The following is a 72,089-nucleotide window of genomic DNA, read 5'->3' on the forward strand; positions in this document are numbered from 1 at the left end:
AGGCGGGTAGAGGAGGAGACGAAGTGTTTGTGTGACTCTTAGAGAAGCTCGACGCGGTAAGTGCACAGACAAGAATTAACAATGTCCTTCTCGGTCATAGTGACTACGACCATTTTCATAACGTCAGAACACGAGACAACGCTCCGACTGCCCTAAAATCCACTAAAAGGGATATGATAATATGTGAATGTATTATTGCCCCAAGCGTCCTCGTTCGTTGCTGCACACTTATCATCTTCTCATAGAAAACAGGATGCATTGTTTCTGCTTCTTTCACCTTATTTGACCCTGTTTTAAAAGCTACTTACTCTTTTGTAGTCCAACTTCTAGGGTTGGCCTACTTTATTTGTGAATTCAAGCCACGTTATCTGCATCTCAGTCACCTTTTTTGCGAGTCAGCTTTTTGCGAGCACTTCGAAAATGGTAATAGTCTTCCTTTTTTCTTCTCCCTGTTTTTTCCCCAGCAGGACGCATCTTATCTCAAGCAGATATCTTTACAAATAAAACATAATGGTGGCTGACGTAGACTTGATATTCTGGGCTTTAGGAGAGAGTGAAACTCGTGAGTGGGGCCATTGCGCGGCTTACTTAGTTACCTACCAATCAGCGGACGTCTATCTGGAGAACACCGGAGTAAACTGCAGTCGGTTCGTGCTCCGTGCGTTTTTGGACGGCATCAAGAAAGGTACACACGGCAAACGTGCGTTTACATTTCCTTGTTTTAACCGACGTTCTAATCGATTGTTGTTATGAGTGTCCTTTTCTTTTTCTTCCGATTACTTATATTTATATGCTGGAAACCTTTTTTTATTCACCAACTTCTCAACCGAAGCTCGACCTGTCACAGAACCAAAGGAAGAAGAATATCCATAATGCCTTACTGTTACAACTATGTTCTGCTATTGTCTGGCAATATATGCCGGTATACTAAGATGGACATAAATTAATTCTTATTTTAGTTTTGGCCAGATGTATGGCGACTTCTACTGCTTCGCGATTTCGACAATGGAGAATTTCAGTAGATTGGTCCGATGACTCCGATAACGGGGAGGCACTCACTTGATCGAATGACGTTTTAGCGAACGCCCACGTTTCACCGAATGACACTTTAGCGAACATTTTTGTAATGAGCCGCTGCAGACTGTCGCCGCGAAGAGGCGAAAGCGCAGCGCGGCGGATGGGTTAACGCGCGCCCCCGTTATTCGCTAAAACGTCGATTCGCTCAAATGTCGCCGTTCGCTAAAACGTCATTCGCTCAGGTAATATGGACCCCCGATAACGATACCCGATACTCTGCCGCCGTACTTGCGCATTCATCATAACGTTATAGGGGGTATGGAGGTATCGGAACGATCTACTAAAACTCGAATATCAGGCAACGGCTGCTACGACGAAGCTTTGCTCTATCTTCGATGTAAATAGTACTTCCATTGCTTCGCTGAAGAAGCTCAACGCAGAGCATAAAGCATTCGTGAGGAATAATATGCCACTCCCATACAGTGCCTCAGTTCAAAGGGTGTTCAGCGTAACAGTCGACATCTTCAGTAAGAAATAGTGCAAAATGTCTGACGAGACTTTCGAGAGCTGGCTTTTGCTCAAAATACTCAAGGTCATTAGGTTGCAGGATAAAAGGAACAGGTTGCAACAATAAAAACTTGAAGAACCCTCTTTCTTCCCTTTCTTTCTTAATTGTAGACAATATTGTTTAAAGTAACGCCACGAAAGTAACGGATTACTTTTTGGGGTAACGGTAACTTACTTTTATGGAAGGTTAATTGTAATTGTAATAAATTACAATTTAGCCTTGAGTAATTTTCACTGTAAATCCTTACTATTTTTTACTAAAGTGTACGAGTCTGGTAGAAACCACCTCCTTCCTGCACTTAACAAACTGCTGTCCGTGCTTTTTGTTGCATTGGGTAGCGGAGGGTGGGGTATTCACCGTTCTGCACATTTGTTGATGGTTTTGCTTGCAGCTAAACACTACCCCTATCTCGAAGTGAAAGGCGAGTCCCTTAAGGCGATGTGCGGTGTTGTGCGAATATGGGATAACTGCAAAACGCTTTTTTCGAGTAACAGGAGCGTCTAGCGGTGCCCGGGAGGCGGTGATCAACCTCTTTAGTGTCTTTGCCACTAAATCTTCAGGATACCCTGCCCTCATTAGCCTCTCTGTTTGTAGAAGTATGCTGTGCGCGCTGTGCATAGGAGCCGAATGGAGGAGACCGCACCGGAGAGCCGGGTGTTCCGGTATGTACATGATTATCTGATCGTGCACCCAAAGCAGACCCCTCCCGAGTCTGTCATTCGCTTCGAGCCCCACCGGACTGTCCTTCAAGAGAGAAGACCCGTCGGAAGACGGTCTTTAATACTTGGACCTGCACCTGAAGATGCGCCCCGATGGGATATGCTGGGAATTCAGACAGCGCACACAAAAGCCAGTCCGCCCTTCACGAGTGCCCACTCCAAAGCAGTAAAAGGGGGCTCGTGAAATCACTCCTAAAATCCTCTAGAACCAGGTCGTGCCCCCATCTCACCGCTCACAGCGTGCTTCTACAGACAGAGAGGCTAAAGAGGGCAAGGTACCCTCAAGACTTAGTGGCAAATACACTAAAGAGGCTGATCAGTGCCTCCCGGGCACTGCGGCCGCTGCTATTCCTCGTAAAAAACGTTTTGCAGTTATCCCCTACTCGCACAACACCGCACAGCGCCTTAAGAGACTTGCCTATCACTTCGAGATAGCGGTAGTGTTTAGCTGCAAGCAAGAGCTTCAACAAATGTGCAGAATGGTGAATACCCCACCCTCCGTGAGCCAATGCAACAAAAAGCACGGACAGCAGTTTGTTAAGCGCAGGAAGGAGGTGGTTTATACAATCACTTTTTCGTGTAGGAGGGGAGTATATAGGGCAGACCGGCAGGTGCCTAAATGAGCGCCTGAGGGAACACTCGCGGGAGGTGAGCGAACCCCCCGACGACTCCATGCATCCAATAGTCGTACACCGTATGAAGTGCGACGGTTGTTCGCCCATGCGAAGGTGCGCGCGTACTGGGAGGACACCGGCAGGGATTTTGCAGGGAAGTCGCCGAATCGTACGCCATTAAGTGCTCGGTCACTAAAGTTGCTTCGGCTTCTCTAGCCCTTTCCGACAGGGAGATGAAATTCCTCCATCCCAAACTGGGCGGAAGGGACCAGAGGCCTTGCGGGAAGGCCGCGAATAACCCGTTTTTCCCCCTTCCTCTTCTTTCAACCCCCTTCTTTTTCCTTCTCTGCTCCCTCCCCTGAGCTTGCTCGATGGCCGTCGTTTGAATGAAGACAAAATAAATGTCGTTGAGAGTTGAAAGAGTTGTAGGCGTCTGTTTTCGTCCTGAATTTGTGTTTATTCTACCGGATTTACTTTTCGCCGGAGCGACCGGCCACTCTGAGACCGATTTTCAATGTTTTTGTTTTTGAACGCAGGCAACATTGCAATTAGACTCTGATAGTATTTTTATTGAGCATAGCATTGCACGATAACTTGCCTGTCAAAATCGGCGCTTCTGCGCTTGAAATTTCCAAAATGACGCGATTTTAAACAGTGTTTGAACGCCAGCCGGATGTTAGGTACAGCCCACTCGGCAGAGCAGACGACAGGACGGGCGAGAGGGAAAGGGCATTTTTTGTCTCTCCGCTCTTTCTAGTGGAACGGTCTATACAGGAACTCCAAGCGTTCGAAGCATTCCGTGCCACCTGTGCTTGCTATGGAGACTTTAAAAACGCCCACCAGCATGCAAGTCGTGAATTGCAGGGACTACACGGGGGCCGCCCCTACCGAGCAGCTCAGCTATATTCAGCTCACTTATGGCATTAAAAGCTTGTGTTGATTCTCAAAAGATAAATGCGGGCAACACCCATGACCACGTCCAATATTGATCCCCGCCGATGAGAATGACCGCCACCTAATTCGCAGCAGTTCACCCGTTCCCACAATGAGCGCCTCCCCACAATTCTCTGTATGAATGCACAATCACCGTCTTGATCCACTACTGTCTAGAGCAGAGGTCTCAAATTTATTCGAATATGGGGACCAGTTAGCGAACCCCCGAAAGGAAGAAGGCCAACAAAGGCGGGCGGGGGGGGGGGGGGGGGGGAGGCAACATTTTGCTATTTTGGGGCAAAAACATAAACAAGCAGCACTGGTGTTTTACAGTGCAAAGCAGCTGACTGTCCCAGCGACACCTTAGAGATTTTTTAGACAGGGAACCTTATGCTTTCTGCTTTTTGTAAGCTCATCGTATTGCCTCTTTGGTTCTTGTTTGCATATACGACAACTTTGGGGCCACACCTCGACATAAATGATTTAAAACACCACCATACCACAGTACTGTCAGTTTTCAATAGAACGAGAGCAAGCACACCATCCTTGCCCTACCCAAAATACACTGGGCTCAACAGGCATAGAAAAAATATTTCGTGCGGTCGTTTTTGCTTTTTGGACAATTTCTATAGCATCATTATAAGAAAAATTTGTAAATTTTAAAGGTACTGTCTGACTGCTAGAAGCCCGGGCTCATGACTTTCTCTTTAACCGTGGCTCCTGCTGTGCAAGAGTTCACGTAGCCGAGGTTCCTCCATGAGCAAAGAGCTCACACTCGTGAACCCAGTAATGGTATTGCCATTCCGCTCGATTTACATAAGCCTGAAAAGCAAGTATTTAAACAAAACAATACTTCATCCAAAAAAGGAAAGACGCAATAGTGCAAAATGCGTACACAGAGCAGAGCTCCTTTTCGAGTGGAAATGAATTGTCAAAAGAAAAATCTTTATAGCGCATGCGGCGCTCGAGGACTGCATCCCAGAAAGTCGTATTTGAGACCCCTGGGGCCCTATGGTGCACCGCGGGACCATGTAGAACCAAGGGACCGGGATAATGTTCCCTGCTGCGTAGGTCAGTGCCACGCCACTAACAAATCGAAGCAAATGGCGTTGTCCTGGTTCCTCGGTCACACTTGGTCATGTTGCGTAGCATAGGACCCCTGGTCTAGAGTCTTGAATGCGATGCAGTGCCTTAACGGCGTGTGGTGTTTACATGAACGCATTGATTGCGATAATTGGAGTCGATGCATTCAGTGCCATAATGGGAGTACCCATTATGATAATGGGAGTGCCCACTGTGTCCTTGTACATATAGTTAGTTGTACAGTCTGGAACAAACGTTTCTGGACCACAAAAGCGTTGGCCGATTTGCAATGCTGTGCCCTCTGCTGCTGAGACCGGCGCTTGGCGGATGCGCATCCTTCCATGCTCACAGGGAGGCCGATTCTTTAGTTTCCGGCAGCCGCGCTGCGATTCTCAATAACTTGCTGTGTGGTGCCGCTTCGGAAGCACCCGTGCCTAGCTGCGCCAAAGATTCGCGCAAAGTAGCGCTGGCCTGGCAGGCAGCGCCTCTCAATCAGCGGGACAGGAGGATTAGCCGATCTTGCAAGCTTACACGGCGGCACGCGCCTCTTTTGCGGTAACACACTTCACCGAACTCCGACCTTAAGACTGATTTCTTCATTCACATTAAAAAACACATAAGCGTTTGTTCCTGCCAGCTGACGTTTCCAAGCGAACGGTAAAATTACCGTTCACTGCAATTATTTGTTCTGGGCGTTGCGGCATGCTCGTAGAGGGATGCCACCAACTCAGGTCAAGCACGAAGTCTCCTACTTTTCTCTTATACTGCTTTTTACACTGGCGTCCAAACCGCAAAAGCAAAGCGAATTCGCTCGTTTCGTCATCAAATCTAAGTGAACCGCCTCGCAAACGCGGTTTAACCACCAATGTGAAAGAGGCATTACTGCCACCCATACAGCTTCGGCCGTGATACCGGCCTTTCGTGCTCAAGAAAGTTTTTCAACAACCGGGAAACCACCTTTGTGTTTATTCAGCATAATACCCAACTCTTGCTCTTTTTCAAAGGTCAAAGTAAACGATTATTCCACATCTGAAAGCTTAAATAACTTGGTTCCTGGTATTTTACGAGATTCAGCAATATTCTCAGCGCGACAAGCCTTTAATATGTATGAGTCTTCTTTTTGAGTGCACCTCGCGGTAACATTTTCGCAAGGGTCAGAGGTGTTGTGTGATAATCGGTCATCATATCGTTCGTTATTGGGTAAAGAAAGTTGCCACAAAAAGCGGCGTGCGCCACCGCTTTCGACATCGGCGAATACTTCTTTCTCGCTGCAGATGCAGCCGGCCAGGCCAGCCGGCGTGGCTCCTTAGCTTGGATCTCGTGCGCAGTTTGGCACGGATGCTTCCGAAGCGGCAATACGGGGCACATTATAGAGAATCAAACCTCGGCTGCCAAAAACGGAGGAATCGGCATCCCTGCAAGTATGGAAGGACATACATGCACCATGCGCTGGTTTCAACGCCCCATTAGATGGCCTCAACGCCCCATCAGAGGGCGTAGCAATGCATATCAGCCACCGCTCCTGTGGTTCGGAAAAGTTTGTCTCCGACTGTGCATAAATGAAGTTTTGACTCTTCAACAGACCATGCTTGCATTTGTGAAAATGTGCTGAAGGAATTGGAATATAACGGGATAGAAATGCGAGTTCACCTCGATGTCAAATTATTATACTGGATTTTTGCCTAGAGAGGATGCAGAGGAAAAAACGGACCACAGCACAGCTTAATTACTGAACATCTTACATCTTAAACCAACACCCACGCTGTGACGGAAAACATTGCCAAGGGTTCTAAATTCTGACCATTGAATCTTTCCAAGATGGTTCGAAAGCAGTATACGAATTGAAATCATCCGCATACCTAAGTACTGAGTAAATGCACGCTCATTTACCATCTTCGGACAGTCTCGGGCACTAAAGGCAGATGGGGAAGACCTTGACAGGACCCCTACACTGCTGGCCACGCCAAGAGTATCAAGTTGCAGTAAGAGAAGCAAAATGTGTGCACACTAAACACATGTCAAGCAAAACAATAGGGTGTTTTAGAATAATGTACGCAATTTTAGCCCATGCTAGCGCTAAATTTAGCGCATGCGTTAGCGCGCGATGTGCCAGAGAGTTTTAGAATAACGTTTCTACGCCGCAACGGAAGGCCTAAGCACCTCGTGCTTGCAACGCCACAAAGATACAGTAACACTTTATTTTGCTCACAAAATACTGTAACTTGAGAAGAAGAAAAAAAGTTTCTTGGTTCAGAGTAACATTTTAGATTTGTTTAAATATGAGAATGCAACGGAAGCGGTCGACTGGTACTGTACACTTGCGTCGCCTAGGCAAGAGGGGTCTCGTGTACTGACCTTCGCACTCCATACCTTCGCCGAGAAACGTTTGCGCTTCGCAAGCTGCTGGCAATTGTTGCCCACCTTGCTGGGTCCTATTCAATGTTTCTGACGTGCACCTCCCACAGGAATGAAATGTCGTCCTGCGTTGTAAATCGCAGCTGAGATGATGTGGTGAAGGTCTAGGACAACTCGTCGACGGTCAACTCGTCGGTGGTTCATTCGTCGAATAGGCTGTTTCATCATACGGCAATTCGCCGCAGAAAAATCGTCGCAGAGGTTAACTGGATGCAGATTTTTAAAATCCAAAATATGCTTTTTTCCCTGACATTTTAAAGCAAATACTGCGCCATAGTAATCCCTAAAATTGCCGCAAGGTAATTTACCCCCATGTGCCCTTCCTTCTCAAAGAAAATAACTTGCAACTTTCACCGCTTTCATGCTGCCATGCGTACACTTTTTTTAGGGGGGGGGGGGGGGGGGGGGGGCTGGATGGAGGAGGCTGCGATCATTATGACCAGGGGAGGGAGGGCTGAAGCCCCATAAGCCTCCTCCCTGTCTACGCCACTCCAGTGGGGGACAACCACTATGTCGCGCACGTAACACTAAGGCGCGTGTTAACCTACCCGGTCCACCCGTTCAATCCGGTTCGCGGTGACAGTCTGCGACGACTTGTTACAAAAAGTAAGAAATAAAATAAACGAAAGGACGATCCCGAGATGACAGATTTTTCAACATGTCTCAAGGTTCTTTCCTGTCTTTGGCCTCTTGCGATATTTTTAGTTTTGTGGTTTAACGTGGGCGCTGCGCTTAGTCCAGATATAGAGTAACTGTATAGACTTTTGCAGAGCCAGAGTATAGCATTCCTTTTCCTTTTGCCGCCAACTCCGTATTGGCGGAGTTGCTGGCAAAAAGCGGGCAGAATCCCCCCCCCCCCTCCCCTCCCCATCCCCTACCCCCCTCCCCCTTATCCCCCGAATCAAAATCCTGGCTACGTGCCTAGCTGAGAACATGGCGGCGATCAGTCTTGTCTTGTTGGCAGCGGAAAAAAGCGGGCACAATCCTCGGTGTCCCTCCGTAAGTTTCTCTCGAGAAGAAACGCAAACCTTTCTTGCCATTGTAAATGAGCTGAATATTGGCGACTCCAGCGAAATCAACGCCGCGTAGCGGCAACACCGAGAAGCTCAGGAGAGGAGGTCGTTTCCACTCTGTCGTCTGCTATCACTGCTTGGTTGACGTAGGCAGCATAGAAACAAACATTGTTTCCAGTATATATTTTTATGCTTCCGCCGCGTCATTCCTACGCACTGACTAGAAGAAGGTTTCTACCGTCGAAACTCGCTTTGCTTTCACATTTAACACCGATCTTACGCTGCAGTGAAAGAATTTATGGTGGTCAGCGTGCTGAACGACGAAAACGACCTCCTTTCGTCTGCCATACTGCCTGACCGGCGCGCCCCTATAGTTCGCTGGAGTCGCGAATAGCTGAGCTTCTCAGTTAGGGCGGCACCCGCTGTGGCCTTGCGCATCGGAGGGAGTCCCTAGAGTAAGTTGTAAGCAGGAACGGCGTCGCGAGCTCAAAGTGCTGGTACTGCAGAAAAAGTAGTTCCTACCTCAGTGCTGCTCCTGCTTGCACTGGAACGTCTCGTCCTTGTGGTCCAACCATGATAGAAGTAGCTGTAGGGTCTTGAAAGTCGTTGGAAACGATCTTGCTCGCCATGTCGTGTGCAGTATTGTTCCCTCGGTTCTAGAGTGGCAAGGCCCAGAACTCTCAGCGCTTTCTTACATCCTGTAACTTTTTGCAGAGCATTAAAGACAGTGGTTAAGATCTTTGTGCTATCAGAAAGGCCACCGCATGCGAAACACCAGACAAAAAATGTGATTACAATGTTCGGCTTGAGTCGGAAATGCTGGTTTAACTTTGAGATGTGACACAACATGGTGCCATCTTAGCGTAGGACTTGATAAGCATTAAAGGGGCCCTGCAATGACTTTTTTACTGGTTTTTAATTTGCACCGAACCTGAGCGCAGTAAACATAGTAACTTAATGATTTTTTTTTGTTTCTCGAATTTCGCTTTATCTTAAAAGTTATAGGCAAATTAGAATTACAAAAACGAGCAAAAAAAAAACTTCCTTCATGACGTCTTTGGCCACTTCAGTGGTCGCGAACTAGAGGAGGTGTAGTGAGCTCAGCGAGCGCTCACGGCTGCCGCACTCTGTGTCGACGGCTCGAGAGGGCGCCTCTAAAGCATGTTCTGGATAGGCTGTATGAAGCAGGCAGCCAGGGCGGCTCGCATTGCATTTGCTGCGCGATTAAACACTAATTCGGCATGACACTTCATTGGCCATAAAAGACAGCAAACACGGGGTAAAGATCAGTTCAGAAAGGGAGCCACTTTGCGCTGCCATACCGCAAAACGGCCAAACAGCTAGCCAAACCTGCGCCGAAGGCTTCGTAACGCTCGGAACCGGTCGGGTTCTCGAGTCCGTAAACGACCGCTGCACCGCCGCGTACATCCGGGACCTTTCTACGCTCGCCACTCGTCGGAGCCTGACCCCACGATTCCTTTCTAGTATGCGTCGCCTTTTTTACCGCTTGGTGGCGGGTATGTCGACGGGTCATTTCTGGTTTCCGGACTTTATAAACTGCATTTCTTTCTTTTCTGATCTAAACTACTGAACAAAAACTACTTTCATAAATAATCTAGACGATTCTCGCCACTTATATTTTGTATTTCGACTGAAAGAAGCTTTTAGCGGCTCTGACCAGTAGTAAGCCGAGGAGCAAATACCTCACATTTCGTGCGCTTTCGGTACCGCGGGGCGCCCCCGTAGGTGGAGGAGGTTTCCGCGTCGTCCGGTTAAAATATGACGCATTGATACCGCTGGCTTGCCCGAACCCCAAGAGACGTGGAAACCGCAAAAAAGTTAGACGCTTAAATATGATTGCAGGGCCCCTTTAATGTGAATGCTGGCGTATCGGCTTAATTCTGAGAATAATTAAAGTCTACGCACTCAAGTCGGATTTATGTAAACGTGGCAAGCTTGGACGATATAAACGGGAATTAAAGGTAACAATACTAGGCAGGAGGCTGAGGGAGAGGAGGAAGTGAGAGAGCGTGGGGACATCAGAATGCCGAGCTTTCGTTTGAATGATTAGTAGGTAGATTTAAACCTACCTGCCTTTGTCTTCATTGCACTTGTCGAACGAGCTAGAAGGCGTCTGGCGTTATGCTCTTGCATCAGAATGTGTTCCGACACATGCAGTGCAGACTAGGGTGCCTTCATGTGCGCTTGGCTTAGGGTGGAGACATCTGGCCATTTTGTCTCACACTTTTATTTTTATTTTTTGTTCAGAAGCGCGTGAAGGAACGTGTCCCTGCGCGCGCTCGTGGTGCTGACTGTGCTACGGCGACATTTTGTTTTCGTCGATTTCTTTGTATTTTACCCGTGAGCGCGTGCTGTCGGCATCGGGTACTACAAAGGGTGGCATCACCCTTAACAGAAGGACATTGAGGCACCCTAGTGCAGACCAAGGTACCTGGCTTTAGGTCTACCCACTAATCATTCGGACCAGAGCTCAGCGTTCTGACGTCCTCGCGCACTCGTCTCTTTCTCTCTCTCAGTCGCTTGGCGCATTCGACATACTAAAAGCCGAGACAGGTAAAGTACGAGCATCGAAGGTAGGCGATCCGATACAACGCGGGTCCGTCGCACAACCAGGAAGACAAGTCGGAGTGCGAAACAAGCGCTCGCGATTTGCCAGGGAAAGGAGCTATAGGTTAGAGCATAGCTTAGCAAGCTTACGGCAACAGTGGAACACTTCGTTCTGAACAAAGAAAAGAGTTGTGCGCACCGGCCCTTTGAAGTTTTCGTAGCCCTCTCGCTGCCAGCCAACGGTCAATGACTAGACGCGGCGTCTCCGAGATACCGTTTGACACTCTTGAACAAGGTACTAGTAAGAAACACCCATTATTGAGGTTCTTAAAAGTAAAAAAATAAGCGGCGAACGCCGGAACGACAAGACGACGACACCCGACGACCCGACTCCCAGTGCAAAGTTACGGACGCCCATTCAAAACAAGATATGAGCGGGGAGATTTTGGGCGATAGCTAGCGCCACCTGTCCTAGGCACCTTGTGTCGGTTTCGGTTTCAAAACCAAAAAAGATAAAATCGCTTTATCCGATACAAATAATACTTAAAACCACTAAAATCATCGGAACCTTAATTTGAAAGGTATATTGGAGATAATGCTGCCTATCGTTTTGATACAAAATCTTTTTTTTTGTTGCAAATGAATTTTTGAACATAATTATTTTTGCACGTGATTAAATATAAAGATGGGTGACTTTAATTCACAGTATGATTGAATTTGTTTATGTGCCTAAATCTTGTCACTTTACCTGTTGATATTTCACGCACATTTTACGCCATATAGAAATAAAAGGGCACGTCGAGATTGGTGCGTTTTTCACCCATCGGAAATAACTCGCCAGCTCGTTGTCCTTTTTGAGCATTGCACGGCGATCCGGTACGCGAACAGTTAGAAAGCAGTCCGCCAGTGCCGTAGCCAGGAAATGTTTTCAGGGGATGCTTTCCTTTGCCCAGACCATTCAAAAGTAGAAAAAAAAAATCAAGAAAGAGGAAAAGAAATCTCGCAAACACAATTTTAGTTGCTATTTTTCTGTTTCTCAGAAGACAAGAATTCAAACTTTTTTATCTCGTCCCTCCGATCTTTAGAGAGGGGAACTTTACTGTGGAACAACGAAAACACGCAATCATAAAATATAATAATGCGCTTTGACCAAAAAAGTCCAGACAGGCTCACAAAATATTCCGGTGCGTTAAATTCTCTACGGAAGACTGGGGTATCCAATGAGTGAAAACTACGTAAGAGTGCCAAAGAATAGCGATGTTTAGAATACGATTACACATAAAAACTCCAATGCGCACCGACTGGGACAACGAGCCAGTGAATCGTCGCGCTGATTGTTCCTACGCACATTTTTCAGAAATGATCGTGTTGTGGTCATGTTTCGGATTTTTTCCGTTCTTCGTTGTCGTTTTACGAGAAAGTGGCAGAGAAAAGTTTCGGTTTCTATTGTTTTGTGGGGTCTAAACATTTAGTGGAAGCCGCCGTCGGTCAATAGAAAGAAGCGAGAGGACCCTTTCGGGGCTGTCTTGGATGTTCCCGTGAATGTTCAGAAGCGCAACCCCTTTCCTCCGTTCACCATTAGCTGAGACTAGAAGCTTCGCCTTCAGCGCGAGCTTTCTGCCCTTCCTGACACAAGTCTGAACGCGCAGGCGCGCGCAAACAAAGCACAGCGGAAGCCAGCGAGCTCGCGCTGAAGGCGGAGTTTCTGGTCTGAGCTAACAACGGAGTAGCAAGCGCTCCGGGGACGTTGAAGCTCTCAGGTATGGCTTCCGTCTTCGGAGTCTCGAAACCGAACGTTCCGCCTCAGCGGCGCTAACGGGCATGGTGGCCAGGATTTGCAGCAGGCGGTTGACATTAGAATACAAGACCTGGGGACCAAGGCAAGTTGTCTGTATACCGCTGAGACGAGCTGAGCCATCTGTGTCCAAACCAGAACTTCCTCAGACAGTTTGTTTAATGAAACGAATGCTTCGCACAGGCTGGTGATTTGCCCAACCCGAGGATTGCGACATTGAAACCGACGTCGTTGGCTTGGCGTGAATGTGCCGACTCTGTTGGAGACGTTGATGGCACGCTTGAAGTTGTAGGTCAATAATCATTCTTGAAAAAAGCGTCAAGCAACAGCTTTGGCTATTGCATTAATTTTTGAGAGCCTATATAAGCAAAGGAACTTTCACGACTTACGTGTTGAACGCAAGATTATAAACATTACCCACTGCAGCGATTAAAGAAATAAACTAGGTATGCTTTGAAACCAAAAGAATTATGAGCATTCCAAAGTTGCTTCTACGGTGCATATGCTCCCGCTTTTCTCTCCCGCTTCTTTTTTTCTTTTTTACATTTTGGAATGCCCCCAAAACAAATAAAAGACAGGAAGGAAAAAGGAGAAAAGAAAGCTAAGCTGTTTGTCATTTTGTAGTCCTGTTTGTAGGGTTGTAGGGCTTGAAATGTCAAAGTATTGCTATTTTGAAATTTTGTTCCGCTGCCCTGATAGTGGCGTGGAGTTTTTGAGGCTCAAAGAGTAGGGGAACTTTAGTCAAGCCGCCTGCATTTTTCGAGGCGAGGCCAGCGTCCTTCGAGGTCAGGATTTCGCGGCTTATGTGACGTCAGGAGCGGAGTCATCCGCACCTGCGAGCCTGAAGAAAGGCCTAGGTTGCTAATAACACCGTCGCGTTTGGCGAGAGCTCTTCGGAAAGCCGGAGCCGGACTTGTATATCTCACGCTCACGCAGTCTACGGAGTGTTGTCATCTTCGTTTTGCTTTGGAATGTTCCGGCCTCTCGCCGTAGTGGGTTGTCGAACAGAAAGAGAAGCACTTAGGACTTTTAATGCCTTCACAAAACAAGAAAAAAAAAAAAAAACTGACAATGGAAAAGGGAAAGGGGGGAAAGAGGAAAACCGTGCAATTTCGAAGGTGTTTCGACCCTTGAACACGACCTGGCTACGCCACTGTCTGCTTTAACAGCGCGGCCAGCCAGCGCACCCCGACGAGCTGCCACCTTGTGCATGCGTGTCATCGTGGCGACCGCGTCGTATTTACACGTACCGTATGTCGGATTCCCAGTCGGTACCTTTTCGTTCTCGTGGTTTGGACACGCTTCAAAACAACGATTCGGGGCAGTGGTTAGCAAATCGAAAACAAACAAATGTTGGGGGATAACGAATGCAGATTAGCATTTATTTTCTCCAAAATCTCACACAAATGTGACAAAACACAAATCATACTATCGGGTTTGTCGAAACTAGCTGCTTAACAGATTTGCCGGAGTCGTGCTAAGCGACTCTGGTGATTCCGCCGGAATGCTTCGATGAAATCGATATTCCACAGCGACCTCTTTCTGACAGATGGCCAGTCTGCAATTATTATAGTGGACTTTCACCACGCCGACTCAAGAAACTGACACCGAAGAAAGCGGACGAAGCCTAATTACGCAACGTACGCGTTTGAAATTGTAGCGCACTTCACAGAACCTTTACAAACAATGCAAAAATTCAGTCCCACTTTCATCGCGTACCGCTACCATCGTTTACCTAGCCGAGACACTCCAGATGAAAATTTCTGGCCGGCTTGGTTAAAACGTTTCATTGGGTCAACCGTTCCCGTACATTCGATGGCGTTGTTTCGACCGGGAACGGCTGCCATTACGTACGACTAGCACATGATAAAATATAGCACACACATGACGTCATCCTTAATTCTAATTAATTCTACCTTTGGCGCGTCATGGAGCTTCCCGCTTGTGCCGGCACCCCACCACCACCACCACCGGCTGTTAGGCCTATGGGCTCGAGCTCGCTAGACAGATAGGCCTAACGGCGGTAGCGCATCCTCGGAGCAGTCCACGTCCACAATCGTCCAGTCGAGCGCACGAACGTTAAATATGCACACCAGCACGGGAAAACGTGTACAGCAGACGACACGCGGCAAGAACGGTAGGTTCAGATCGCAGAAGTGAGCGCCTCGAGCACCACACTGGCCCCAGCTGCCCCGAATTCCCGAATGGGGCGCTCGCGCGTGGGGTTCTGGGTAGTCACCGCCGTCGGGCAGCGCTCTCCGGGCTCGTTGACGACACGAATAGAGCATTCTTGGCGGCGAAGTGCAATGTCCGCGCTCGTCTCTACGAGTGCACAAAAATTGAGAAAGCTCCACCCGCCACCGAAGCTGCCACGCGCCACCGACCTGTGGGCACCCGAACTCGTATGGACCAAGAACACACAACCTACGTATCCATCCGTGGATCGCGCCGTGCTTATTTACTTTTTTTCCAGTGTGGCTTGGAATCGGGCAAAAATCTGGCCCCGCCAGGTACCGACGCAGGTATTTCCAGAGAGGGGAGGTTAGCGTATCAGATGTTTTTTGGAACCCCCAACTCCCCCCCCCCCCCCCCCCACCCCTTTGTGTTCCCGCCCTAAAGTTTTACACATGCACAAACCAAGATGGGGTCAGAACGTCTGGACAGACCGCACTCCCCCCCCCCCCCCCCCCCCCCCCCCCCCCCCTTAATCCGCCACTGGGCCCCGCCAACGACTCGCTTATCCTTTCTCGAGAGGCCGTTGGCTCTGTTTTTCGTGAAAACCCAGGGAGATGCAGACGCGCATATTTCGGTCCTGTTCAAACGGCGCATCCATTTCACGAAACTCGTTTCGCGAGTCAAGATGCGCCAGAAAAATGCATCGTGTGAAAGGGCCTTTAAACAACACACAATGTTTGTACTACACTTGAGTCTGCCCGAAAAGAGCTGGATTGTCTTCTGCTTCCCCATAGTACCCTCAACTTTTGTGTATTCCCAGATTGAGCGAAAAGTTTGTATTTTGTGATTGGTTTCTCACTGATGTAATATTTTTTGTTCGCCAGCGTCGGTATTTTGGACAAAAACCAGCCCCAAAACGCCTTGGACCCATTTAAACGACCCCTCCCAACACGGGAAACTTGTTGGTGCCAGAGCCGGCACTGAGCGGGACGGGGGAAACGCCGGCTGCGTCAATGGCGGCCGATCTCCCGCAGACGGGTGGACGGATGGGAGTATTTTCAACTCCCTTTTCGTCTTGCGGAGTGTTGTCATACAAGAACTCCAGTTTAAATGGGAGTAAAATCAGGTGTTGTCGCTTTTATACCTCGTCCCTTAGCGACCAGAGTAAAGTGGTGGTTTCTAGTTTTTATACTCCCATGTGCGGGAGTGAATGCTTTAGGCTTGGGAGTTTTATCGGTATCTTATTCTTTAAAACTCCCATTCAGGCTACTTTTCGTTTTACAGTGTGGCATATTCGCACCAGACTAAAAGGTTGTCATGTGCTTAATAGCGGCCAATTGCGGGCTCCGAATTTTCCCATAGTTCTACTCCACGGGCATTTCTCCTTACGCATCCCGATATTGTGTATGCCCGCCTGGAAGGATTTCAGGCGCCTGTAGTTTCGGTGTAGACAGGGTGTGTGTGTTTTCGTTGTTGACACCAGCCGGCGATAAGGCACTGCAGGCACTAGCTCAGGACAGCAAAGGCTGAACCGAGAGACCATCAACGTAACCCCACCGCCAAACCCTCGCCAACCGGTCGCCGACATGGCTCAGGCTGCGTCATGAACAAAGGGGTAGAAGCTAGGGTGCTTTCATATCAGCGCGTCGATAGGGAGGATTGTGCAATTCCGGAATGTTTTTTCGAAATCCGCTGACAAGAATTTTCTGTCAGGAGATTTTCCGTCTTTCTTCCTTTGACGTGGATCAAGCTTTGCTGACTGCCTCAGTTGTGACCTCTCTTTTCAAATGTACGTTTGCAGTGAGTGAGCTCCTCAGCCTTGGACTTGTCACTTGTGCACCCTCTTCAGTAGTTCTTTCACTTGGCAATTGTATGCCATCAGTTTGGGTTTAATTTCTATTATTTATGTGCACGTTATGAAGACGTCCTGGAGCTCTGAACGAGTGTTTTGTGCAGATTACTTTTGCAAGCACAAAAAAACTATACCAAAGTATCGGAATTTTCAAAGTGTTGGCGAGTTGGGCCGAAATTCGTTGAAGCAAATTCTTCCACCTGACTGTTCCACCAAAGTGAGTGCGACGGACTACCTGTGCTACCATTGCTTCATGCAGATCACAAAGGAGATTTCGATGCGAAGCTCAGAGCTGTGTTCTGACATGTTTGTGCCAGCTGAAGAAGCAATTGAAGATCTAAATCGCAGCATGCTACCTACAGATGTGTCGCCGCTAAGACAACCAAGCGTCGTAAGAAGTCGGGACAGGCCTGTCTATGTCAAAAGAAGGCAGACAGAACTGGAGCAGGTTGCTGTCAAGAATGTAACCTCAAGGCTACGTATTGCGTACGACAGAGACGCGTCATCGGGGTCGTCCGAACCAACATGCTCCACATGCACTGAGTGGAAAGACAACTTTGGGCAGGCCTTTGAAACCGCTACCTCTCTTCGGGAACGTTGTCAACTGCTTACGCTCCTGCCGTTAACACTGATGAAGAATGAGGTTAAAAAAATGATTCAAGGAAAATGACTCAAGGAAAATGACTTAAATCAAAGAAAAATGACTCAAGGAAAATCATGGCGTGTGGTATGAGCCGGATCCTTACACGAGTTGCAAGGTGAGCCCTCAGAACGTGTCTGCTGCACTAGAGTACTTCACGAAAGAGTAGCTACCATGTTCGCGCCAAAGTCCCAACCACAAGGACGTCATCTTTGTCATGCTCAACGGAGAGAATACGTTCGTGCCAAAGCGCTTCATGACACGCTCAATCCGAGAGGCCTTCCGTATATACAAAGACAAGCATCCTGATTCCGGCGTTGGGCTAACTAAATTTTATTCGTTACGCCATAGATGGATCCAATGTATTATACACCAGGAAGTGTGCGTTTGTGTGCGCTGCGCCGATTATTACCTTTGTATTGCCGTTCTAGAAAACGTTACAGGCTCAACATTGTACACTGGTGAAGTGAAGTCGGCATTTCTGTGTGACCCAGCAACAGGACTGTGCCATCAAGGAGACTGTGATCACTGCCCAAAAGGCCAGTCTCCTACACTCCAGGAACTTGATATCCCGGGGGATGAAGAGATTGTGCTAGCAACATGGGAGTCCGGCGACCTTGTGAAAAAAAACATTGGAACCTGAGACTTTTATAAAAGTCGTCCAAGTGTCGGTTGGAAGTTGGGTATTTCAACACCATATCCGGCAAACGCAGGGTAAAGCGATCTACGATGAAAAACAGTGCATGCAACGGGGGAGCATTGTCTTTCATTTTGACCTTGCTGAACACTGGACCATCGTGCTTCCTGACGAAGTGCAAGCATACCACTGGAAAAGAAAAGCAAATTTCGATATTTACATCTGTAGTGACGACAAGAAAATCTGCAAACAGCTTTGCCATCATCAGTGAAGACCTGAGTCACGACGCCGCTCACGCTTGCTTGGCTCTAGAAAAAGTGAAGGAGTGGGTTGAAGACAACGTTGCCGTACATTCGTACGTGACGTACGTAAGTGACGGGGCCGCAAGTCTTTTCAAGAATCACACCAGCTTCACCAGTTTGGAGAGGACGATTGCCCCCAAGCCCAGTGGTTATATTCTGCATCTGGACATGCGAAAAACGCATGTGACGGAGTTGGCGGACTCGTGAAGCACCAGGCCACGCTGAACAACCTGAAAGAACGTTCAATAAGCGAAATTCAGACGGCCAGGACAATGGTGAGCATTCTATCAAAGAAACTGAAATGCGTGCATCTTGTGCATCTTGACGAAAATGAAGTTGTTCGGTTTCGTGAACAAAAAAAAGAAGAGTGGCTGAAGGTGCGCACCTTCCCTGGCATTCAGTCTTGGCACGCGTGGCGGCTCAGCAAGCCATCAACAGAAGGGACCTGTGACGTATATATAGCACAGACAGTCGGATTTGCTTGGAAGCAACTATAATAAATGAGTACAGCGAGGAAAGCCTTAGCGTAAAGTGCCGAATTTGATTTCCCAAGGGCTGCTCATTGTGAATGCAGGGACATCTTATTTATCACACTTTTCTTCACGGGGTATTTAACCTACTGCTTTAGTTGGTGGTTTGTAATAATTTTTATCTGATCCCAATAAGAAAATCACAAAATGTTATCTCGAGCAGGATAAAATATATCGGCTTGCCACGATTCATTCATACACCGAGAGCATCGAAGCTGCTCCAGTCAGGCACAATGGCATCCCTCACCTGAAATCGTTTGTAATCGGAAAAACATAGCCAACCTAAACAATTTTAGTATTATATCTTTATTTTTTTGTGTGTGGAAGTAAAGTTATTTATTTTATTTAAATGTAAAATATACCGGCAGGTAAAACTTCACAATGCATCATCTTTTCTCGAATCATTAATCTCTAATATGATACCACTTTGTGCGCTTATGTGAAATGTTGTGTATAGTTCCTCCTCTCTTTTGCTGTGTGACCGATTGCTCTAGTTATCAGTGACCTCATTTGAATGAAAATATATAAAAGATTTGTGTAAGTTTCATGAAACTGGAACTCAGAGTCAATTCTTGTAAAGGACACTACTAAGTGTAGGCTTTGAAAAAGTACCTTCCTTTGGGGAGTTGTTTCTTCTTTCTCAATAAAATGATGCAACATGTTTTTAATAGAAATGAATGCCGAAATAGAGTATAACAGGGTACCCAAATTTTAAAAAAAAATCGAAGATGGCGTTTTTTTTTATTCGCATCGGAATTTTTTTCTTTATTTCATTTTTTCCCATGTTTGCCTAAATATATCCTAAATATTGTATCACTCATATACCTTATCTATTTTTTAAATAATATCCTTATATTAGTAGAATACTATCTGCAAATTATAGAATAATGATTAAATTATTTTATGAGATACAGACCTCCAAAGTTTGCCATTTGTCGTTCGAGCAGGCATGTTTGGCAATGTTTAGAAAAATAAATATATTTTAAATACATATTATTACTATATATTACAAGCAAGCTGTACTCATAGTTTCTCTCTAAAATGTATTAAAATTTTCCTTAGTTTATTGTTTTAGTTATTCACTTTCAAACGTGCCTCCTCCATCAGTGCGCGTATTGCAACTGTCCACCTCTGCATGCCTTACGATTTTTCCTGTCTCCAATTTTTTTTTCCTGGTCAAACCTAAGTGTGGATTTGTTTATACCAGACACTAGACAATGGCATATAAAAACATCAGTTCATTTAAAAACGTCGACCAGCCACCCTTTAGTCGATCTTTTCTGAAATCACCCAGTAGTAAGTGGGTAGGGTAGCAGAAAGCCGAAATATGTTGGCTACTCGTTTTGTAGGGGCGAGTTAGTTCCGGGGTAGGGAACGGATAAAAAGAAGGATCAGAAAAAAGCTTAGAAGAGAAGAGGAAAAAATAAAACGCTTGGTCAACAATTTTTGTAACTGGTTCCTTGATGCGTTGCCATCGCCCAGTGTATTTCAGACACCACGGTTAGAGGCGGTCAAATAAACTGGTGTCCTCTATGAACTTGAGAAGTCCGGCAAATATTCTGGTGACATCGCGCGCAGAGCCTGTGGAGAAAAGAATGTCCTGTGTTGTAGCACTTGCTACACCTGCTTACTGCAGGCCGTCCAGAAAAGATTGTCTTTCATCCGCTAGAGTAGGGCAGGTGCAGGGAGATGGTCTTGGTCCTCGGAAAAGTCGCAGGACGGACAGTTTGGGTTGATTGGTGGCTCCATACGATTAACGGCTTTTATAGGCACAACCAGTGCCACGTCTCTGCAGAAGAGAAGCGTAGGCTCGAGAGAGCTTTGGAGGCATCCGTGCGGGTGGCTTCCCGGTATAGACGCGCATGTCCGGAAGCCGTTTCTCTGTTTCTTTGTGAATAATAAGTTTGGCCTCATACATATTTGATATCAAGTGTTGGTACGTACATTAATGTGGTGTGCTGAATTAGCGAGACGATCGACAGTCTCATTGCCCGAGATACCCACGTGTGATATGGCAGCCATTGGTATGCTATTTGCCATCCTCTGTACTCTAATTTTCTTGTGATGTGCCCAGTTTAGCTGGCATATTGTGGGGCATTCTCAAGGCTACCGAGAAGTTGTAAAGCTATCCTGGAGTCTGTGAAGAACACTGCAGTTCCACAGTGAGTGATACTGTCGAGGATGTCGATGCCTAGCCAAAGCGCGGAGACTTAGGCAGTGGTGCATATAGTGTGAAAGCCGAGTTCCTTGATTTGGCCCCATCTTAAGTTCCGGCATAAAAATTGCTGCAGTGGATGATTTGCGACTATGAAGCACCGAGCCGTCAGTATATACACGTATCCATCCTAGGAAATGTGCCTCAATTCGGTATTCCGCGAGGGTCCGAGCGATAACTTGGGCTGTGAACTGTTTGCTACGGAGTTCCGGAATAGATTCACTGATGTTCAGTGGCGAGGCGTGAGGTGGTGGTGCCGGGTAGATATTATTTAAAATGCCCACATTTTTTTCGCAGTTTTAGAGAGAAATGCGAGGCGAGATTGGGAACAACTTCGAATTTGGTGCAAGAGGGGACTCGTCGACCGGCAGGATGTTTGCCTTGCGATGTGTCGAAGAGTCAGCTCTCCGCCATGGTTCTCGACAAGGTTGATCCTCGCTTCAACCAGCGTTTGAATGTCCGGGGAGTATCTTGGAAAACCCAGACAAAAACGAACTGGAACCCTTTGCAGGGTCTCGATGGCTAAAGACTGCGCATTGCTGATTTGAATCATCGGCAAAGCGTATAATAATCTCGAGAGAATGAGGCCTCTGTGTAGCTGCAACATCATGACCTGAGACGTTCCCCACCTGCTACCCATGATCATACGAATGGCGTTGAGGTGGTGGCGACATCTGATCAGTGTTGTCTTGACTGCAGGCCGCAAGGAGATGCGGTCCTCTAGAAGAAACCCCAGGTAAGAGTTCGTCCGGACACGTGCTACGTCTGTTCCGTTACTTGTATATATTTGTTTGATGAATGCTCTAGCCGTTGGGTGATATCCAAGGGCAGCTGTTTGGGAGGCGGAGAGTATAAGGCCTAGTCTAGAGATTTCATCTACAACTGTAGTTAATCCGTCGTGAAGAGCTTGTTGCATCTTGGTATATATCATAGTCAGGGTGGTAGCCCAGAGGGCCACGTCAACAACGTATATTGCGATATTAATGACTGGTCCTGAAGAGTTCATACGCTGAAGGGCCTCTGGCAGGGTCGCCATAGCAGCGTTAACTAACAGAGGGCTTATACGCTCCGTGCGGGAACTATAGGGGGCGCTTTGCAAAACGCGCGTAGCGCCGCTAGCGGAGGAGCTGGCGTTCGGCAGTGAGGCGCGTTCAGCAGCCTGCGGCGCCTTTTCGCATGCGAAGCTGTGGCGGCGGAAGTGCGCACGGACGAAACTTTTGCTTTTAGAGCGCAGCTCTTAGGCGCCCGTTCCCGGCATGAGCGGCGTCGCCGTCGCCGTCGGCGTCGGCGTAACCGCAACCCTCGTAACCCTCGTGAGGGTTACGAGGGTTACGAGGGCTAATCTCATGAGGGTTACCCTCACGAGGATCACGAGGGCCACGAGGGTTACTTACCCTCGTAACCCACACGAGGGTTACGAGGGTTAGTTACCCTCAAAAGGGTTACCTTCACGAGGGTTACTTACCCTCGTAACCCTCACGAGGGTTACGAGGGTTAGTTACCCTCAAAAGGGTTACCTTCACGAGGGTTACCCTCACGAGGGTTACCCTCACGAGGGTTACTTACCCTCGTAACCCTCGCGAGGGTTACGAGGGTTAGTTACCATCAAAAAGGTTACCTTCACGAGGGTTACCCTCACGAGGGTCACGAGGGTTATGAGAGTTACCCCCACGAGGGTCACGAGAGTTACCCTCACGAGGGTCACGAGAGTTACCCTCACGAGGGTCACGAGAGTTGCCCTCACAAGGGTTACTAGGGTTACCCTCACGAGGGTCACGATGGTTACCCAGGTCACGTGACCCCCCCCCGGGTCACGTGACCTGGGGATACCCCCCGAGGTCACGTAACCCCCCGTTGACGTCATCGCCACTGATGACGTCATCAGTGACGTCACTGATGACGTCACCGGCATCCCCATCGTCGTCGTCATCACTGATGACGTCACTGATGACGTCACCGGCATCCGCATCGTCATCATCATCATCACTGATGGCGTCATCAGTGACGTCACTGATGACGTCATCGGCATCGTCACGGTGCCCCAGGTCACGTGACCCCCCTTGACGTCACGTGACTCCCACAAGGTCACGTGGCCCCCAAGGTCACGTGACCCCCCCCCCCCCGCCCTCCGAGGTCACTTGACCCACCCCCCAGTACCCTTCCCTCCTCCTCCTCAAGAGCTGCGCTCTAATTCGACGCTACAGGGAGTTGTAAACGGCTTTCATTTTTTGAGCTGATACGTTGAGGGGGACGTTGCATGAGTGCTGGGGCAGACCTACGAAGGGCATCTAGCTGTTCTCCACTTCTTATATACTGAGTGTAAGTCGCTATTAGGGGTAATTTCTCTAGTTGCGGCCGAAAAAGGGGTTGTAGCAATTTTCCGAAAAGCAAGACGGCCGCCACCATAATTGCTCTGAGTGGGAAATTTGTTTCGCTCATCGTTGTAAACGGGACTGCTGGAACGATGATGTTTGGAGGCGAGTGAGATGTTCACAAAGTTTGTCCACGAACTGTGCCAAGTTTCATTAAGACAGCAGGTGTGAAAGTTATGCTTCTAACGAATAAAGAAATAAACCTGTAAGGGATATCTAATATTGGACCCAAAATGTTGTGTTATAACCGGGCTGTGCGAAGTGCAGGTTTGGGCACACAAGCGCTTGGACTCGACAGTAAGATGATACAGCACTTATTATACCAAAAAGAGGTGGCATAGGAAAACCAAGTGGAAATTTGGTTTGGGCGGCGTAACTCAATGGTAACCGGTTTTGACCATGAAAGGGCTGTCAAGAGTATACCACTCGTCATGGGAGGTGGAGACTTTGCAGGTAGGAGGGGACTAGTGGACTGTACTTCCAATTGAAACAACTTTACGAAAGGTGGTTCTAAAGCCGAGAAAACAAAGTTGTCGGCCAACACACGGTTTGGCCGTCAAAGGCTTTTGCGGTCTGCTGTTGTGTAATAACCTGTTGCGCGAGGTGCTGATTTTCGGCACACAACTACTTGACATGACCGTAATTTGACAAAACACTTATTATACCAAAAAAAGGTGGCATAGCGAAACCACGAGGGAATTTAGTTTGGGCGGCATAGCTAAATGGGAACCAGTTTTGACCGTCAAAAGCTGTCAAGATAATACCACTCATCATGGGAGATGCACACTTTACAGGTAGGAAGGGACCAGTGGACGGTACTTCCGGTACGAACAACTTTGTGATAAGTGGCTCTAAAGCCGAGAAAAAAATTGTTGTCTAGAGAGCTCGGGGTGTCAGCGTTTCGACATTCAAAAGGAGGCTGATCGAAAAAGAAAGCACACCATATAAACTTCCATACTCAATCGTCAATTCTCCAGTGATTCCGATTTTCATTGCAGTTTTCCTAAGATTCATATTTGTCACTTTGTTTTACCGTTCGAATCTTTCTACATGAAGTACATATTGCGTGCCATACTTGTCCGGAAGTATCATCGATACGTACGATGGGTACGAAACGTCTTTGGAGGGCATTCCTCCAACGAAATTGGCACTGCATACCCGCGAGTGTGGGATGGCATTTCAGTTCGTCCCGTCGGCGCTAACAGATGTACGCGTCACTGGTACGAAAACAAACGCTGAGCGCAAAGCGGCAGTGTAGAATATGTCAGCCTTGCCGACACAGTGGCAGATATCATCAGGAGACTAAATCGCTCGTGTAGTACGGCCCACGGTGTAAGACACACTCTTTAGGTGAGGACACGGCGGGGCTGAACGCGCGGCGCGAGGAATCAGATAGTGTTCGTTTGACGTGCATCCGAAAGGCTGCATTATTCTGCATTATCCCATCACCGTGCCCGCGGCTAAAGCGTGGTTCACATGCAGCGGTTTTGGCTCTAGAGCGGCGCGATTTCTGCCGTCGAGGCGCTCTGGCCAGCACCAGCAGTTGAGCGGCACGAGCGCCGCGACGGCACGAGCGCCGCGACGCTCTAGGGCCAAAATCGCTGCATGTGAAACACGCTGGACAGTGTCGCCGGCGGCCAAACGGCGAAACTGTGTGAGAGCGAAAAACATTATCTGTTTGCCATGACACCCCGGTACACCACGGTCTTTCTGCACGAGCGACAACCTCGCTGGAGCTCTGCGCGTGTGGACCATGAGGCGGCACGAGCCGTCTTTGCCGTGCCCACGGGTCGACGAGTCATCTGCCGGCGCCGCTTGAAACCATAGTGAGAGAGAGGAGGAGAGAGAGTGAGTAGCGAACTTTATCTGCACTGCGCGATGAGCGTGTTGTCCTCACCTGAAGAGTATTATCTTACACCGTGAGTACGGCACGGGTCCATCCTTGTCGCTGTCCCACAAAACATCGGCGAGGTGAAAAACTGTGAAACTTTGTCCCCACGAGATACGACGCATAACTATTGAAGTGCTTAACGACGCAGCACCGGCAGCACTTCATGGCGTGAACCCAGCGCAACCGCACCGCTCCAACTTCAATGCGTACCAACGTATGTGGCGTGGTTTCGGTTTCGTTCCCTCTGGGGTTCTCACTTCTTATCTTCGGTAACGGCCGCGCGGCGGCGCGCCAGTCGCGTCGCACGGAGTGTATAACACTGCTCTGGGGAACGCCTTGGGTTATCGTTCGTTGAGAAGTGCAAATTCCACCTAGGCGTACGTTCACTGACCTACCTGTAAGAAAGGCGCGTACGAATGCCAGAGCTGGGCCTAGAACGCCGAGCCTTGTAAACTGAGCAATAGCGGTTTCGTGTGGAATTGCATCGAATGCTTTCATAATATCGAGAAATATTGCTGTAGCTGCTTGCCTTGTTGCCTTCCATTGTTCATGTCTGATACGAGGCTGCCGATTGCGTATGTCGTACAACGTTGTTTGCGGAAGCCAGACTGCTGATTAGGCAGGGAGCCCGATGTCTCGAGCTACCATTCAAGGCGGCATATTCTCTCCATCACCTTCCGAAACAACAACAAGGCGGCACATTCACTCCATCACCTTCCGAGACAACATGTAAGAAATATCAATCTGTGGGAGCTAAAGGCGCCAAACGGTTTTCCTGGTTAAAGGATTAGAACGACCTCAAATTTGAGCCAGGCAGGAGGAATATCAGACGATCGCCAAATGTGATTTAAGTAGTCCAGAAGGCCAGACAGGGTTGTAACATCAAAGTTACGAAGCGCTTGAAAAGTTATCCCATCTGGGCTTTGTGCGGTGCGCTTCCGAGAATAACGTTGAAGATCATGCTGTAATTCACCAAACATGAGATCCGAGTTCCTGGCAACCTGCGCTATGGTGCTGGTAGCGGTAGTTGCGACAAATGCTTGTGGTGCAGCGGGAGCGGAGGGGAATTCATCAGCGAGGAGTTCTGCGGCTTGAGGCAACGTGATGTTCTGCGCGATAAGAATGTCAAAGACCGGTGAGCCGCCAGGACGCGGGCCATTCACCATGCTTGTCTTTCACCACCGGGAAAGTGAAGGGTCTCACATCGCTGTCGCCACTGTTTCCGTTGTAAGCGCTTGGAATGCCTACGAAACTCCGCATCAACCCTCGGATAGCGTTGTATATTCTCGTTTTTACGTTTTCAAGGCGCGTCGTTGTGCTTTGCGGCGCAATCGAGGTACGTAGCCTTAAGTAAGTTAGGACTGGGTTGGGTCTTATATAGGAACCGTAACTCTCCGTGTCGCTTAGCAGAGCGCCCGAGAAATGGCGGTCGTGTGATAGGGGCGCAAATAATAATTATACCTTTGAAATACACCCCGAAGGCATCCCAGTTTATCACAGAGCAAGCCTTGTGAGTGATAAGTCTTTTCGCTAGGGAAGTAATCATAATAGGGAGATGTTCACTACACCATCTTTTGGATTCGGCGAGCCTGAGCGCACGTACGGCAGCGGCAGCAAAACTAAGGTTGAGCACACTGTGCTGCTCTACGCCAGGTTTCACAAAGGTTGCAGTGCCGTCATCCAGACACCGGAGGCCAACAGCTGTAGTGATATACTCTAGAGATCGGCCACGAGTGGACGTTTCATTGTCCTCTCCGGCCTCGTTGTGGACATTGAAGTCCTCAAGGGTCAGCGTGGCTGGTTTACAGCGAGAGAAACTTGTGCGTAAGATAGAAGGATTTCACGGAGAATATGGCCGAATATATACTGATGCGATGGTCATGGCGTCCGAGTTGTCTTTTTGTATCGTTACAGCCACGTATTCAGCGCTTTGGTCGCAGAGGTCTGAAAGATCTACTTGTAACTGAGGCAAGTATCTGTGTATGAATAGACATGCCTCAGGTGCGTCTGTTAGTGTTGGTGTTTTTCGGGAGGTCCGAGGTACTACCGTAGATAACATAGGGAGATAAGTCGGATCGCCACACACTTGAAGTTCGTTTCCTTAATGGCGAGTACCCCGACTTCCAGCCTCTGTAAATGTTGCCGTAGGCCGTTTGTCTTTTCGAAGTGACGTAACGCTAGCCACAGCGTTATCTTTTTTCGACGCCTGTTGACATTCCACTGTATTAATGAAGGGAAATGGCTGCTTTTATTGCAGCCAATAAGTGCATTCTTTGTATGTTTCATTTTTCACTCAGTGATGTGTTGTTCCCTATGAAACAGGCTAGTTGCACCAGGAAGTGGCCAGGGGAACAACAATTTCGATAATTGTGATAATTGTGTGAGCGACGGGTGATTGAAGAGGTGTGAGGAAGGAGCGCAATAACGTGGCAATTGTGCACAACCTATTGCCAGGACTTCGAGCCTTGGGCGTTGCGACTGACCTTGGGTTTTTTTTTTTTTTTGAGCTGGTTGTTGACTTCCCCATTTTCTAGGTATTTCATGGTTCTTGGAAGTATTAGAGCGCAGCTCTTAGGGGCCCGTTCCAGCTTGAGCGGCGTCGGCGTCGGCGTCGGCGTCGGCGTCGGCGTCGGCGTCGGCGTCGGCGCCGCCGTCGCCGTCGGCGTAACCGCAACCCTCGTAACCCTCGTGAGGGTTACGAGGGCTACGAGGGCTAATCTCATGAGGGTTACCCTCACGAGGATCACGAGGGCCACGAGGGTTACTTACCCTCGTAACCCTCACGAGGGTTACGAGGGTTAGTCTCATGAGGGTTACCCTCACGAGGATCACGAGGGCCACGAGGGTTACTTACCTTCGTAACCCTCACGAGGGTTACGAGGGTTAGTTACCCTCAAAAGGGTTACCTTCACGAAGGTTACCCTCACGAGGGTTACTTACGCTCGTAACCCTCACGAGGGTTACGAGGGTTAGTTACCCTCAAAAGGGTTACCTTCACGAGGGTTACCCTCACGAGGGTCACGAGGGTTATGAGAGTTACCCTCACGAGGGTCACGAGAGTTACCCTCACGAGGGTCACGAGAGTTGCCCTCACAAGGGTTACTAGGGTTACCCTCACGAGGGTCACGATGATTACCCAGGTCACGTGACCCCCCCGGGGTCACGTGACCTGGGTGCCTTCACGAGGGTTACCCTCACGAGGGTTACTTACCCTCGTAACCCTCACGAGGGTTACGAGGGTTAGTTACCCTCAAAAGGGTTACCTTCACGAAGGTTACCCTCACGAGGGTCACGAGGGTTATGAGAGTTACCCTCACGAGGGTCACGAGAGTTGCCCTCACAAGGGTTACTAGGGTTACCCTCACGAGGGTCACGATGGTTACCCAGGTCACGTGACCCCCCCGGGGTCACGTGACCTGGGAAAAAAAACCGAGGTCACGTGATCCCCCGTTGACGTCATGGCCACTGATGACGTCATCAGTGACGTCACTGATGACGACACCGGCATCCGCATCGTCATCGTCATCATCACTGATGACGTCATCAGTGACGTCACTGATGACGTCACCGACATCCGTATCGTCATCATCATCATCACTGATGGCGTCATCAGTGACGTCACTGATGACGTCATCGGCATCGTCACGTGGGCCCAGGTCACGTGACCCCCCGACGTCACGTGACGCCCCAAGGTCTCGTGACTCCCACAAGGTCACGTGACCCCCGCCCCCCGAGGTCACTTGACCCCCCCCCCCCCCCAGTACCCTTCCCTCCTCCTCCTCAAGAGCTGCGCTCTAATTCGGCATTACAGGGAGTTGTAAACGGCTTTCATTTTTAGAGCGCAGCTCTTAAGGGCCCGTTCCCGGCTTGAGCGGCGTCGCCGTCGGCGTCAGCGTCGCCGTCGCCGTCGGCGTCGCCGTCGCCGTCGGCGTCGGCGTCGGCGTAACCGCAACCCTCGTAACCCTCGTGAGGGTTACGAGGGTTACGAGGGTTAATCTCATGAGGGTTACCCTCACGAGGATCACGAGAGCCAAGAGGGTTACTTACCCTCGTAACCCTCACGAGGGTTACGAGGGTTAGTTACCCTCAAAAGGGTTACCTTCACGAGGGTTACCCTCACGAGGGTTACTTACCCTTGTAACCCTCACGAGGGTTGCGAGGGTTAGTAAGGGTAACCTTACTAACCCTCGTGCGTGAACCTGGTTAGTAACCCTCGTGAGGGTAACCTTCACGAGGGTTACCCTTGAGGGTAACCCTCGTGAAGGTAACCCTTTTGAGGGTTACGAGGGTTAGTAACCCTCGTGAGGGTAACCTTCACGAGGGTTACCCTCACGAGGGTCACGAGGGTTATGAGAGTTACCCTCACGAGGGTTACTCACCCTCGTAACCCTCACGAGGGTTACGAGGGTTAGTTACCCTCACGAGGGTCACGAGGGTTATGAGAGTTACCCTTACGAGGGTCACGAGAGTTACCCTCACGAGGGTCACGAGAGTTGCCCTCACAAGGGTTACTAGGGTTACCCTCACGAGGGTCACGATGGTTACCCAGGTCGTGACCCCCCCTGGGGTCACGTGACCTGGGGATACCCCCCGAGGTCACGTGACCCCCCGTTGACGCCATAGGCACTGATGACGTCGTCAGTGACGTCACCGGCATCCGCATCGTCATCGTCATCATCACTGATGACGTCATTAGTGACGTCACTGATGACGTCACCGGCATCCGCATCGTCATCATCATCACTGATGGCGTCATCAGTGACGCTACTGATGACGTCATCGGTATCGTCACGTGGCCCCAGGTCACGTGACCCCCCGACGTCACGTGACGCCCCAAGGTCACGTGACTCCCACAAGGTCACGTGACCCACAAGGTCACGTGACCCCCAAGGTCACGTGACCCCCAAGGTCACGTGACCCCCCCGCCCCCCGAGGTCACTTGACCCACCCCCCAGTACCCTTCCCTCCTCCTCCTCAAGAGCTGCGCTCTAATTTGGCGTTACAGGGAGTTGTAAACGGCTTTCATTTTTAGAGCGCAGCTCTTAGGGGCCCGTTTCCGGCTTGAGCGGCGTCGCCGTCGGCGTCGGCGTAACCGCGAGGTGCATCATGGGAAATGTCCCATAATGCACCGCGCGAGCCCCCCACCAAGGTCACGTGACCTCGTGGGGGGTCACGTGACCCCCCGAAGTCACGTGACTCCCCTGAGGTCACGTGGCCCCCTCCTCGAGGTCACGTGACCCCCGCCGATGTCGCGTGACCCCCCGATGACGTCATCGTCACTGATGACGTCACCGGCATCCACATCGTCATCGTCATCATCACTGATGACGTCACCGGCATCCACATCGTCATCGTCATCATCACTGATGACGTCACCGGCATCCACATCGTCATCGTCATCACTGATGACGTCACCGGCATCCGCATCGTCATCGTCATCATCACTGATGACGTCACCGGCATCCACATCGTCATCGTCATCATCACTGATGACGTCACCGGCATCCACATCGTCATCGTCATCCTCACTGATGACGTCACCGGCATCCGCATCGTCATCGTCATCATCACTGATGACGTCACCGGCATCCACATCGTCATCGTCATCATCACTGATGACGTCAGCGGCATCCACATCGTCATCGTCATCATCACTGATGACGTCACCGGCATCCACATCGTCATCGTCATCATCACTGATGACGTCACCGACATCCGCATTGTCATCGTCATCATCACTGATGACGTCATCAGTGACGTCACTGATGTCGTCACCGGCATCCGCATCGTCATCGTCATCATCACTGATGACGTCATCAGCGACGTCACTGATGACGTCACCGACATTCGCATCGTCATCGTCATCATCACTGGTGAAGTCATCAGTGACGTCACTAATGACGTCATCGGTACCCGCATCGTCATCGTCACTGATGACGTCATCAGTGACGTCAGTGATGACATCATCGGCATTGGGGGTCACGTGACCCCCAAGGTAACGTGACCCCCCCCTGGTTAGTTTAACCCCCCCCAGTGCCCTTCCCTCCTCCTCCTCAAGAGCTGCGCTCTAATTCGGCGTTACAGGGAGTTGTAAGCGGCTTTCATTTTTTTTTATCTGTGATAAAAGATTTGGCAGACGTGTAGTCTACATTGTTCGAGCTTCTGTACTAAGTTAACGGTTTCTCAGCTTTGTAGGCTGGGCAGTACCGGGACACGGCATCGCGGCCTCTCTTGCAGTTTATGCACCTTGGTTGCTTCGCTCCGCACTCGCTGACGACATGATCTCCGCCACATCAGCTCAGTGTTGTGTTTTTGAGCATGTGCTCGCCAGATGTCCGAAGCGGTTACACTTAGGACACTGCAGCGGTTTATCGAGGTAGGAAGGGACACTGTATCTTGTGTGCCCCACCAAGACGTATTCTGGCGAGGTTCTGGTGGAGAAGACGAACTTTACCGCCTCCGTCTTGCGGAGTCTTCTCACTTAAATTACTGGTGCTTTTTTCCTTATAGATGCCCTGAGTTCAGCGTCTGTGATCTCTGTTCATACGCCGCGAACAACACCACCATTTGAAAATGGGGGGGGGGGGGTCTCTCATTAGTCTGAACCTGGATTGTGCCCAGTTTCTAGGGTTGAAGAAGGGACTTTGTTGATTCTATATTCCTTGTATCTATGACCAAGTGGTTACGGCGATAATTTGGTCAAATTTGGATTACTCCGTCTTGTGCCGGGTTTTCCAGCATCTGATTTCAAGTCAGAGGTTTCATGTTAGTGATGATCGAAGTCGGATCAGTAGGTTTGACAATGACCACAAGGTTGTGGGTCGGCTGGGTGATGATCGTCACCTCACTAGAATTAGATCTGTGTCGTCGTTTCTTTGCCACTTTAGTGATCCTTCCCCCTTCGTCATAAGACTCCTCCATGACGTTATCAAGGGAGCCCTCAGAGATGTTGGATGATTTGGATGATTGGTCTGCTCTGCATTCTGGTTGCGGTGAGTTTATATGGCTCATTTTCCTTGTCACCGTTACTTGTCGTCGTTTTTTACCCGTTTGTTTACAAAAGTATAGCCCAGTGTGCTATCTTTAAAGGCATACAAGCCAAGGTACAGCTCCTGCAGCCACTATCATCCAGCCATGGCAGACAGCATTGTGGCAGTTGTGGTGGCAGGCTGCCATCAAAATAGAGTGGGTGATATTTCGTGCTTTATTGAAATTGTTTGACGAAACATATTTTTGAAACCCGGCGTGAACGATAGCCCGATCTTTCAGGACCCGGTGAAAGTTTCACGACATCGCAGCAACGGGGAAAAGCAGCACAGCACGCATCAAAAATCGCATCGAAAGACGCATCGAAAGCAGACGCCGGTAAGGAGTCTACTTTCGATGCGAGCTGCGCTGCTTTCCCCCGGTGCTGCGCTTTCGTAGAACTTTCTCCGGGTCCTCAAAGATGAGGCTACCGTTCACGCCGGGTTTCAAGAATCTGTTTCGTCGAACAGCTTCAATCAAGCACGAAACATCACCCACGGTACAGTGTACTAGATCCACGGCTTTTTTATGGCAACCTGCCGCCATTGCGCTCTCCGCCATATTGTTATGATGGCTAGAGATAATATAACTCTACCAAAAATATGGCCACCTGTGGCCGCATTCCCGTGCATAGGCTGAGCTGGTAAAACGCGATCCAGCAAATAGACATAGAGATCAGTGTTCCAACCCATTTTCTAGACGACAAGAAAATATTGAAGTCCTCCGGCAAAACCGACCTCGGCAGTGCTCGGTGTCAAGCAAACGGCATGTGTCGCCCACCATTTGCTTGGCACAACTTTCCGTGGCTGCGAAGCCAAAGCTACCGACGCCCGAGCAGTCGCGCAGCTTCAACGCCGCTCAAAGCTTTACACGCTCGCTCTCGACTTCTTTAGAAATACCTCACGCCAAAAGCACGCTCGGTCACGTCACATGCGAACGATAAATATGTGAAAGAAAACAAGAATTACTAAAGACCGAAATGAAACGACTGTTAGTATTTTGATAAGTCGCAAAAGATGGTGTATTATGTTTTTTGGGTCTGTGCGTTTTTTAAGCTTTATCGGCGCGGGTGAGCAGATGCTGAAAAAGGCTTATACATTTCTATGTTTATAAAATCACAGTCCAGCTTGCTATCGTTAGACATCAGCATACGCTTGTTCGTCGCTAATAAAAACGAGCAAAGCACCCATCATACGCACAAACACTGAGGGTAGCACTGGCCAGAAGTCCTTGGTTTACAAAATTCTGGGCTATGAAGACAGGGGGGATCGAGTGGCCGTGGAAGAACGCACTGTTCGTGCGATCTTCACAGCTAAGCACTCAAGTGCTCGTCAATTCCAAAAGCGATCGCGTATCACGCGCCGTACGTCCAAGTGCTGAAAATGGAACCAGGGTCAGAAGTCATTTTCTACCTACGACCGTGACTTGTACACAATCTGGCGCAAATTACAGGCTCGCATCTAAAGGATAAATACCGCGGGCCGTGACTGAACACGACCGCGCTTTTGGCGATCACCGACTTCTTCATTGGGGCGACTTGAGCGACTCAGTCTGGACAGCATTATAGAGAAATCGAATCGCAGCACTTCCACTGTATGCAGACTGGAAGAAATCACGGCGACAAGCAGCCTGCCTCGTAGACCCCGTAGACGTGACGGCCAGTCCTAGTGACTGACTTTTGGAAAAAGCATGACCGGGTTTATACCCAGAGCTGTTTTTTTTGGGCCAAGCCGCCAACGTAAAATTCTGTGAAATATTTTGGGAATGACTGAGAAAATACGTGCACCCGGAATTCACGCTTGTGGATTCTTCGTCGCCACTATCTTCCCCCAACCTTTCTCTCTCGCCCTCTTCTTGCCGATTTTCCCGACGCATCGCATGGGGCTCTATGGAGCTGCCACTGGCATGTCCTTGCCTGCCTTTCCCCCTCTGTCTCGCGCCGCGTTGACGCCGGCATTTTTTTTTTTTTTTTTTTGCCGACACGTAGGTGCATGCTGGACTTGAACGCTTTTTGGACCGTCATCTGGGCCATTTAACGGTTGGCATCATGAGTGCCAATCTACACAAACTGTTGACAGTATCTACCGGATTTCGTCATTGCCAGTCATTTTATTTTTGGAGTAGTGTTCAAAAAAGCGCAAGTGTGTGTGCCGGCGTGCGATTTTCGTCGGGGTACGTTATCAGTGCCAAAGAAAGCAAGATCTGTTTTGACAGTCACGTAACAAGACTACGCACCGATCTACCGAAAGCGCTAATGTGCTGATGTGCTGAAAGTTTGTGTTGTGGATGAACTCTGATGTTGACGCGAATTTTTGTGGTTGTGCGCAAGTGAGCATGGGTAACAAAACACGAAGAGAAATTGCCGAACCTTAAAACAATGCCAGGTGGTCGCGGAGCAGTGTGCATGCTACTAGGAAATGATGCATGTCTGATATCACCTGGAGAGGTCCTAGTGTGGCGACGCGCCTGTGGCGCGTCCCAGAATTGAAACAAGACGACAACGCGCGTGTAAAAAACAAGAATGGTACAATTCGATCTGTTCTAGACGACATGGGCTTCACTTCCATTGGCTTGACTTCGCAAATTAAAACCATAACAATATTTTAAACAAACCAAAAGTATTATAAGCACATGGATATATGGAATGATATTCCCAATATGCCATCATATTATTTATTTTCCTTCAGTGCACATTGAGTTGTATGTGCCCTCCCTATAGTAATCCCATGTACAATTATTAGTATCTTGAAATAAAAAAATTAATGTATAGATAAATAAACTTCTCAAGCTCTCAAAAATTTAGTTTTGCTTGCGACTCATGAGCAGTGTCACCTTGACCACAGCTGTAATTAAGCTTTTAACAGTGAACGCGTATTATACGTGATTCTGCGGCTGTAGATGGAACTGCAAAAGATAAAAAAAACACAAAACAAAGGTTGTGGCATGACATCACCAGGGCGTCCATGACTGGACAAAAATGGAAGGTAATTTAAATATGTCCTCAACGTTGAACAAAACGGGAGTGGTCGACGTTGCCAGTACGTCCTGTATGGCGTTTACGACAGAATAAGGTGTCAACGCGACGTCGCTGAAACGTCTCTGACGGGACAATAATGTAACGTCACTATATGAACTTTATTTTAACGTCGAAGAAACATGAGTGTTCGACGCTGCTAAAACGTCTTGTCTAGACGTCGTGGCGACGATGACGACTTAGAAGTTGAAACATGACGTCGCCAGGGCGTCACGGACAGGACGATAATGGAACGTCATTTATGAACTTCACTTCAACGTCAAAGAAACGTGACCGTTGGACGGTGCCAGAACGTCGTGCATGGAGGTCGTGGGAACGTTGACGACGTTTGAGTTGGAATACAACGTCGTCACAACGTCACTGATTGTACTCTAATGGAACGTTATATAAGGACGTCACCTCAACATCGAAAAAACGTGATCGAAGTCACTCGGGACGTCACGGACGTCAGGGACCCTTTCTCGACGTTTCCACGACGTTTTTTGGTGCCTGGGGTTGCTCATAGGTGGCGGTAGCTGTCCCGAGGGTTGTGTCCAGATTTATATCTCCACGGACACGAAACTGGGAAAACTAGCGCTTAACAGCTCCGCTGTAAAACATTTGCGCAGCAAAAAAAAAGAAAAAAATTAAACATGCCGCTTTCGTCGGGAGCCTATAAAGGCAACCTAGTTTTCTTCAGCGCCTCATAATTTCACAAGTATTACACGACAAGAATGTTTTAAGCCAAAATTTAAAGATAGCTTTTTTTTTGTGGAAAACATGGGTTTAAAAAATTAATGTGCCGAAGGAGAGGAGAAGGAAACTGAGGGAAAATCGGAAAGTGCGAAATGGTCGTCGGCCTTTAACGTAAAGTATTTTCTCGTATACTGGTTATTGCGGAACGCTTTCATGGGCGTAGGTTTTGCAGTTCAATAAGATTGCACGAAGGAAGCAAGTGAACATATGGCAACGAGACAAGAAAGGAATGACGAAACGCGCAATTTAACAGGAAACAATTCGCTTCTTTCCCGCAAAGACGGGAAAGGGGCGAAGAAAGCACAATGCATCGAGTGCGTGGCACATGTCGTGCGTAGAGTCTGGCTAGCCGCACTCGATATATTCTGTTTTACCACTACCTTCCGCGGCGCATCTCCTCTGCGTGATTGGTATAGGCAGGGGTAGCGAACGCATGAAGACGATGAGTGCTGGGATGATGTAATTTTGGTGCTGCTTGGTGGACTTCGTCGGTACATAGCGTCAGCTGCAACCGAATTTAAAGTGAAATGAAGTGCAGTACAAAATATTACTTTTTTTTTCTTAAGCATCATCAGTGTGCCCTGTTCCTTCATATTATTTTATTTATGTTTATTTCACAATTCTTCTGAACCCGGGGGGAAGAGGTGGGGAGAGGGGGTTCAAGCAGGAGATGTACATACAAACTTAAACGCAATTCGTTAAAGTAACAAAATTACTTGTGTAAGGGAATGATTACATATTTTGCAAAGTAATTGTATAGTAATTTCCTTATTTACGTAAGGCAAATATTCACGGGGAACAAGCGGTAAGATAAAACACCAACAACAAAAGTCGTGTCTGAAAAAATAAGTTTTTTTTTTCTCTCCTGAGGATAAGCCCTATTGGAATCACACTGTCACCTGCACATGCAAAATGCAAGACCTGGCGTTCTTTCCTTGCCTTTATTACCTTAAAGACCCCCTAGGGGGTATTACATAAGGAGTGAGGTGTACAAGATAAACATTTGGAAAAGTGCAACATGAAGCCACTGAGATAAATTAATGGTGACATTTTCTACGAAACTTGATCGTTAGGTGATGTCAGCGCTGTTGTAGAAAAGGTCGTTCCGGCCTTTGACTGCTGGGGAAAAAAGTGAGGTGGAAAAGGTGACAGTGCAGGAATGTGGACGGGCGACCTGGAGCAGATAACCGGTGCAGTGGGACACGCGTGGTGGGGGTACGATGTAGGGTGCGATACCAAGCAGAGAGTTGAAGAACTTGTGGAATAGAGAGAGGCCGGAAATGCGGCGACGACGAGAAAGAGTTAGCAAACATTATTCAGCTTTCAGGGACGATATACTGACTGACATCGTAAGAGAACAAAGCATGAATGAATCTGGTGGCGCGATATTGAAGTGCTTCGAGTGCGTTGGTAAAATAGACTTGGTGTGGGTTCAAGATTGCGGATGCTTATTCAAGTTTGGGTATGATAAGCGATTTATAGGCTACTAATTCCACGTGCTGCGGTGCATGACCTAGGTGACGTTTTAAGAACCCCAGGGTTGTGCTTCCAGAAGAAATGTTGTTAGTAACATGCTTGCGCCATGATCCCTCGTAACAAAGGGTGACACCAAGGTACTTCTATGACTCAACTAGTTAAATGGAAACGTTAACGACAGCATAGGGTAAGAATAGAAGTTTACAGCGAATCTGGAGGGACATGACTTTACATTTGTTAAAGTTAAGAGGTATTAACCACCTGTTGCACCATCCTTGTACGTTGTGTAGGTCATTCTGGAGGATACCTTGGTCGGAAATGTTGGTAACTGAGTGATGAATAACAGAATCGTGATCAAACATATGAATATGACAGGACACGTGCAGGGGTAAGTCGTGTATGTAAATTAGAAACAAAATCGGACCGAGGACGGATCCGATATTACTGGGAGAGAATGAGAAGACTGATTGTTAATGAGAGAATGATACTGGATCATGAATAAGTAGGGCCTGTTGGGTTTCGTAAGAGAAGTTCCTGCGAAATCCGTGTTTCGAAGAAATCGTTCGAGGCCAAGACATGTATAATCTGAGAGTAGATTCATGTTCCATGATTTTGTAGGGCAGGCTTGTTGAAGAGATAAGTCGATAATTTAATGGGGAATCTTTCTTACCTGATTTGTAGCTTGGAACGACCTTTCCTGCTTTCCAATCTTCCGGTACTGCGCATGAGGAGAGCGATTGCGAGGAGAGTAAAGCCAAATATTGTGCAGATGCATTCCTAGTATTTTTTAGAAGTTTTGAATTTATATAATCTACACCAGCTGATGACAACTTGTAGTTCTTTGTCACTAAGAAATGCCATCGGTAAATAACGTAACAGGGGGCATTGCAGACCTGATATTGGAAAGTTTCGTAGGAACCGGCGCATGGAGATACTTTAGTAAAAACAGATTTGAAGGCAATATTAGCAATGTTCACGATTTCGGTGTTAGTAACTACGTCACTGGATTCATTAGTAAGACTAATAGTGTGCGTATGCTCAGGGTTTTTCGTGTTCCAGAACTTCCTAGGGTTTTGAATTAGAATGTTGGGTAGGTGAACGTAGAAAAAAACTGTGTTTTGCGTTACGAATTGCAGCTAGGTAAGCATCATCAGCATTGCAGTATTTTTGCCGTGCACTTGTGTCTCCATTTAGCTTGGTCGAGCGGAAATGGCGTTTTTATTCTTGTGTTCTAGTCTTTAGAGAGTTTTAGTTAACCATGGTTTTTGGCGATTCGCATGAAAAGTAATTTTTGGAATGAATGCTTCAGCCAGTGTGTTTAACTTGTTCTTAAAGATAGACCAGTTATCATGAATTGATCGATTGTGAAATGTCCTTCGAAACATGAAAGAAAATTAATCAGCTCGTTATTAATATCATCATAATTTCCATTATCGTAGACAAATTGTCTTCCTTTTTGTTTGGTAAATTAACGGTGTAAACTAAAAAAAACAGCACGAATAATTTTGTGGTCGCTGATTTCTCGGAGGTAATGGATAGACAACAAACTGTTCAGATGACTGGTTAGTATTAAGTCTAAAATATTAGCGGAATCACGTGTGACACGTGTTGGCCCTGATGCAATCTGGGTGATGTTAAAATAGAGACAAACCTCATTGAACTCATTTGCTTCTGCGTTGCTAACTATTAGAGGCATGGGGAGAGCTCAAGTAGAAACGCAACAGTTCAAGGAAACTCCCAGTGCTAATACCGCTTTCACTCTGAAAACTAATTTCACCGAACTCCTCGATGCTGTCCTTGACGGCTGTAACGTTTAGTCACGTTTAGTGACAACCACATCTGCTGGTCATACCACCCTAGGACCAAGAAGGGCCTTTTGCCCTATGACAGTGCACACTCAAAGCTTGTAAAAAGAGCCATCGTTATGTCTAGCTGTACTTCAGCATTAGAAAAATCATGTGTTCATGAAATGGCGTCCAGTTTCCGCGATCAGTGTGACCGCCTTACTGCCGCAGGGTACCCCCAACACTTGGTCTCTGCTGTATGTGTGCGCTTGCTACAGAAGCAGAAAACTGGTAGTAATGAGCAGAGGCGAAAAGAAAAAATGCGCGTGCATGTCATCCCGTACCACCACGGCCTGTCCCATAACCTGAAAAAGGTAGCGGCCAGGTATGGTCTCTCGGTCGTCTTTTCAGCGCCCTGCAAACTCAGTAAAGTGTGCCCTATGATGAAGCCAAGAGTGAACATCAACAAATGCAAAAAGGAGCAGAGCACGCGATACACGGAATGCGCATCCGGTGTTATCTATGAAATTCCGCTTTCTTGCGGGCGAGTATACATTGGCGAGACTGGACGTTGTTTCAACCTGAGGGCACGAGAACACTATCTGTCGATAAAAAACAACACAGGCGGACATCTGTCTGTACATTGTTTGAAATGCGGTTGTCATCCTGATTTGCAAAGGACACGTGTTCTCGCAAGAGCAAATGAGGCAACGGAAAGAAAACTCGTAGAAGCCTACTTCATTAAAAAGAAAGGTCACGACTGCATAAGCATGCAATCTGTTTCACTATCAGACAAGGAATTCTCTTTTTTGGACGGTCATGTTTAAACCTTATTTAACCGCAAACTGATTGCTGCTGTCATATATACTGTTGTGTCTGCGCCAAATAAACAGTTGGAAGTCTGCGCTCTGTGTGTCGTACTCGTTTCTACCTCTGTCCTCGTCCTTTGCGCAGTTCATTTATTTCTAAAATCATGAACCAACTAGCCCGCCAAAAGGTGTTACTTACCCCCTTAGAAGTTCCTGGCTACGCCACTACTATCAACAGCACTCAATAGATAGTCAACATTATCAAGATAAACGAAATTTATTTTATTTTATGCACCATATAGGAAGTGTTTTTGTCTTTATATGCATGCAGCCAAAGCACACACTGTAGAAAACACTTGTGTGAAGCCTGCGTTCACAATGCAGTCCCCGTCAAACTTTCAAGGCGTTAACGAATTCCACAAATTAAATTTGCAACGAAACGAATTCGTTTTGCAAAACGCTGGCAAACTTACGTTGCGTTTTACATCATTCACCTTTGTCGTCTGATGAATCAGTAGTCAGCACTACACAAACCTCAATGAGCTTGTCGTTTGGTTTCTTGCCGTTGGGGCGATCGCTGGCGGTCGTGGCGGCGGCAAAATTCTTTATCAGACCGTTGGCTGCTGCCTCCGTGCTCGCGGAAACGTGGTTCCCTTTGTGTCAAGGTGAGGTTTTGAATCTTAATGCATGGCAACGCTGAATAAAGGTCTATTACCGTCTTCATAATTTCAGCAACGCTACCGTACGAGAGACAACAACACCACCACTTTCAAGCTTCATAACACCGGCACAAATAGAAGCCAAGTCTTGCATCTCGCCAAGCGTTACATCGGAGACGTTAAACGCCAGCTCACTGTGCTCTTCGACCCGGTCCTGCCGCCGAATGGGCTCATCCAACAGCACTAAAGTATTCGTGTGCGCGTTGATCAAGTGACCGATCGCATGTCAAACCCCAGCCGCGGTCGATCCGACGAGCATCGCGGCCATGTTCTTTCGACTTTAACTCGCCAAGGGTACGGTTGTCGAGTTAAAACAATGCAAATAGACCCGTGCATTCTTGTTCTTACGTCATTTTGTCGTCACAACCCGAACTCGAAAAATGACTGTTAGCGGCAAACAGAGGCTTTCTAGTTTCACGAACCTTTCCATGGCAAATAGCGTTGAATCGTCACGCGCAATGAAGCCAATGGGAAAGCGAGGTACCTATGTAGGGACGTGTAAAAACGTGAAAGCCGTTTTTCTTTTTCACGAGCTATTCTGCAAATAAAAATAAGTAAAAAAGACTGCCCGAGATTATGCCGTCACGTGCATTTCTTCATTAGATTAGATTAGAACGCGATTTATTAGCCAAAAAATAATCAGGGAGTGGGATCGGGGAGGGCACCGGTGAATGACTTCGAGGTCTGGGTGCTGGCATATTAATAAAAATCAGGTTAGATGAAAGAGTCTACTTTGGCCTCATGGACGAAGTCCAGTAGGCTTCGTAGAATCTTTCGTTGTCGGTCTTCATTTCCAGGAGGGTGAGTCCAGCCTTCAAATGAATCAACGTCTTGGGGTCTATATATTGCTCTTATGTTTTCATATTTGGGACATTCCCAGATCAAGTGCTTTGACTGGCATGTCGCAGTGGGAGCATAAAGCTGATCTTCTACCCTTGCTCCACAAGGCGAGGCGGGCCGGGGATAGGGTGGCGTCTGTTCTTACTCGTGTGAGCAGCACTTGTCGTCTGCGACCGAACCCCTTAGAAGGGAGTCCGGGAAGATCCGGTTCGGATAGGCGCTCCTCTAATCTCGCGTTGATGTCTTCTTTGATCCTCGCCCTCTCCTCAGCCGGGTCATACTCCTGATTTTCCCAGTCGACGGGTGACAGAGCCCGCTCCTCAGAGCGAGTTGTCCGGTCGTACCGGTGATCGATGCGTGGATGTGGCGGCTCATCGTCTCGTTGCCCGGGAGGAGCTAGAAGAGACGCGCGGGCGAGATTGTGAGCCGTTTCGTTTCTGGGAATTCCAGCATGACCTGGAACCCATTCAATTCTTGTCGTGACTCCTCTCCGCGAACAAAGTTCCGAGTCGAGTTTCTTAATTTTCCGCACCTGGATGCTGGGACTGTTGTGGGTGCGGCACTCCTTGATTGCCTTTTGAGAATCTGTAAATATTCGAAGATTCTCAGGAAGGGGGCCAAAGTGCTCACTGATGATCTCAAGTGCGAGCCGAATGGCTGCTAGCTCCCCGCCCTTGGTTGACGCCCCAGGTGGAAGGGCTTCGGCTGCTTCCAACTCCAAGTCAGGGAAAACCACGGCGGCAGATTTTAGGGTGATGGGACCTTCTAGCAAGGCCGTGTCCGTGTATGCGGCTACTGTCGATCCACAGTGTTGCCAGCTCTCCACCATCTTGATATGCGCTTTTACGCGTCTTTCTTGCTGTTTGCAGTCCTTCTTGCGGAGCTGTGGTTTGCTGCTAGTGATCACCGGGAGGTCCTCCCAGGGTGGAATCGGCCCCGATAGTTCGGGAAGATGTGGACGTGTGATCCCGCGAAGGCTCTGGATGGCCCTGCCTTGCGGAGTTGTCCAGAGACGAGCTTCATGTGCATCCTTCCTAGCACGCACGACGTCTTGAATTTGATTGAGTTGCGCGTACTGCTTCAGCTTCGGGAGAGGGGTGAAGCAGGGCAGGCCCGTAATAACCCTCATTGCCTGGTTGTTCAGGGCTTCAAGCTGTTTCCACTGCCGCGCCGTAATCTTGTAATGAATGGCCCCATAGCACACCCGGGACACTACAAGCGTCTTGACCATTCGCTTTGCGACGGCTTGAGTTCCTCCTCCGCGTGCGCTGCAAATCCTGCGGATCACATTGAGCGCAGACCTGCCTTGTTTGAGTGTGTTGGGCAACCAAATGTCACCCTTGCCGTTCGGCTCGATCGTAATACCGAGGATCTTGACCGACGTCGATGGTTGAATGCGTGTCCCGGTAAGTACGAGGTTCAGTTTTGATGCGTAGTCTTCACTTCGGTTGTATAGGCGAGGCGAGGTGACGACTGTATAGTTTGTCTTTTCTGGTGCAGCCCGCATCCCCACTCGGGCTAAGTGGGCTTCGATTGTGTCGAGTCCAGCTTGTAGCACCATTTGGTGCACCTTTAGATCTTCCATGTAGGTCCAAATGGACACATCGTCTGCGTAGACGGTGAATCCAAGACCCGAGATTTTGCTAAGTTCATGAGGTAGATCTGCCATGGCTAGATTGAACAAGGTTGGTGAAAGTACGGATCCCGGCGGGACCTCCACTCGGTTCGGCTTGGGCTCGCTGTCATGCTGGCCACAGCGGACTGAAAAGGTTCGCCCAGCCAAGAAGTTCTTGATAAAATTGAGAGTCCGCCCCGCAAGGCCTAGCCGATGGGCTTCTCCAATGATTGTGGAGTGGGGCACAGAATCGAACGCCTTTTTCAAGTCGATTGCCAAGATGGTTCGGAACTTGGATCGGTGCACATTATGGATTACGTCGTCAGAGATGAGTGTCAAGCTCTCTTGAGTGCCAATGCACGATCGGAACCCTGTTTGCGCCGGGTGGAAGGCTCCCGTCGTTTCGAGGTACCAGTCGATTCGGGACAGAACCATCCGCTCCATAACTTTGCACGTACAAGACGTTAGAGAGATGGGCCTAAGGTTGCTCAGCGTGCCCTTGTCTTTGCCAGGCTTCGGTATAGGGATGACTAGAGAGTATTTCCAATGCTCGGGTAGCATGCCTGTAATCCACACATGGTTCACCAGCTCAAGTAATTGAAGTTTGGTGGACTCCGGAAGATTTTTCAGCATGGTCATTGTGACCCGATCCGGTCCCGGTGCAGTGCTGGACTTACCCTTGTGGAGAGCCCACTCAAGCTCCCCCAACGTAAATGGCCGGTCCAGGCCGTCGTCCGGGGCCAGAATCTCCATGTCGTACGGTGATGGAATGTCGCTCGCGCTGTCTGGCTGGGGAAAAAAGAGGTCCCCTGCCATGTTGGCGAGCTGCTCGTCGGTCTTGTTCATCTTGAGGGCCATCGCCGAAGTGGCTCCCTTCTCCTTCCTCTTCCCCAGAAGTGTTCGGCTGACCGCCCAGAGCCTTTTTACCTATGTCTTCTCTGAGAGAGAGGCGCTAAAATCGAGCCAGCGGCTGGAGTCTAGTTGCTTGGCATAGATCTTGGCTTCCACCGCGGCGCGCGTAATCGCACGCCGAGCATACGGGGTCCTGAGGCCGTTGCGGCACCGTTGTATCGCTTGCAGCCGCTTTGCCCATAGGCCCAGTAGTCGGAGATCCGGTGTCGGCGCGTTCTGCTCGACGCGAGTTTAAGTGGTTGCCTCTTTCAGCGCTGAGTGCAGAAATCCCTCGAAGGATGCTGCCGCGGAGGAGTCCCCTTGTTCTAGCTTTTGACGAAACTTGTCCCTGTTGATAGTGCGTGCTATGCGTTTCTTGCCTGTCTTGACATTCCTTGTTGGAGAGAACTCAAAATAAATCGAGCAGTGGTCGCTTCCCCAGGAGTCCCGGAGACATTTCCACTTGTGATATTGGCTGTGCGGATTGGAGGTCCAGGTCAGGTCCGGAGTTGTGTCTTTGCTCCGGGCGTCCCCGATCCTCGTCTTGATTCCTGGTTTGTTTACCAGCTGTATTCGATGAGCTTGCATTTCCCCAATGAAGCTCTCTGCGCAGTGGGTGCTATGATCATAGCCCCACAGATGGTGCTGCATATTGAAGTCGCCCCCATAAAGCTTCTGGTCCCTCGGGTAGAGAGCGTGCAAGTGCCCGATCCACCCGTGATCCAATTTTTCTTTGTTACTTCGGTTGGGTCTGTAGTAGGAAGAGGTAAAAACAACGTTCACGCCCTGGTGCACCCTGACGCGGACTGCGACGAATTCTTGCCTCTCGGTGCAGTAATTGCCCAAGTCGATCTGGTGCTGTTCATCCCAATCCGACCGCACGTACACGAGGGACTTCCCCGGAGGGCCGTCTCTCTGGCCGGGGCGAAGGGAAGTGATGGACGGACATGGATATACATTGAATCCACAAAAATTGATGGTGCGCGTGTTGGTTTCCTGAAGCAGGATTACGTCAGGCTTCTCTTCGGGTTTGTCGTAGAATTTTGCACGAAGTTCAGCCGCCCGTTTGCTGAGCCCGCTGCAGTTCCACTGTAAGACCCGAATCACGTTGTTGTGGTGATGAACTGGCTGGTAAATAAAGTTTTCATCTGTGAAAACTTCGCCTTATACTGATTGTTCTCCTCTTGCTGGGCTTGAACCATGTTCTTGAGTCGATCCAGCTCAGCCTTGAGGAAAGCGCATGTGTTCCTGAGCTCTTGCACTTCTGCCGACTGTGTTGTCGCAGGCACCGCTGGCGGTATCGGTGGTTCTCGGCCGCGTTTGACCATATCGGCCCACGTGCCGGCATTGGGCGGAGGTGGAACTTTGACTTCCCGCCTCGCCTCTTGTCGTTGTTGCTGTGCCTTATTCAGCTCTTTGTGTTTTTTTACCTCTCCCCGGATTTGCTTGTTTGCCTCCAGCCACGTCGGGCAGGTTCGGTCAGTGCCTATGTGACCTGCCTTTCGACACCCTTCACAAAACAGGGCGCTGGGGCTCGGGCAGCTGACGTCTTGGAGGATGTTTTCATGTATGTTGCCGCAGGTGGCACAAACCGAAGCATTGGGGCAGATGTCCGGCTTGTGTCCCAGGCGATGGCAGTTGGTGCATGTAACTGCCTTCGGCTTGTATGGATATACTAGCATATACCGTCTTCCGTATAACACGGATCGTGATATCCTGTCACTGTCGAAGGTGAGCATCGCCGTGGTGGTCTTGCCCAGGCGCCGGGCTGCTACCACAGGAATCTTCTCAGAGTCCAGTTCGAGGTTTAGGACCTCGTCCTGCGGATCTTCTTTTAAGGTGTGGATGTCATAAATGACTCCCTTGCAATAAGCGACTCCATATGCCCGGAATACTTGCACGGGTATATTTTGTTGCTCTATAACAACCTCCCGGATGTCCTGGATGGACTTGGCAACCTCCTCTGAGTCAGTCCTGACTGAGATGGTGTTGGCCTTTTCCATTAAGTGCATTGTAAATGCTGCCGTATTATGTCGTGTCTTGATCATGGTTTTCAGTTGTGGTAGTAGCGGCTTGATCGATGTCCTGGCCCGAGTAAGGCGGATCTTATACTCGATGAAGCGCTTCTGACGGGGCTTCGCTGGGGCCCCGCCTTGTGTAGCGGTAGGAGGATCGGCCCGAAAGCGTTTCCTCTTCTTTTTCTTGTTTGTAACGGGGGTCCATTCGGAGCCGTCATTGTCGTTCGCAGGCGCGCCGCCAGATACGTCGCTCACCATATTCGTACCGTCAGTGGGCGTCAGCATCCCTTCTGCGCCGCAGGGCTGGCGTAGCATTGGAATATCTGATGCAATGGTGGTTGGATTTGACGAAAAGTCCATTTCCTCTGTTGTTGCTACAGGAGCTATCGGGGCTTTACCGGCCGCCGGATTCTTCTTTTTTCTCCGCGTCGATGCCTTGACCGTTGCAGAGGAATTGCCTGTTGGGTCTTCTAGGATGTTCTTGAAAATGTTGACTAGGCTTTCCCGTGGAATGCTCCGAAGCAAGGTCCGTAACACTTGCTCTACGTCTGAGGCCGGGCAGGTCGGTAAGAGTGGAAGTTGCTCACTGATAGGGTGGTCTACGGTTGGAAGTGCCTGAGAAATCTGACAGTCCTTGTCCGCCGTGGCGGCGGCGGGCTTGGGTCCTGCGGCAGATTCCTTTGTTGTCGTGTCCATATCTTCAAGTCCTTGAATGCAGGGGCCAGATGCTTCAAACGCCTCTTCGAGGTTTCCCGAAGATGCGGCCGATGTCGCCTGGCTGTCCATGCTTGTCTGAATTGCCTGGACGAGAGCGGCGGTAGGTTTAGGCCTAGCCGCTACGGTTCCGGTGCTTATCTTCGGACCCTTGAAATTCCCTTTTCGGGGACCTCCAAGGGTCCATTGGCGTGTCGGCTGGTTAGCTGTGGCGTCCTTGTTGGTCGTCGATATCGAGAGTGGCTGCGAAGGGGTGACAAGACCCCTCCGAATCGGAGCAATGATTAGGCCTCAGGTAAGAGTTCACGAGAGCACGTCTGGCCTCCTCGAGAGCTGGAGGCAGAATCCGCATTTCTTCAGCGCCGAACGAGAAGAGCATGGTTTATGGAGATTATACCGGCATAATCACTGCAGTGAGCAAAGGAGCAAAGCATTATTAAAACTGCCCGAAGAAACTTTCCTGCATCATCCACAGAATGCTCACAACCGTTGCACTCTGCGTCGATCTCATGACTTGTCGTATACTACCATAGAGTCGTCGTCAGCTCTCTATCCATTTGAAGTCTCCTTCACAGGCAAACAGGAAATTTAATTTGCAGCTTATGTTCACGGCGGCTTCACAAAGGATGATCGGTGTCGCAGCGCACCTTCACGTAATATTTTTTTTTCTCGTAATGCCATCCGTATCGTGCAGAAACAGGGAAAGCAACGACGCAAACAAGACACAAACACCACAAGGTCGTTACCGCGGTTTTCGCCATGTTTTGTTTTCAAAGACCGTAGCGAAAGACTTCGAGAAAACAAGCTGAGATATCTTAGCTAAATTTACTTTACGTCATAATTATTGAAATAATATTTCGTATTTTATAAAAAAGATAGTATTATTTTTCTCTGTTTCCTTCCATTTTCCGGAAGGTAGCCTTTTCTCCGTTATTCGCTCGTTTTAACTCCCGGAGGAAAGAAAAGAAGATAACAAAAAGAACAGGGGGAAATGCAGGGATTTCTTTGCCCCAACTGGGTGGACACGTCACCGCGACGTAGGGGGATCGTCAGATTCTAGCTGACCGCGTGCGTGAACCCGAACGTTGGGGCAGAGCCTCAAACAAGAATCATTCTAGTTTGAGGCTCCGCCCCTTCTTTCTCGATACGTCACAACTCGAAAAGTACCCGTTTGCGACCAGAATAGCACCCCTGGAAAGCTAAACATGCAGACGTTACTCGTAGCTTGACCAAAATCATATTCGAACGTCAGCTCTCTTGCCCCGCCGTTTTTTGATTGAGAAAGCTTTCGTTCTCAACGCCCTCACCAAGCAAATAAAAAGCCTTACGAAACGTATAGCTAGATATTCCAACAAACTAGATTTAAGCCGTATCCTTTCAGTGGTTCACTCATAATACCACGCTTAAAACGGTTCAAGCCTTTGCGCGTACAGTGTCATCAATTTTCTCTAGTGAATGCTGCTTTGTAGCCAGCTGGTTTCGGAAACTTACGGCGTCTGTAAATATGTCTGACAGCCGAGTTGCTTAATTGGAAGTCATCGCAAATATAAGTTAGACGTTGCAGCAACCAACGTTTATAGAAAAACGTTGGCAACGACTGCACTCTCGGGGTGGATGCAGGAATTTCCTGAGGGGGGGGGGGGGGGGGGGAGGGGGGCAGGTGTTGGTCAGCGTACCATATGTTTAGGAACCCCCTCCTTCCCTCCTCGTTTTACGCCCTACAGTTTACAAATGCAGAAATCAAGACGGGGGTCAGGACATTCGGACCCCCCCCCCCCCCCCGCCCCCCCCTCTAAATCCGTCCCTGCTCTCGCATTCCCATCCATCACATCGAACAGAAATGCGCTAGTTTCGGTTTGAGGTCGGTACTCTTCTACAACATCTATGGCGACAGCCTTAGTCTGCCCTCGGTGCATTTGGCAAGTTCGTTTGGGGCCGGTTCTGCGTGGAGTATTCCGCGGGTGCAATTCATTAGAACTCTCACAGGGAAAGTCTGGATCGCGGATTGGGAGCCTGTCACTGGCATCACCGGCGGCCATTGCTTCACAACAAGCAATACGCGCAAGTCTCGCTCCGAGTTTTAGTTTGTCACAGAAGCCCTCACCGCAGTTTAAAGAAAAATATTTCACAAAAAGTACCATGTACAACCGGCTAAAACGATGCGAATGTCCCCAGTAAACGTCTTCTAACTTATCGTTTGCCAAACTCTGATGACATCGAGATCACGAATGACTCCACAATAACTCTCGGTAACACTTGTCTCATTAAACACATCACAGTTAACGCCCAACAAAGTCGCCCTCGACCCTCAACCACACAACATTTATTTAAAAAAGTTTGGTACTCTAACGTGTTTGATATTCTTGCCCACAAAATTAACTGTTATTTGCGGAAAACACGAAAGAAGTTTCATTGTCGAGAACAATCTACTAAGTTAATAAAATTGAGTTTTCCCGTTCCTCCTATAGCATGCATTAGCTCGAGTCAAGCGATGACTACCGGTGGTGCCGCTCAAGCCCAGCGATACAGGCCTCTATCCGTGATCCAGCCTACTAAGAGATCTGTGGTGCCAGGGCTATTAAACATAAATCGTTTTTTTGCATTCAATTTTCGCGATGACAACGTAAACAACACCACACTGCCAAATCTCGAGCAAAGCCTCTCGTATGCAGCGTCTGCAGCTTCACTCGGAAGTACCAAAGCACCATCGCGCGGGACAGCTTCGATGAGAGTTTCAGTGGTTTCAGTTTCATTTTCGAGTTCGTCGTCTTGGAGGTGCAGGGATGCAAACTTTTTTCAGACAATATTTTCAGTGCGATTTGAGTCGAGTGAACGTTTGTGGTGCCCTTTGACGCGAAATGTGGCAGTAATTCCATCACTGCAAATATTGACACAAAGTCGCCTGCTATCGTTGTAACGGCCAGACAGACGCGTCAAAAAATGGCCTCGCCGCCTGCTCCGCCCACTTCGCCGGCCCTTTCACAATCTAAAAAATTAAAACCGCGCGTGTCTTCCATACAATTGGACATTCTGATTAGCTTTATGGAGGACCACCCACAATTGGCGAGGGCCTGCACCGAGCTCACCGCAGAGTTCACCAGAGATCGGCGAACTCTGTGGTGGGCCGAGCTTGTACGGCGCCTCAACAGCCAGGGGTCGGCGAACAAGACTCGGGCGGAGTGGCAGCAGTTTTGGAGTTGAAAAGTTAGAGTCGCAAAGTCCAAGGCAGGTATCCTGAGTGAGGACGGGAGGGGCACGGGAGGAGATCCACCCCGAGGTTCGCCTCTGACTCCAGAGGAGGAGCGGATTCTTGGAGTCCTTGGTGTGGACACCGTCCAAGGTTGTGGCGGGCCAGTGCTGGGACTGGAGGTGAGATCACACCATTTTTGCATCCACTTGCCGACTTTTATGGTGCACCAATTAACAGTGGGGAAAACACCCCCAAAACATTGCTGCCCTTGTGCATGGTGAAACAAAACCTTGCTCAGATGCCCTAGAGTATATCACCATCTTATTGTCATGTAGAGGGTCACAGTAAATTTGTATGCTAATTCTAAGCCTGACTGCATATATCAAGAGAAGCTCTGAAAATAGTGGGATACGTGGGTCGATAGTTGGTGGGCCAATAGTTTGCACGTCCTAGCCACTAATGGAGTTGCCAAAATTATTTCAGCAACCGGCCGAAGATGCCCTTCAAACTGGGCCATCAACCTCGACGGCATTCGGGGACCATTGGAGCCCAGTCGATGAGCCGGATGACGAGGCTGGAGGCAAGTGTTTCTTTTAATGAACTTGAATTTGTTGGTATGAAGTATATATACAATCTGTACATCTCTGAGGCAGTCTCACAGTTTAATCTTGGTTAGAAAACATGATATGTTATTCCGATAATAATTTCCTTAACCAGGGTTTCCCGGCCCAACCCGACGCCCAGTATTTGGTGCGGGTAGTCTCCGGTATCACCCCACCCGGTCCAGAGAGGAGTCAGGCGAGCTCCTCGTGGAGTCCTAGGCCGACCTAGTGACCCAAGTCACACGGCTCGTTTAAGCTGTTCACCAGCAGGTCGAGGTAGTCACAAAGCAAATGCATTCAGTAAACCAGAAACGTGTAACCTGCACGCAGCGAGTTCACTCAAAAATCAAGAGCATGCACCATTGGACCCACATCTTTATAAAGTGCACAGGCAGTTCATAATATAGGAATTACACTTGTGCAATCATTGCCTGAAAGAAATGGAAGCATTGGAGAACCATAAAAGGCAAGGATTTAGTGACTACTTTCCACATTACGCATCCAGTGCAATAGGTTGGTCATATTAGCGAAACAATTGCAAACCACATAGTATACATAGAGCGCAAACCCTTGTGGTGAATGTACCGAACTCATCTCCTTTCTATCAGCTAGGTGACTCTAATCACTTATTTTATTGGGAAGATATCCTTCAATTTAGGCAAGCTTACCCTTTGGTTTCATTAACCTGGCCCAATGACTACATAGCTTTGTCACAGGTAAACTAAATGTCAGGCTCCGTTACATTAATTATTTATGATCCTATTACCACAAAGCGGCAATCAGCATATTAGTGATCCACTGTGCAAAGTGGTAGTGGACAAGCAGGAAATAGTTCCCAATTGCATATGCAACTGTTTAGCTGAGAAATCAGCCATTTGCAATAATTACAAACACAAAGGAAGCAAGAAATTTATACAGATTTTGCATTAGATGTGATGGTGCTGTGTGCATTTTGCTAGAAATAAATATTTCTACATTTGTTTCACCCTGAGATATACAGTAATGTGAGTGAGACTTAGAGATACATGATGCCACCTACTAAAAAACATAAGGTGTTGCTCGACCCAAGTTGCGTGGCAAGGCCCTTGCTGCCGACCCCGCAACTTTGGAGGGAGTACAAGTATGTTAACGCTGAATATGTGGACGATTAGCATGTCGACGATGAGTATGTTGACGCAGATAAAATCCTGCCACCAGTTGACACAGCTGAACATTCGCCACCGGTCGATGCAGTCGAGAGCCTACAACAAGTGGGAGACTTTCACAATGACATTCCTCTCGACAACCTAGAGGAAGCAAATGGCAATGGTAGCTGGAACAATGCAACACCTGCGATCGACAACAACCTACTAGACGAAACTGAAGCTGCAGTCATCGACATTCTGGCCCCAAACCACGTTATACCAACAGAACCGCCTAGCTTCTTTATGACCACACAACAAACAGTATCCTGATATGGACCTTTACCACGGGAGTCTGACCTGTGCGGTGGTCTGAGCAAACACCTGGCGGGTGATAAATTACGTGCAGACGGAAATACAGTCTAAGCTCATTACAACAAACCTGGTTACAACAGACAAATGGATGTAACATACCGATTTGTAAAGTTCAGTTGGTTTTCCTCTACATGCCATTAACTCCACTTCATATCTGCATACAACATACTTCTCTTACAACAGATCAAAATCTTGGTCAAAATCAAGGTCTGTCATAACAAACTTAGGCTGTATTTTCGATAGGGAGGATGGTGGAATGGTGTGTGCAAACTGAAGATGAAGTATGATCGTCGAATGAAGAAAAGTCTTTGGCCCATTACACATGTTACAAAGAGCACAATATTATGCAGTAAAGAAAAGCTGTAATAAAACAATCAAACATTGCACTCAGTAGAATGATTTAATGAGGTTAAACAAAAGTTATTTTTTCAAACAGGCCACAAATGAGATGGTACGTGTGGGCACACAGGCCACGGGGCTCCTGTGCCTGATTGCCTTCCTGGGGATTCAACGCACAGGAGGAGGCCACGGACTTGATTACGGACACACCTGATTAATAGCGAAGTTGTTTCCCTTTCTCTTGACACTTCTTTGAGCTCTTATAGTAAACATTATAATTTATGTTTACTTTGCAGGACAAGCACCTCTTGACCAGAGCAGAAAGAGCTGTGTGCATTTTTAAACGGACCTTTTTACATGATTAAACTTTTAATTTATGCTTCAAACTTTTCTGTCTTGTGGAAATTGGTATGTGCGAAACGTGTAAATGATTTATTGCTCTCTTCGAGTGATTTCTACACAGGTGACTGCATGGGAACTTTCCTGTAAATATTTTCGGCATCTTCACCTAAACGACTTCCACACATGAAGCCATGATTGAGGAAAGTCCTGTAAATACAGTCTAAGCTCATTACAACAGACCTGGTTACAACAGACATTTGGATATAACATACCAATTCGTGAGGTTCGGTTGGTTTTCCTCTACATGCCATTGACTCAACTTCATATCTGCCTACAACATACTCCTTTTACAACAGACCGAAACTTGGTCAAAATCAAGGTCTATTATAACGAGCTTAGACTGTATAGCAGGATGACAAGCTAGGCCTGTAATGTTATGGTGGAAATGTCCACCCACATTGCTTGTCAACTATTATCTTGAATGCTATCTCGGAAGTAAATATATCACTGAACAAAATTTTGAACCATAAACATTTATATAGAAGTAGCATACTGTATGGGGTTCAAAAATCAAAGGATCCTGTCTCCTAGAGAGCTTGAACAATAGTCTTCCAATATGGCCTGGAACAGATCAGCTGTCAAACCAGCAGAGCAAGTATAAAATGTATCTCCCTGCACGTCAAGCATCTTCAAGATGGAAAGAAGAAGTGTAGCTCATAGCTGCAGGGCAGTAACTATAGCAATGCCCTTTAATAGGTACCCTTACGGGGGTCTATTAAAAGGGCTACAGTATGTTCTAACTTAATAATCGTCAGTGTAATAGAAACCCAGACATAGCTAAGGAACTGAATGTTTATTGCGGCTAATGTACGGTTTGTTAAAACTTTTATACCTTCGTCATAGTCCTTCACAACTTCAGCTCAAAGGAGGAAGTGCAATCATAAAATGACTGCAAAATATCAAACTAAAATTGAACCTTAACACTTGTGGGAACAGTCGTCATTATGTGAGCTATACGATCAAAGATTGATGTTTGGTCGAGGCATGAGACCATTATCTCGACTGTTGTAGCATAATAGGTCATAATTATAGCCAAGTTGAATGACGCTTGTCTCCAAATTAGTACAGTACACTCACTAATTCAAACTCAAGAAAGCCACAAAATTTGTTTGAATTATCGAAAATTCATCTAAATATGATGCAAGATAAAATTATGATTTTTGATATGAACGGCTACATATAGAAAGCAGATATTTGATGATTTCCTCTACGTAGGCTTCTTCATAGGCAGGTATGCCACACATGAAACATTTTTGAAAGTTCAATCATCCCTCAAAAATGTTGTTTATCATGGACGGTTTAGACAGCAAATGACAACTGAAACAAAATTAAGTTTGTTCATCAGGCCGAGAGGTTGTCTATTAAGCAGGGGACACACAACCGATGAGAATGGGCACCGCGCGGCAGTTTTCATAGCAACTTATGGGGACACTATGACGTGGACCCATGCCATGCCGCCACGTCTGTGCAAGTTGATACGAAGATTTTTACGTGGTACCCGTTTTCATAGCTTATGTGTGCCCGCTTCAGCATCATTGAGTGCGCGTCTCACCATGCACCGGTGCACTGCGGAAAAACAACACCCGTGGAAGTAAGCTTTGCGGGTGTTGCCTCTGTGCAGTGCACCAATGCTCGGAAAGAAGCGCACCCATCAGGGCTGCGAGAACAAAAAGTGTAAAATGCGTGAAAACGCCATACAAATGAAGCGGCTTGTGAACATATTAAAAAGATCGCGGGACAACCAAAATTTTAAAATTTGTTTTAATTAATCAGGAGTAAACAATAACCGGGTCTTATTTATCGCGAGCCTACTGTAAAATAAAAACATGTAGAGTTGGTTTTGGGGTTACCAATTTTTCATTTTTTTATTTGACATACTTGTCTTTTTACATGGAGAGGACACATTACATGCTTATTGGTGCATAGAAATACATATAAAAGTCTACCATTCTTTTCCAGTGTTGTTTGTGTACAATAGCTCCATACAACCTAATTTGTTTAGCCTGTTCTCTTGTGAGCACTAGACAACCACTACAGCTGTGGCCAAGAAGCAAACAATAGTGATTAGGTGGTCTTATCATGGGGGAATTCAGCTACCACACTGGAGGATGAAAGCCTCCGAAATACACTCATGGGTTCCCGGAGATATTAAATTTCCTAGGCCGTTTTAGTTTCCAAGTATTTTTTTTTTTTAATTTAGGCGTGTAAAGTTTACGTCTTGTTGTCACGTGACGTAAACTTGCTCGTTCTCTCGTGACGGAGAGTCGCTCGTTGTCTTCGGGGTCTGTGGTATAAGTAAGGCAGGGATCGTGCACTTTTAATATTTATAACTTGGCTTAATATACACAAAAACTACAACATACTTCAAAGTTCACTCATTCACAAAACTTGATGGCCTCTGCCGTTTTACCTTATAAATGACACCTGTGCTCTTTCTCCACTCGATTCCTCCGCATTGCCCTCAATAGGTATTCGATCTCAACTCGTGCGGATCTCTCTCTGAACTCCCTCTCTGTTTCAATCCTCCTGCATCGCTCTCGATGCATCTCCTCTCGAATCCCTTAGTCGACCTCCCCCTTCTTAACTCTCACGTTCTCAGCAATGCTACCGTCCTTCACTTCTTCCTCTCTCCCTCTAACATGCACTGTCATCTCTGAAGGATGGCAACACATAAGCCCACAAGCAAAGTCGAATGCCAAGTCAAGTTGGCCAACAAACCTGTTGTGTACCCACCAGGAGGGTGCCGCTCTCGGAGCGACCCCCTGTTCGAGAGTAGTATGCGGCCCATGTTGCTTTTCTGGTACTACTTCCTGCTGCCGCCTTTTGCGTGGCTGCAACATTAAACCACTTCTGGAAACCTTCTCGCGTACAAGTTCATTGCCCTGCTCTACATCTAAGTAACGGCATGTGCAGGACACAACAGTGGCGATGAGGATACACGATATCGTCTAAGTGCTTACGTTCAAGCATAGTTACAAGTTCATCGGGACCATGACAGCCATGCTAGGCCAGATCGAGCCTTTTGATACGTCCATGCCAGCTAAATGGGACTCCTACGTCTCGAGGTTCAACTTCTTCCTGGATGCAAACACAGTGGCGAGAGACAAGCGTCAGTTGGCGGTGTTCTTGAGCGTGTGCGGTGCGGACACATTTGACTTACTGCAATGGCTTGTAGCATCGGACACGCCGCAGTCGAAAGCGCTTGCCGAGGTGTTCGAGGTGCTCAAGCTCATTTCTCACCGCAGCCACCGAAAATAGTCCGCAGAAACAGATTTTACAAGCGGAACCAAGCCCCGGAGAAGACAGTATCTTCTTACATCGCCGAACTTCGATGCCTGGCCCAGCACTGCAATTTCCATAACCTGGAAGGAATTCCCAGGGACTGTCTGGTCTGCGGACTCCGCGATGAGCACCTGCAGACCCGACTCTTCGCAAAGAAGCAGTAGACTTTTTGTGAGGCCCAGGAAGAAGCTCTGGCGGCAATAGCGGGCGCGAAAAGCACGAGGTTGTCACACAGTCTGAGGAGAATGACGCTGCTGCAACCATTCCCGCGACTAACCAAGTGAAATGTAAAATACCGGCCGTATTCAGCCAGACGAAACCGCAGGCTACGATTTACAGCACGTGCTACGGATGTGGAGGTTCGCACCTCCACGTCGATTGCTGAATCAAGAACACGCAGTGCAGGGCAAGCAAAAGAACCAGCCAAATCCAACGAGTCTGCCGTGCCGGCAGCGCAAATGGCCAGCAGCGAAACCTGCCACTTCGACAGCCATGGAATTCAAAAACGGCATACAAGGTAACCACTTTGCCTCATGACGAGTGCTACTACAGCAACCATATCAGCGCAGGAGGATCACTGGCGCGTGAAGAGCACGACTCTTGAGCAGTGTCACCTTGACCACAGCTGTAATTAACCTTTTAACAGTGAACGCGTATTATACGTGATTCTGCGGCTGTAGATGGAGCTGCAAAAGATTAAAAAAAAACACAAAACAAAGGTTGTGGCATGACATCACCAGGGCGTCCATGACTGGACAAAAATGGAAGGTAATTTAAATATGTCCTCAACGTTGAACAAAACGCGAGTGGTCGACGTTGCCAGTACGTCCTGTATGGCGTTTACGACAGAATAAGGTGTGAACGCAACGTCGCTGAAACGTCTCTGACGGGACAATAATGTAACGTCCCAATATGGACTTTATTTTAACGTCGAAGAAACATGAGTGTTCGACGCTGCTAAAACGTCTTGTCTAGACGTCGTGGCGACGATGACGACGTAGAAGTTGAAACAAGACGTCCCCAGCACGTCACGAACAGGACGACAATGGAACGTCATTTATGAACTTCACTTCAACGTCGAAGAAACGTGACCGTTGGACGTTGCCATAACGTCATGCATGGACGTCGTGAGAACGTTGACGACGTTTGAGTTGAAATACAACGTCGTAACAACGTCCCTGATTGTACTCCAATTGAACGTTATATAAGGACGTCACCTCAACATCGAGAAAACGTCATCGAAGTCACTCGGGACGTCACGGACGTCAGGGACCCTTTCTCGACGTTTCCACAACGTTTGTTGCTGCCCGGGGTTGCTCATAGGTGGCGGTAGCTGTCCCGAGGGTTGTGTCGAGATTTATATCTCCACGAACACGAAACTGGGAAAACTAGCCCTTAACAGCTCCGCTGCAAAACATTTGCGCGGCAAAAAAAAAACGAAAAAATTAAACATGCCGCTTTCGTCGGGAGCCTATGAAGGAAACCTAGTTTTCTTCAGCGCCTCATAATTTCACAAGTTTTACACGACAATAATGTTTTAAAGCTAAATTTAAAGATAGCTCTTTTTGGGGGGAAAACATGGGTTTAAAAAATTAGTATGCTGGAGGAGAGGAGAAGGAAACTGAGGGAAAATCGGAAAGTGCGAAATGGTCGTCGGCCTTTAACGTAAAGTATTTTCTCGTATACTGGTTATTGCGGAACGCTTTCAAGGGCTTAGGTTTTGCAGTTCAATAAGATTGCACGAAGGAAGCAAGTGAACATATGGCAACGAGACAGGAAAGGAATGACGAAACGCGCAGTTTAACAGCAAACAATTCGCTTCTTTCCCGCAAAGACGGGAAAGGGGCGAAGAAAGCACAATGCATCGAGTGCGTGGCACATGTCGTGCGTAGAGTCTGGCTAGCCGCACTCGATATATTCTGTTTTACCACTACCTTCCGCGGCGCATCTCCTCTGCGTGATTGGTATAGGCAGGGGTAGCGAACGCATAAAGCCGATGAGTGCTGGGATGATGTAATTTTGGTGCTGCTTGGTGGACTTCGTCGGTACATAGCGTGAGCTGCAACCGAATTTAAAGTGAAATGAAGTGCAGTACAAAATATTACTTTTTTTCTTAAGCATCATCAGTGTGACCTGTTCCCTCATATTATTTTATTTATGTTTATTTCACAATTCTTCTGAACCCGGGGGGAAGAGGTGGGGAGAGGGGGTTCAAGCAGGAGATGTACCTACAAACTTAAACGTAATTCGTTAAAGTAACAAAATTACTTGTGTAAGGGAATGATTACATATTTTGCAAAGTAATTGTATAGTAATTTCCTTATTTACGTAAGGCAAATATTCACGGGGAACAAGCGGTAAGATAAAACACCAACAACAAAAGTGGTGTCTGAAAAAATAAGTTTTTTTTTCTCTCCTGAGGATAAGCCCTATTGGAATCACACTGTCACCTGCACATGCAAAATGCAAGAACTGGCGTTCTTTCCTTGCCTTTATTACCTTAAAGACCCCCTGGGGGTATTACATAAGGAGTGACGTGTACAAGATAAACATTTGGAAAAAAGCAACATGAAGCCACTGAGATAAATTAATGGTGACATTTTCTACGAAACTTGATCGTTAGGTGATGGCAGCGCTGTTGTAGAAAAGGTCGTTCCAGTCTTTGACTGCTGGGGAAAAAAGTGAGGTGGAAAAGGGGACAGTGCAGGAATGTGGACGGGCGACCTGGAGCAGATAACCGGTGCAGTGGGACACGCGTGGTGGGGGTACGATGTAGGGTGCGATACCAAGCAGAGAGTTGAAGAACGCTTGGAATAGAGAGAGGCTGGAAATGCGGCGACGACGAGAAAGAGTTAGCAAACATTATTCAGCTTTCAGGGACGATATACTGACTGACATCGTAAGAGAGCAAAGCATGAATGAATCTGGTGGCGCGATTTTGAAGTGCTTCGAGTGCGTTGGTAAAATAGGCTTGGTGTGGGTTCAAGATTGCGGATGCTTATTCAAGTTTGGGTATGATAAGCGATTTATAGGCTACTAATTCCACGTGCTGCGGTGCATGACCTAGGTGACGTTTTAAGAACCCCAGGGTTGTGCTTCCAGAAGAAATGTTGTTAGTAACATGCTTGCGCCATGATCCCACGTAACAAAGGGTGACACCAAGGTACTTCTATGACTCAACTAGTTAAATGGAAACGTTAACGACAGCATAGGGTAAGAATAGAAGTTTACAGCGAATCTGGAGGGACATGACTTTGCATTTGTTAAAGTTAAGAGGTATTAACCACCTGTTGCACCATCCTTGTACGTTGTGTAGGTCATTCTGGAGGATACCTTGGTCGGAAATGTTGGTAACTGAGCGATGAATAACAGAATCGTGATCAAACATATGAATATGACAGGACACGTGCAGGGGTAAGTCGTGTATGTAAATTAGAAAAAAAATCAGACCGAGGACGGATCCGATATTACTGGGAGAGAATGAGAAGACTGATTGTTAATGAGAGAATGAGACTGGAAGCGGTTTTTAGGAAATTCTTTAATCCAGTTTAAGACATTTTATTTAGTTTCAACTGTGCAAGTTTATATATTAAGCGCTTATGAGGTACTTTGTCAAATGCTTTTGCGAAGTCTAAAAAAATGGTGTCAGTTTGTATGTTAAGATTCGTATGCAGATCATGAATATGTAGGGCCTCTTGGGTTTCGTAAGAGAAGTTCCTGCGAAATCCGTGTTTCGAAGAATTGAACAAATCGTTCGAGGCCAAGACATGTATGATCTGAGAGTAGATACATATTCCATGATTTTGTAGGGCAGGCTTGTTAAAGAGATAAGTCGATAATTTAATGGGGAATCTTTCTTACCTGATTTGTAGCTTGGAACGACCTTTCCTGCTTTCCAATCTTCCGGTACTGCGCATGAGGAGAGCGATTGCGAGGAGAGTAAAGCCAAATATTGTGCAGATGCATTCCTAGTATTTTTTAGAAGTTTTGAATTTATATAATCTACACCAGCTGATGACGACAACTTGTAGTTCTCTGTCACTGAAGAAGTCCCATCGGTAAATAACGTAACAGGGGGCATTGCAGACCTGATATTGGAAAGTTTCGTGAAATTCTTTAGCAAAAACAGATTTGAAGGCAATATTAACAATGTTTACGTTTTCGGTGTTAGTAACTACGTCACTGAATTCATTAGCAAGACTAATAGTGTGCGTATGCTCAGGGTTTTTCGTATGCCAGAACTTCCTAGGGTTTTGAATTAGAATGTTGGGTAGGTCAACGTAAACAAAAAACTGTTTTCCGTTACGAATTGCAGCTAGATAAGCATCATCAGCATTCCAGTATTTTTGCCGTGCACTTGTGTGTCCATTTAGCTTGGTGGAGCGGAAAAGGCGTTTTTTATTCTTATGTTCTAGTCTTTAGAGAGTTTTAGTTAACCATGGTTTTTGGCGATTCGCATGAAAAGTAATTTTTGGAATGCATGCTTGAGCCAGTGTGTTTAACTTGTTCTTAAAAATAGACCAGTTATCATGAATTGATCGATTGTGAAATGTCCTTAGAAACATGAAAGAATATTGATCAGCTCGTTATTAATATCATCATAATTTCCATTATCGTAAAGACAAATTGCCTTCCTTTTTGTTTGGTAAATTAACGGTGTAAACTAAAAAAAAAACAGCACGAATAATTTTGTGGTCGCCGATTTCTCGGAGGTAATGGATAGACAACAAACTGTTCAGATGACTGGTTAGTATTAAGTCTAAAATCTTTGCGGAATCACGTGTGACACGTGTTGGCCCTGATACAATCTGGTTGAGGTTAAAATAGAGACAAACCTCATTGAACTCATTTGTTTCTGCGTTGCTAACTATTAGAGGCATGGGGTTAGTCCAGTCAATGTTCGGGAAGTTGAGTCTCTAAAACGAGGAATGTGCGCGTGGGGGTACTCTGCAATAAGTTCATTTGCGGTATTATTATGTTTCCTAGAAAATATTGGATTATTATCTGTAGGCCGGTAACAAACGCCTAGAATAAGTGCTTCGGGTGTCGCACGGCTGATAAGCAATAAAATTTCTAGGTCAGATGCAACGTTGACAAGAAAACATTAGAATTCCTGACTGACGGCAACGAAGAAAACCTCCACCGTTTGCACCTTGGCGGTTGTTGAGAAATAGTTCAGAATATGGCAGATCAGATGTTGAAAACCTTTCTTCATGTAACCTAAAACATATATTACAATTTTTTTTTTTTTCCGTGGCTTGGTAGTTTTTAAATTGCAAGTTGTTAGTTTGCTCGCCCATGGCGAAGGGGGAAACACACGGATACAAGGAACCGAAATCCCTGTGCAATCCATATTAGGCAAAACCCCAAGTCCAACTCTTCCCTTTCAATGGAAGAAAACGGAAATTAAACTGGGGATGTTCACGCGCATTGGTGTAGCGAATATGTGCGCGCCTTTTCTTTTGGTTCCTTCACTTCTTTGCTTTCGAAGATGCGGAGAGGACACAAAACGATCGTCGACTGCGTGCTTTCGAAAAGCTCGAGACAATTAACAATGGCCTCCTCGGTTATACACCTTTTCCACAAGGGCGCAGTCATCTTGAATGTCGTCCCTTCTGGATCGCTAAACTCGTGGAACAAAACGTTCTTCGCTTTCTGACGTAGCGGGGGGGTGACCAAAAGAATGCCGCAAAGTTTCCTCCTCCCTGCGCGCGCTCAACTTCGCAACTTCTGACCTTGGAGGGACGAAAAATCCCCCGCGATCCCTAGGCTATACCTAGGCGGTGCACGAGGGCACGAGAGAGCGCGGGGAGGCGAGCGTTCACGCCGCTCAATGTGCCAAAATTCGATCCCGTCATGCCTCGCTCACGCGACGAGCGAGAGCAGACGACGGGAGTTCGTCTGCTACGATGAGGCATTCGCACAGCGGAACCGATAGAAAAAGTAGATTTTCTGCTCAAAATCTCGTCCCGCAGGCCACAGACTCAAACACGAGCTTGAATTGTTAGCGTTGGCTATTTCACGAAGGAGGGAATCGACGACCCGTGCTTTATTTGCAAAATTTGAGTCGCTATGTTGCTGTACAGACGCTGAAGCCTACCAGTGTGTAATAAAAGGCTCAGGACAAACACATCAGAGGCCGCGAGATCTCACATCATTCGCTTGCGACGTGAAAAGTGGAACATTTGTCGACAAAGCTCCCACAGCAGAAACCTGTACGCATTCACTCAGCGTCCGGGAAAGCTAAACATGGAGACGTTACTCGAGGCTTGACCAAAATCATATTTGAACGTCAGCTATCTTGCCCCGCCGCATTTTGATTGAGAAAGCTTTCGTTCTCAACGCCCTCACCAGGCAAATAAAAAGCCTTATGAAACGTATAGCTAGATATTCCAACGAACTAGATTTAAGCCGTATCCTTTCAGTGGTTCACTCATAATACCATGCTTAAAACGGTACAAGCCTTTGCGCGTACAGTGTCATCAATTTTCTCTAGTGAATGCTGCTTTGTAGCCAGCTGGTTTCGGAAACTTACGGCGTCTGTAAATATGTCCGACAGCCGAGTTGCTTAATTGGAAGTCATCGCAAATATAAGTTACACGTTGCAGCAACCAATGTTTATAGAAAAACGCTGGCAGCGACTGTACTCTCGCACAGGGGTGGATGCAGGAATTACCTGAGGGGGGGGGGGGGGGGCAGGTGTTGGTCAGCGTACCATATGTTTAGGAGCCCCCTCCTTCTCTTCTCGTTTTACGCCCTACATTTTACATATGCAGAAATCAAGACGGGGGTCAGGACATTCGGACCCCCCCCTCTAAATTCGTCCCCGCTCTCGCATTCCCATCCATCACATCGAACAGAAATGCGCTAGTTTCGGTTTGAGGTCGGTACTCTTCTACAACGTCTATAGCGACAGCCTTAGTCTGCCCTCGGTGCATTTGGCAAGTTCGTTTGGGGCCGGTTCTCCGTGGAGTATTCCGCGGGTGCAATTCATTAGAACTCTCCCAGGGAAAGTCTGGATCGCGGATTGGGAGCCTGTCACTGGCATCACCGGCGGCCATTGCTTCACAACAAGCAATACACGCAAGTCTCGCTCCGAGTTTTAGTTTGTCACAGAAGCCCTCACAGCAGTTTAAAGAAAAAGCTTTCACAAAAAAGTACCATGCACAACCGGCTAAAACGATGCGAATGTCCCCAGTAAGCGCCTTCTAACTTATCGTTTGCCAAACTCTGATGACATCGAGATCACGAATGACTCCACAATAACTCTCGGTAACACTTGTCTCATTAACCACATCACAGTTAACGCCCAACAAAGTCGCCCTCGACCCTCAACCACACAACATTTATTTAAAAAAGATTGGTATTCTAACGTGTTTGATATTCTTGCCCACAAAATTAACTGTTATTTGCGGAAAACACGAAAGAAGTTTCATTGTCGAGAACAATCTACTAAGTTAATAAAATTGAGTTTTCCCGTTCCTCCTATAGCATGCATTAGCTCGTGTCAAGCGATGACTACCGGTGGTGCCGCTCAAGCCCAGCAATACAGGCCTCTATCCGCGATCCAGCCTACTAAGAGATCTGTGGTGCCAGGGCTATTAAACATAAATCGTTTTTTTGCATTCAATTTTCGCGATGACAACGTAAACAACACCACACTGCCAAATCTCGAGCAAAGCCTGTCGTGTGCAGCGTCTGCAGCTTCACTCGGAAGTACCAAAGCACCATCACGCGGGACAGCTTCGATGAGAGTTTCAGTGGTTTCAGTTTCGTTTTAAAGTTCGTCGTCTTGGAGGCGCAGGCATGCAAACTTTTTTCAGACAATATTTTCAGTGCGATTTGAGTCGAGTGAACGTTTCTGGTGCCCTTTGGCGCAAAATGTGGCAGTAATTCCATCACTGCAAATATTGACACAAAGTCGCCTGCTATCGTTGTAACGGCCAGACAGACGCGTCAAAAAATCGCCTCGCCGCCTGCTCCGCCCGGTTCGCCGGCCATTTCACAATCTAAAAAATTAAAACCGCGCGTGTCCTCCATACAATTGGACATTCTGATTAGCTTTATGGAGGACCACCCACAATTGGCGAGGGCCTGCACCGAGCTCACCGCAGAGTTCACCAGAGATCGGCGAACTCTGTGGTGGGCCGAGCTTGTACGGCCCCTCAACAGCCAGGGGTCGGCGAACAAGACTCGGGCGGAGTGGCAGCAGTTTTGGAGTGCAAAAGATAGAGTCGCAAAGTCCAAGGCAGGTATCCTGAGCAGGGCCGGCCTTAGAGCAGCAAGCGCCCTGGGCAAACTGCTGTCGTGGCGCCCCCCCCCCCCCCCCCTTTTTTTCGCACCCAGCATCACGTTGGCAGTAAACATGCCAGAGTGACCCAGCGCGAATAGCCGCGATTTTGTCATTGTCAGTCGAGAACCCTATCCTTAAAAGAAACGGCGCTGCTCTCTATATTCGCAGGCCCTTGGCTGACCATGGTGTCCCGGATTTTTGGTGTCAGCTTAGGTCATAATGCAGGATCAGACAGTTCGTCGCTGGCGGCCTTTATCTCATTCGATGTGTCATCACTGTCTTGTTTAGTGTCACAGCCTGCAGTGGAGCCCTCGGCGTCGTCGCGATATTGCTGCGATGTCTCAATTTCCTTTGTTTGGGAATAATCTTCGCTTGTCGAGCTTTTTTCCTGCTATGTTTCTCCCTCTGCTGGTCCACCTGTGGCGCCTGGAGCGCGTCTTCGACTGGTGTGTTTAGCGTCCTATCCCGCCCATGCTTCAAAAGTGGTCCCAAAGTGGCAACAAATGACGTCACAGAAGCCGAAGTGTCATGCTGTTGCATGTCGCGATCATGGCGGTTGGTTGTCGAAATGCTAACGAGAAGGCTGCGAGTAGCACTACCCAACACCAGTGTCGCTGTCGTCATGGCGTCCCAACTTCTGGCTGCCGAAACTTCCCTGGACCATTACACTTGAGAGCGACTTGGAGCAGATCAGGCATCTGCTACAAACACCACCGCTGCTGGGACGCCGCCAGGATCGGGACCGGCAACAGCATGACGCTTCCATGACGTCATCAGGCGGAAATCGAGGGACCACTTTTTTGGAGGCGGTAAACACACCAGTCGGAGACGCGTTCCAGGCACCGTACTTTCACATACTTTTTCAGGGCGTCTGCGCCCTTCCAGGATCCGCAATCTTGTTCAAATTTTCGTTTTCTGTACTGAACCAACAGACTAAATATAAATTTTATACCAGTGCGTATTGTAACAATATTTTACCCCTAATGCGTATTGTAACAATACTTAAGAAAACAAGCTAGATGGTCGTGATTTATAGTATTAAAAACCCGAGACTCATGAACACAAAAATTACCGTCTAAAAGAAGCCGAAGGCGCTCCTTATGTGACCTCGGTAGATCCCACAATATTTTTTGAGCAGCTCGTGGCACCTGTGTATGGAGTACCGTATAGGCATAGCACCAGATTACGTGATACGGACCCCCAAGGTCAAAGTCAACGCAAAGACCAGTGGCCGAACCGATGAAAATTCACCCAGTTTACATCCAGCAACACGTGCACACTGAGCATTAACAATTAGACTCTAGAAGCTAGCAGTCGTTACGTAATCATATGTTCGTGTCACGACAATTGAGTTTCAGCTACTCAGGTGTGCACGCACAGTCATAGGGGTTACGCAGTGATCAGTTCACTGGAAATGGAACAAATGCACTTCAAGATATCCGTGCAAATAACTCGAAATCAATTATGCAATGTCCTACCGTGATCAATGAGACGGCCAGTCTCTCACCAACAGAAAACATCAATGAAAGAGATCGGAATCAGTGTGGCCAATTTAGCAGTTTTCGTGCAGTTTTCCCGCTGACATCTTTTTTCTTTTAAATACCACCTGTTGTCACCAGTTTTAAGTCAAACAAGTAAAAGAAGTAAAGTAAAAAAGAGTACCTTTAACAATCATTTTTCTATATTCATACTTGTTCTAAAATATTTAAGGAAATAAAATGCTTTATAAAGTCGTTCTTGCGAAACACTATAAATTTGGCGGTTTTCGGAATTCTTGCGGCGGGTTTCTGAATTTTGAGTTGGCAACACTGATCGGCATTGCGAGTCCGGAGGCTTCGCTGGTCGCTCACACCCATAATATTATTTTCAGTCGGCGGCCCTTTCGGCGCCCCCTATGAATGGCGCCCTGTGCTGCTGCACAGCTCGCCCACCCCAAAAGCTGGCCCTGTATATCACCATCTTATTGTCATGTAGAGGGTCACAGTAAATTTGTATGCTAATTCTAAGCCTGATTGCATATATCAAGAGAAGTTCTGAAAATAGTGGGATACGTGTGTCGATAGTTGGTGGGCCAATAGTTTGCACGTCCTAGCCACTAATGGAGTTGCCAAAATTATTTCAGCAACCGGCCGAAGATGCCCTTCAAACTGGGCCGTCAACCTCGACGGCATTCGGGGACCATTGGAGCCCAGTCGATGAGCCGGATGACGAGGCTGGAGGCAAGTGTTTCTTTCAATGATCCTGAATTTGTCGGTATGAAGTATATATACAATCTGTACATCTCTGAGGCTGTCTCACAGTTTAATCTTGGTTAGAAAACATGATATGTTAATCCGATAATAATTTTCCTTAACCAGGGTTTCCCGGCCCAACCCGACGCCCAGTATTTGGTGCGGGTAGTCTCCGGTATCACCCCACCCGGTCCAGAGAGGAGTCAGGCGAGCTCCTCGTAGAGTCCCAGGCCGACCTAGTGACCCAAGTCACACGGCTCGTTCAAGCTGTTCACCAGCAGGTCGAGGTAGTCACAAAGCAAATGCAATCAGCAAACCAGAAACGTGTAACCTGCACGCAGCGAGTTCCCTCAAAAATCAAGAGCATACACCATTGGACCCACATCTTTATAAACTGCACAGGCAGTTCATAATATAGGAATTACACTTGTGCAATCATTGCCTGAAAGAAATGGAAGCATTGGAGAACCATAAAAGGCAACGATTTAGTGACTACTTTCCACATTACGCATCCAGTGCAATAGGTTGGTCACATTTGTGAAACAATTGCAAACCACATAGTATACATAGAGCGCAAACCCTTGTGGTGGATGCACCGAACTCATCTCCTTTCTATCAGCTAGATGACTCTAATCACTTATTTTATCGGGAAGATATCCTTCAATTTAGGCAAGCTTACCCTTTGGTTTCATTACCCTGGTCCTTTGACTACATAGCTTTGTCATAGGGAAACTAAATGTCAGGCTCCGATACATTAATTATTTATGATCCTATTACCACAAAGCGGCAATCAGCATATTAGTGATCCACTGTGCAAAGTGGTAGTGGACAAGCAGGACATAGTTCCCAATTGCATATGCAACTGTTTAGCTGAGAAATCAGTCATTTGCAATATTTACAAACACAAAGGAAGCAAGAAATGTATACAGATTTTGCATTAGATGTGATGGTGCTGTGTGCATTTTGCTAGAAATAAATATTTCTACATTTGTTTCACCCTGAGATATACAGTAATGTGAGTGAGACTTAGAGATACATGATGCCACCTACTAAAAAACATAAGGTGTTGCTCGACCCAAGTTGCGCGGCAAGGTCCTTGCTGCCGACCCCGCAACTTTGGAGGGAGTACAAGTATGTTAACGCTGAATATGTGGACGATTAGCATGTCGACAATGAGTATGTTGACGAAGATAAAATCCTGCCACCAGTTGACACAGCTGAACATTCGCCACCGGTCCATGCAGTCGAGAGCCTACAACAAGTAGGAGACTTTCACAATGACATTCCTCTCGACAACCTAGAGGAAGCAAATGGCTATGGTAGCTGGAACAATACAACACCTGCGATCGACAGCAACCTACTAGACGAAACTCAAGCTGCAGTCATCGACATTCTGCCCCCAAACCACGTTATACCAACAGAACCGCCTAGCTTCTTTATGACCACACAACAAACAGTATCCCGATATGGACCATTACCACGGGAGTCTGACCTGTGCGGTGCTCTGAGTAAACACCTGGCGGGTGATAAATTACGTGCAGACGGAAATACAGTCTAAGCTCATTACAACAGACCTGGTTACAACAGACAAATGGATGTAACATACCGATTTGTAAAGTTCAGTTGGTTTTCCTCTACATGCCATTAACTCCACTTCATATCTGCATACAACATACTTCTCTTACAACAGATCGAAATCTTGGTCAAAATCAAGGTTTGTTATAACAAACTTAGGCTGTATTTTCGATAGGGAGGATGGTGGAATGATGTGTGCAAACTGAAGATGAAGAATGATGGTCGAATGAAGAAAAGTCTTTGGCCCATTACACATGTTACAAAGAGCACAACACTATGCAGTATGCAGTGGCTCGAACAGGCCACAAATGAGATGGTACGTGTGGGCGGGCACACAGGCCACGGGGCTCCTGTGCCTGATTGCCTTCCTGGCAATTCAACGCACAGGAGGAGGCCACGGACTTGATTAGGGACACACCTGATTAATAGCGAGGTTGGTTCCCTTTCTCTTGACACTTCTTTGAGCTCTTATAGTAAACATTATAATTTCTGTTTACTTTGCAGGACAAGCACCTCTTGACCAGAGCAGAAAGAGCTGTGTGCATTTTTAAACGGACCTTTTTACATGATTAAACTTTTAATTTATGCTTCAAAATTTTTTGTCTTGTGGAAATTGGTAGGTGCGAAGCGTGTAAATGATTTATTGCTCTCTTCGAGTGATTTCTACACAGGTGACTGCATGGGAACTTTCCTGTAAATATTTTCACCATCTTCACCCAAACGACTTCCACACATAAAGCCATGATTGAGGAAAGTCCTATAAATACAGTCTAAGCTCATTACAACAGACCTGGTTACAACAGACATTTGGATATAACATACCAATTCGTGAAGTTCGGTTGGTTTTCCTCTACATGCCATGGGCTCAACTTCATATCTGCCTACAACATACTCCTTTTACAGCAGACCGAAACTTGGTCAAAATCAAGGTCTATTATAACGACCTTAGACTGTATAGCAGGATGACAAGCTAGGCCTGTAATGTTATGCTGGAAATGTCCACCCGCATTGCTTGTCAACTATTATCTTGAATGCTATCTCGGAAGTAAATATATCACTGAAAAAAATTTTGAACCATAAACATTTATATAGAAGTAGCATACTGTATGGGGTTGAAAAATCAAAGCATCCTGTCTCCTAGAGAGCTTGAACAATAGTCTTCCAATATGGCCTGGAACAGATCAGCTGTCAAACCAGCAGAGCAAGTATAAAATGTATTTCCCTGCACATCAAGCATCTTCAAGATGGAAAGAAGTGTAGCTCATAGCTGCGGGGCAGTAACTATAGCAATGCCCTTTAATAGGTACCCTTACAGGGGTCTATTAAAAGGGCTACAGTATGTTCTAACTTAATAATCGACAGTGTAATAGAAACCCAGACATAGCAAAGGAACTGAATGTTTATTGCGGCTAATGTACGGTTTGTTAAAACTTTTATACCTTCGTCATAGTCCTTCACAACTTCAGCTCAAAGGAGGAAGTGCAATCACAAAATGACTGCAAAATATCAAACTAAAATTGAACATTAACACTTGTTGGAACAGTCGTCATAATGTGAGCTATACGATCAAAGATTGATGTTTGGTCGAGGCTTGAAACCATTATCCCGGCTGTTGTAGCGAAATAGGTCATAATTATAGCCAAGTTGAATGACGCTTGTCTCCAAATTAGTACAGTACACTCACTAATTCAAACTCAAGAAAGCCACAAATTTTGTTTGAATTATCGAAAATTCATCTAAATATGATGCAAGATAAAATTATGATTTGTGATATGAATGGCTACATATAGAAAGCAGATATTTGATGATTTCCTCTACGTACCCTATTGAAAAAGGCCAATATGAACTCGGCTTATTGGAAATATTGTATTCCAATGAAGATGATGGAAACCAATAAAAAACTTATTGTTATCCGATTAACCCAATACGCACGATGGGAATTCATATCGGATCACAATATCCCGATATAGTATGCGGTTATTGGTATACAACAGGATATTGGAGCACAATATCCCGATATAGTATGCGGTTATTGGTATACAACAGGATATTGGAGCACAATATCCCGATATAGCTTGCGGTTATTGGTATACAACACGATATCGGAGCACAATACCCCGATATACTACACGGTTATTGGAATAGAATACGACATCGCGTGGATATTGGTGACCGACATGGACATACTGTACGGCCACACAATATACAAATATTGGTCGTCGATCATGGGACCAAAGGAGAATACAATATGATATCACGTGCATATATCTCAGAACGCGGGTACCAAGCTACCAACATGCATTACGTTGGCATATCTACACGGCAATACGCGAAAAATATACAGGGTGTGGATACACACATAACACAAACGTCCTCCGTTGCGAACACATTAACACTGATCGACAGTGCAAGTATGTACAGCTGTTAGTACGGCACACAGTACACACAGCCTCGCGCGCTTGAAACTAGACAACCACCAAACCATTCAGAATAACTAGCCGGAAAACCCGCCGCGATCTACCTTTTAATGAGAAAGCCCAATAACGACTTGCTCATTGGAGTGATCGTTTTCCAACAAATGTTTATTGTAGTTGTAATGCAACAAAAGTTCATCGCCGAACGATAAACCCAACGTACCGGGATACAATTCGATGTTGCAACACACCATCGCAATACAACAAGAAATTATCGGTGTTGGGACACGACCACCACATCGAATACGATATCAATACGAAGTTACCGACGGTGAGAAATACAACATCATGACACGATATACTAGTTACCGGTGTTGGGACCGAAATCGAAGGCTATACGTGACAATGCCGGTTCGCACGATAAAATAATGAGGGTGACTAGGTTTGACAGGTCACGTGCATGTAGTTGCTTCTTACGCGCACATTTATCGATATTGACTCACCTTTCTGGATATTCCTACGTGGTACACAAAATCCACGACGACATGCGAGCACATTTCACCCACCACTTTTCGTCGCCTGTTTCGAGAGATTCACGCACTGTCCAAAAAACGACGTGAAAAATACGTGCACTTCCGCCATCAAACGATACGTTACAGCCTCGTTTCTCGAGAAAACAGTCTCCATCGCCAACACGCGCGCGCGCGCGCGCGCAAGCAGTTTGGAGTTTGGACTTCGAACTGTTCGAACTTCGAAGGGAGCGAGCCCGGCTGGCCCGGCGCGATGCCGGCGTGCTGGCGAGCCGCCAAGACAAGCATGCGCAGTGCGCAGCGGGCGGGCGTCGGTTGCGCCACTGTCACCACTGTGTCTGTGTCAACGACTGTGTGTTGCGCGACCCGGCCAGCCTGGCCAGCCGGCGTGATTGGCGTTCGTCGCACTCTGTACTCGTGGGCATCGAGCGAAACCTACTCACTTTCAATTGCTTCGAAAGGTACGTATACACGACTCTATTACTTGCAGCATTGAGTGCTTTGGCGTACGCGGATCAAAGTAAACACCGAAGGACAGAAAGGAGGCGTGAAGTTTTTAAATCGAGGCCTTTTTGAACGCCTGTGTCCCCTGTTGAAAGCACCTAGCTGTGCTCTGTTGCAGGCGTCATTTCGTCTGCGTGTGCTCCAATGTAACGTCAGTCACTGTTCACACTCGGCTAGCTTTGCCAGTTTGTTATCTCATGTGCGAAATAGACGTAGAAACCAGCGCCGCGT

The sequence above is a fragment of the Ixodes scapularis genome, unplaced genomic scaffold (genome assembly GCF_016920785.2).
Source record: "Ixodes scapularis isolate PalLabHiFi unplaced genomic scaffold, ASM1692078v2 PGA_scaffold1__304_contigs__length_218370807, whole genome shotgun sequence".
Classification (NCBI taxonomy): domain Eukaryota; kingdom Metazoa; phylum Arthropoda; class Arachnida; order Ixodida; family Ixodidae; genus Ixodes; species Ixodes scapularis.